This window comes from Antennarius striatus, chromosome 9 (genome assembly GCF_040054535.1).
Source record: "Antennarius striatus isolate MH-2024 chromosome 9, ASM4005453v1, whole genome shotgun sequence".
In the NCBI taxonomy this organism is placed as follows: Eukaryota; Metazoa; Chordata; class Actinopteri; order Lophiiformes; family Antennariidae; genus Antennarius; species Antennarius striatus.
Window position 1 is genome coordinate 15443884 of NC_090784.1, and position 61117 is coordinate 15505000.

Genomic DNA, 61117 nt, shown 5'->3' on the forward strand with positions numbered 1-61117 from the left:
CTCTGCCTTCCCAACCGTAAGACTGGGGATGACTAGAGGCTAGGCTCACCTATTTAGACACCAGTAGAAAACAGAAAAAATAAAATAGTAATTAAGACTGGGCCAGCAGAGTTGTGCCCATTCCTGACTGAAGTTCCTGATATGGCTAAAACAAGTGAGGCTGCCGTAGTTTAAGTATGGTCCCTTAAACTGGTCACCTCAGTTCAGATGGTTTCTGGAGCACCATTAAAGAGTGGTAAGGTTGATTCTGAGATATTGTCTGAGTCTGGTAGAGCGGTACACACTGCAGCAGCACGATGGTGATGTAACATCAGAGAATGTAGGTCATTGGCTGATGACGCCTACCGGTGGGCTTGTTGTGATGGCAATGGAACCTGAGTGGTCTGGCTTGAACTCCCACCCCAGGGTTCCCTGAATGGTGCTGGAGGCTCATCAGAGTTTAAAGTAAACTCAGTCACCCAGCTGGGCAGGCTCAGTCAAAACCACCTATATGAGTATGTTGCACTTCTTACCCTGTTGCTGTACTACTGCTTAGTTCAAATCAGACCAGATTATAGGTACCTGAGACAGGAGCACTGACACAGCTCCGTAGGATAAGAACAAGCAAAGTATTGTATTCCAGAACAGATTCCTTTCTTATCAAAGGCAGGTCTTATCAAGTAGTGTGTTAGCTCTCAATTCTACTCCCAACTGTTCAGACAATATGCGGCACCTTATATTCTGCATAGACTGACAGAGAAGGCAAACAACAGTCTGTTCATGTTAACAGTTGTAAACCCACATATAAAATAGTCTGCAGCTCAGTAGGAGTCAAGGCTACACCTAGAGTCCTGCAGCAGGTTTGCTGGCCTACACCTTATCGTGCAGAGGCACCAGTCATATCTACAATCCGCTGACCTTTAGTCCCTTAGTGAAGGGAAAGGTTTACTCACACTTTCCCATGACCACTCACACAACGTTATAAACATGGCACCGATATTGCAGGGGTGCCAAATGAAAAGGCTGTTTTTTTTCCATACGCCAACTACTCAGAACTTTACTGAGTGTGAACTTAAGTGGGCCAGCTTGTAGTGGGCGCCTTTTGCAGACGTACTGTTGCCTACAACAGTCTAGCACCACAGAAGGATTGTCTAGCAACTCTAGCTAGTCGTCCATCTGGTTTTGGCCAAAAAAGCACTGTGGAGAAACAAGTCACACTCGTGTTCAACCAGACAGGCTGGAATAATCTTCAGAAAGCTGTAAATAAGTATGGCTGGAAAAGTCACAAAAGACATCCAGTACTTGAATGATCAAAGAGCATGCAATACAAAGAATACAGTCTGTAACGACCTCAATAAAACCAGAGAATTTCTCTCCAGTGAAATACTACTTTAAAAAGTTAGAAGAGCCAACATGAACAAAAAAAATGGGCTTAACAGTAAACATGTAACACTATAGACAATAATTCAGGTGCGTTCTGATAGATGGGGTGCTGACATGCCCCATGAGCAGAGTTAACCCCCACGTTGCCTGAGGATGTTTCAGTACACAAAACACAGTGTAGGTCAGGTGACTGCAGAGGAGATGACCCTCTACATGAGGAGAAATCCTGGGTCACCAACAGGCAGAACAAGGAACAAACTCAGCACACCTATTGATCAGTGATTCGTGACCTAAAGGCTAACAAGTGATATGTACAAGTGAAACCAGTATGATAATCTCATTTATCCAGTCCCGATAATGGTACATCATTGGACGGATGAAGGTGGTATTTGCCGTAGGAAAAGGTGAGTTCAGGACAAAATGGGACTCAGCCGACACGTAGAAGAGAAGCAGAAAGGGAGGGGGGAGACAGGTGACCTGAAACAACCCTGATTCTCGAGCCCACCAAGCGTCCCTAGACAAAGACTGTCTAGTTAAGAAAAAAAAAAGCTTGCCTAAGGAAGAAAATCTAAAAAATGCGCTCTAATCAAGTCTGCTTATTTTTTTCTACTATATATGTACAATTACCTAAGTGAACAGCACCAGTTGTAAAAGACAAAAAAAATTAACTTTACATCTTATTCTGTCTGCAGCTGCCAGCCGTTGCTATGGCAACAGACATTAAAAGTGATGCCTCTGGAGGTTATATACAGAGAAGTCCCGACAGACACGGAAATCTTAAGACAAAGAGACAACTGCTTGTTCAAATCACATGGCACCATTTAGTCGCTGCATTAAAGGCTCTACATCAGAGCTTTTTTTTCAGCCAACAGGAGGAAAAACTACAGACTCTTAGACAGATCAATAGGTTTCAGGAAATGATCAAAGTTTGACTGGCGTCACGCCAGCCATAAAACCCAATCAATGTTGACATCCCATGTCGACTGCATGCAACGACTCCAACTGGGTAAATTGTACGTTGGATATTATTTCAAACAGACAACAACCACTTTCTGAATATAAATAAGACTACAGCTTTACTTATAAAAAAACACTGATGTTTAGAAAAACTTGCATAAAAACAACCTGAATATTCTGTGCAGCAGCTAACAAAGATAAAGATTGTACAATATCCTGCAGTGTAGATCTTATGCTCACAGAAATAAAAAATCACCAAGTCTATATTTACAAAAAACAAAACAGAAAAAAAAGGAAGTTGTTAAAAAAATTTTATGAAGTGACTCTAGTTTGGTTTAGAGTTATTTTTTTATATAATGAATGGCAAAGCATAGATAGTTTTTGGCTTAAAAAGCATACAGTTGATCATCCATGGTGACTGAACTAAAGCTGGGCTCACAGGAGAACCACATGAATGTTTAAACTGCCACAGACTGTCCGGTCTTCTGTCCTCTTCTTCCTTTTTCTGGCTCTTTCATCCATCCACTCCCTGAAAATGTGCTTCTCCTCTGATCTGCTCTTCTGCTCAATTAATTCACAAAGTCAACGCCGGCAGCTCCTCTCCATCTATCCTCCCTTCTCTTTGGTTGGCTCCTCTTGTCTTCTCTTGCCTCCTCTGTCTCTCCCTCTTTCAGCAGATTGTGAACAGGCAATGCTTCCAGGATGGACAATGACACTCCTTCATTCTGGTCCTCTTGTCGTCTATCTCTCATTCCCACTTTCCTTCCACCACTGTCTGTTCGGAGGACGATCACGCTGTCTGTCCTTCCCTCCACCCAGTCTGGGTGGGTGATGCTGCCTCCCATTTTCTCCCTTACTGTCTCTCTCTCTCTCTCTTTCTCTCACATACACACACACCCACACACACACTCGCAGACTCGCGGCTGCTGCCTCTAAGCTCCCCTCCTCCCATTCTACCTCCTTCCTGTTTCCTCCCCCACCCCCCACCTCCACTCTGCAGCCTCAGTCATTTAGTAGTGTACATGTATATACATAGCTAGATGCTGCACAACTGCATATTATTGCACACACTCCAAAAGGAGCTGGGGATGTGGGAGCAAGAAAGACTTAAAAAAAGAAGACATAAGGTGGGGTGACTGTGTGTGTCTGCCTAGAGGAAAGGTTGTCCATGTCGGCTATTCATGGTTCCTTCCTTGTTCATGTTCGGTAACCTGAGAAACGGTGACAGTGGGCGAGAAAGGGAGACAGGGCAGATGGAGACAGAACAAGGAAGAGGGTTCACCCTCACTCTAAGGGCTTCGGGGGCTAAGTGTGACATGAGGTCACTCTAGATACCCTTGATGAAAGGAGAAAAACTTAAATGGAAATATACAACCTGGCATTCACATTTCAAATATTCCCTGTGCTCCTACATGACTAGAGGTCTCAAGAGAGAAACGACAAGCTATTATCAGGAAAGCACAATAACAACTGAGTGATTCTGTAGAGGCAAACAGAAAGTGAAGATCTCACAGACTGGACCTGACATTCAAGCATATCTGATGAGAATGCAATGCAGCAGAAAGCAGAGGAAACCACCCATAAAGTGACACGGGAAACTCAGCAGAGTGGATAGCAAGGAGTCCTCAAATGACACCCCAATACACAGACTCTGCAGTACTCTGTTTGGCCACTGCACCACCAGTCTGTAGCCAAAAAGGGCACTTAAGGACATGAAAGATTAAAAAGTAGAGTAAACCAGAGTCATTCAATCACTGCACACGACATGGTGACACGACTACTAGCAATTAGTGTAAGAATGAAGACAGCCACCCTCCTCCCAAAGCCAGCACCACTGCCTGTAACCATTCAAACACATGACACAGTGAGTTAGGGGTAACACAGACACTGTTATGTCATTACAATTCAGACAGTCATTCCTATGTTATTTGGAATTAATATTAAAAAAGCTAAGCGCCGTTGACATTAACTTACTTGAATGGACACTTTAAATTTACATACAAAAGGGCGTAGCCGTTCAGGACGTGGCAGCTTTAGTTTGTGGTTTCATTATGTCTACATCTAGTACCAGGTCTATCCTTGCACTCAGGTTTGGGACAGACATGAAGACTAAATGATGTATGATGCTAAATATGTAGCAAAAATAACTTAATTAAATCATCTGTCAAGGTGCAACCATTCAATCAATTAATCTAAAATGCTTCTTTTATGACTGCGATTTGCTCTCTCCAGCATGTCCTGGGTCGTCCCCGGGGCCTCCTCCTGGTAGGACGTGCGCGGAACACCTCACCAGGGAGGCGTCCAGGAGGCATCCTAATCAGATGCCCGAGACACCTCATCTGGCTCCTCTCGATGCGGAGGAGCAGCGGCTCGACTCTGAGTCCCTCCTGGATGTCCGAACTTCTCACCCTATCTCTAAGGGAGAGCCCGGACACCCTGCGGAGGAAACTCATTTTGGCTGCTTGTATCCGGGATCTCGTTCTTTCGGTCACGACCTACAGCTCGTGACCATAGGTGAGGGCAGGAACGTAGATTGACCGGTAAATCGTTATGAACAGAATCGGTAACAAAGGGCAGCCTTGGCAGAGTCCGATTTACTGCCGGCAATGCGGACCAAACTCTGACATCGGTCGTACAGGGACCGAACAGCCCTTATCAAGAAGCACCTCCCACAGAACCCCCCGAGGAACACGGTCGAATGCCTTCTACAAGTCCACAAAACACATGTAGACTGGTTGGGCGAACTCCCATGCCCCCTGAAGGACTCTGTGGAGGGTGTAGAGCTGGTCCGCTGTTCCATGGCCAGGACAAAAACCACACTGCTCCTCCTGAATCCGAGATTTGACTTCCTAACGGACCCTCCTCTCCAGAACCCCTGAATAGACCTTGCCAGGGAGGCTGAGGAGTGTGATCCCCCTATAATTGGAACACACCCTCCGGTCCACCCTTCTTAAAAAGGGGGACCACCACCCCAGTCTGCCAATCCAGAGGCACTGTCACCGATGTCCATGCGATGTTGCAGAGGCGTGTCAACCAGGACAGCCCTACAACATCCAGAGCCTTTAGGAACTCCGGGCGGATCTCATCCACCCCCGGGGCCCTGCCACCGAGGAGCTTTTTAACCACCTCGGTGACCTCAACCCCAGAGATAGGAGGGCCCGTCTCAGAGAACCCAGAATCTATTTCCTCATGGGAAGGAGTGTTGCCGGAATTGAGGAGGTCTTCGAAGTATTCTCCCCATCGAGTCCCGAGTTGAGGTCAGCAGCGCCCCACCACTATACACGGTGTTGATGCTGCACTGCTTCCCCCTCCTGAGACGTCTGATGGTGGACCAGAATTTCCTTGAAGCCGTCAGGAAGTCTTCCTTCAAGGCCTCACCGAACTGGTGGTTGCTGAGTTTTTGCCTCAGCAACCACCAAAGCCGCATTCCGCTTGGCCAGCCGGTACCCATCAGCTGCCTCAGAAGTCCCACAGGCCAAAACGGCCCAATAGGACTCCTTCTTCAGCTTCACGGCATCCCTTACCGCTGATGTCCACCAGCGGGTTCTGGGGTTGCCGCCACGACAGGCACCGACCACCTTACGGCCACAGCTGCGGTCGGCCGCCTCGACAATGGAGGCGCGGAACATGGTCCACTCAGACTCGATGTCCCTCGCCTCCCCCTGGACATGGGTGAAGTACTGCCGGAGGTGGGAGTTGAAACTCCTTCTGACAGGGGATTCCGCCAGGCTTTCCCAGCAGACCCTCACAATACGTTTGGGTCTGCCAGGTCGGACCGGCATCTTCCCCCACCATCGGAGCCAACACACCACCAGGTGGTGATCGGTTGACAGCTACGCCCCTCTCTTCACCCGAGTGTCCAAGACATGCGGACGCAAATCCGATGACACGACCACAAAGTCGATCATCGAACTGCGGCCTAGGGTGTCCTGGTGCCAAGTACACATATGGACACCCTTATGTCTGAACATGGTGTTTGTTATGGACAATCCGTGACAAGCACAGAAGTGCAATAACTGAACACCACTCGGGTTCTGATGGGGGGGCCATTCCTCCCAATCACTCCCTTCCAGGTCTCACTGTCATTGCCCATGTGAGCATTGAAGTCCCCCAACAGAACGATGGAGTCCCCAGTGTGAGGGCTCTCCAGCACCCCCTCCAAGGACTCCAAAAAGGGTGGGTACTCTGAACTGCTGTTTGGTGCATAAGCACAAACAACAGTCAGGACCCGTCCCCCCACCCAAAGGCGGAGGGAGGCACCCTCTCGTCCACCTGGGTGAACCCCAATGTACAGGCGCCAAGCCAGGGGGCTATAAGTATACCCACACCTGCTCGGCGTCTCTCACCATGGGCAACTCCAGAGTGGAAGAGAGTCCAAAACCTCTCAAGAGGACTGGTACCAGAGCCCAAGCTGTGTGTGGGGGTGAGCCCGACTATATCTACTCGGAACTTCTCGACCTCACACACCAGCTCGGGCTCCTTCCCTGCCAGAGAGGTGACATTCCACGTCCCAAGAGCCAGCTTCTGTAGCCGGGGATCGGATCGCCAAGGTCTCCGCCTTCGGCCACCGCCCAGCTTACAATGCACCCGACCCCTATGGCCCCTCCCACAGGTGATGAGCCCATGGGAAGGGGGACCCACGTTGTCCTTTCGGGCTGCACCCGACTGGGCCCCATGGGTGCAGGCCCGGCCACCAGGCGCTCGCCTTCGAGCCCCACCTCCAGGCCTGGCTCCAGAGGGGGGCCCCGGTGGCCCGCGTCCGGGCAAGGGAAAACGTGGTCCATTGTTTTTATTCATCATGAGGGGTCTGTGAGGGGTCATATACTAAATATAACTAAAGTTATTTGTATGATTTATTATTAAAACACAACTAACAAGAGCCATACTCACAGTATTAACATTTTTGACAGAATCATGCTGCCCTTAATTTGATTAAGTTAACTACGACTGATTTAACTGTCCAAAGAATAAGTGAGCAAAGTAATGACCTCCAAGAAATTTTACTTATTTTTACCAAACCTTCATGTCTCTCGTCAATCTGTGCAATTTACTCCGGGATTTATAAAGTGTATATCCATCTGTCCATCCATTCATCTATCCATCTATCTAATCGCTAAACATCAGGACAACAACAGGACTGTCATTTTAGACAATACCATTTTGATTGAATAAAGTAGCTTTCTGTTGTTGTGAGAAAACCCTTTTGCCACTGTGTCAGTGTGTTTTTGAATAGCTGGTTGAATCATCTGAATGTCTTACCATATATTCCATTGGTCAACACAGGCTGCTTGAGGGTCTGTAACCCTAAAAACACCAAAGCGCACATCAGCACACAGTACAGACTCACACATACACACAGAGACACAATCTCACGGAGCCAATCACAGCGTACTTCACTGCTGCTCTTGCAGCTACTTGACTTCCAGCATGCCTTGCTCACTGGATCCGCTGTGGAGGGGGTCATGGGACCTCCTTGACATAAACAACCCAATTGATTAAGCACACAAGAACACAAAATGTACATAAGATGCAGAAACAGCGAGACAGAGAAAGCAGCAGAAAGTGAGAGAAGAAAGAACTAGAGTGACATTACAGAGGCAATCATCCGGTTTGCATGTTGGAACACACTCTGTGGAATGAAAGGAATTAACAGAACAGGACAGCATGTGCAGGTTTGTGTCTTGGCTTGTCCAACACAAATTCGTGAGCTTGTGTTTGTTTTTATCCATGAAGTAGATGGAATAAATGTCTGTGGAAGCTGCAGCGAGTCAGTATTTATTAGATGAAACAGTCAGACTGAGAAGATCTGAGTCTAATGCACATGCTGCAGGGCCACTCAGCTGTATGCTCATACACTATGTGTGTTTGTGTGTGCTTGTGTAATCTGATTTGACCTGCCTCACTCCTCATCCACTTACACCCAAAAACAAAGTACAGATGAGTCAACATGTCGAGTCACTGACCTTTTCTTACTGGAATATCAACGGCCTGAACTGCTGCCTAACATCAGATGATATTTTAGAGATGAGGAAGGCAATGTTGAAGATCATGAGCACACTAGAATGATGCGAGAGAGTAAAACACAAATGCAGACCATAGATATCTGATAGTGAATATATTGGTAGAAGGATGCTGAGTTTTGAACTGCCAGGCAGGAGGCCTAGAAGAAGACCAAAGAGGAGGTTTATGGATGTAGTGAAAGAGGACATGAAGGTAGTTGGTGTGAGAGAAGAGGATGCAGAAGACAAGGTTAGATGGAGGCAACTGATTCGTTGTGGTGACCCCTGAAGGGAAAAGCTGAAAGGAAAAGAAGAAGAAGATATCTCTGACTGGAAATAATGTGCAGACACACGCATGCATATGGACGGCAATTTAATTTTCAAAAATTAGGGGTAAACATTAGATTAGCCAGACACTAAGCAGGAGGTCTTTCTGTTGGGTTTATAGCTCACCACCACACAGTAAACATGCGAGGCTATTTTGGGTTGTGTCAACCCCCTCCACCAACCCCCAAAACCACACTACAACACCTCTATCTCCTTCCATCATTCCCTTCCTGCTGCCACTCTTTGGCTCTGTTCACTCACAATTTCCCCCTTGTTCTTGAGGGTTGTGTAACAGACAGTGTTATTTAGCACTAGTTCAACTTAAATGTGTCTATTGCATTAAGTGCTGAAACCGTCATGAGCCCAAAAGAAATGCAAGCACCATTTGTTATGCCATGACTTTCTGTGTTAACGCAATCAAGACATGATGGGGGTCTGTTTGGCTCCACCTCTGTGGCATCAGTGGAGGCAGTGGCAGTGTGAAATCATACATCTGTGTGAACGCCAACTGGAAAGACTGTGACAGTGCTACAGCGTTTTGACAACATGTTTTAAAGTGGATCGAACTGGTAAACTTAAGCAAACAGCAGCAGTGTGCAACTAAAGCTAAAGACAAACAAAAGTAGCGATAAATGTCTTTAAAGTGGTGAAACAGAACATTTGAGAGGTCCTTATTTGATTACAGGACAAGATGAACCATCATGTAACAGGGAAGGTAAATCCATTCTTTACAAAACACTGCTGAAACTTGTCAAACAAGGAACATGTCGTGTGTCGTTTAAGTCAATAGAGCAAACACGGAAGAGATTTTATCTGCTTGTTTGCAGTAGCAAATTCTATATCAATAAAAGTCTGATGTAAAAAATGCTATCAGGCAAAGTCATCTTTAACTTTGTTGTTCATGGTTTGATTTTGGTGATAAAAACAGTCAAAATACAAGTGAAGGGAGGTGGAGGAAGAGTATGTGACCACAACCCATAACACTGAGGTACTAAATACCAGAGTCAGGATTTCTACATCTGCAGACAGTAAGCCTGCAGATGTGGGCTATGTGTACAGTGTTTTGTTTTATTTTATTTGAAATTCTGTGGGGGTTTTTTTTTAACTGTTTTATATTTACAGTACAAAATTCTGAAGCTTTCTCCATTTTAACTATTATTTCACAGTTGACTTTGACAGATATACTCCACAACGTAACCATTACAGCTAAATAAAGACACTCAAAACACTGAGTCATTCACTTCTCATTAGTAACATTAACCAGGATGAAATATCCAATCCAATCCAACTTTATTTGTTAAGCACTTTACAACAACCACAGTCGACCAAAGTGCTGTAGTTCAAACAGGCGATGCTGACTGTCAGGTCCAAAATTACCTTGGTAATAACAGTAATTTAGCTTGAGTTTTTTACTCACTCGATCTATTATCTTGATTGTTCATGTACAAAATTGTGACCTTTATCATGAGCCCACATTTAGACTAGTATGCCTGGACATTCTACTGCCAGTTGCTTCCAGAACAAACTTGCATGCGGAAATATACTCTAATACAAATACAATACAGGCATCAGACAAGGACAGAAGCACATCCTCATATGGCAGACACAAATGACAGTGTCACCAGTACTGATGTGTTTCATGAAGTTTAGCACCCTACCATAATGTTTCCTCAACAGTCAAGACACCAAAACAGTTACAGTAATACAACAAGTTGAAAGCTCAGAACAGCACTACCATTCACTACCTACAAAAAGTAACGACAAGTAAAGTTTCAGCAATGAGTGTGTACATCTCCACTTCAGCTTAAGGCTATGTGCGAAAGTGCCCAAGCTGGTCACCTGTCAAGATGAAGCTGTAGTAGTCACTATGTCGTCAATCAGGACTAAAGCTTTCACTGGTGACTTGGAGAACTGGACAGATCCAATTTTAATTACATGGATTTTGGATTGTGCCAATGCTCTGATAGGGCAGCTGAGATGTTTCATTTTGATTGACAGATTTTGTATCTGGCTGCCCCTCCATGTGTGTGTGTGTGTGTGTGTGTGTGTGTGTGTGTGTGTGTGTGTGTGTGTGTGTGTGTGTGTGTGTGTGTGTGTGTGTGTGTGTGTGTGTGTCTGGTTTCTGACTTGTGTCTGACTGTAACACTTTTTGGATCAGTTGTTGATTGGACCCTTTCTTTCCCAACACTTCATCAGGGGAGATAACTTCCACAATATGATATCATGTCAGAGGCTGCTGGTCTGAACGGTGTGGCTGACCCTGATAAGACCACTGAGTCACCTGCTCTCAGTTGCTTCAATCATCCAACATACCCATGATTCTGCTTCCATAATCGTCTGTCTGTCCATTTCTTGGTAGCGGTGCACTGCAACTCTGTCACAGTGACCCCAGCTAAACATGTCTGGGCTGCGTTTTAACCATCAGGCAAGAGGTTTTTTGTGCCATTATGTACAGATTTCTGTGTGTGTGTGTGTGTGTGTGTGTGTGTGTGTGTGTGTGTGTGTGTGTGTGTGTGTGTGTGTGTGTGTGTGTGTGTGTGTGTGTGTGTGTGTGTGTGTGTGTGTGTGTGCACTGCTTACTGCTTATCTCAGTCTTGGGAATTCAGTTCCACTAACATCAGGTGCACAGAGCAGAAGCGCATGACTGAAGGTAGCTTAGCATTTTTTTTTTTAAATTTTGAAGTGTATCAGTAATGATTGAAAAATCATACAGCTAAAAGGATTTAGTCCTTAGTTTTTAAAAAAAACCCATAATATACACATCGCGGTAGGGAAAAATTGAAGAACAATTTGAAGAAACAGTCCTCCATTCATGTTTACGAATAGATTTTAATTGCTCAGTCCTTTTCTCGTGTTCGTAATAGCATCTTATTCCATGACATTGGAAGTCTGCTCCATTTTAAATCTTGTTTTATCATTATCATTTCTTTTATGCATAATCTAGAAAATATGGATTTCATGATACTCAAAACCAACTTTTTAATTTTTATCGTAATATCCTCCCTCATACATATATATATAGATAAAATCCATCTAACTCGTGTCAGTATTAGTGACCATATCATGTCTCTTTTCTCCTTTACTGTACTGTGAGCCATTGTACATATCACAGCCATCCAAATATATCTATAGCACACAGTGGTGGAACATTATGAGTCATCTATGCCTGGCTATTGATATTATGATTTACCTATTACTGCTTCCTTAGTGTAAAATGTTCATATTATAATCATAATATTTGCTTTATGTGAAGCTCACCCATGTATAAAAACACATCACAATCTGTTTAGAACTTCTTGAGATATACCACAGGCAATGGAATAACCACATAACAAGGATGATCCCAAATCTTCCTCTAACGCTCAGTATTTTGAATGTTGAGTAGTCTAGCCAACTGCTTAAGATGCAAATATATTCAGATTACAGCAAATAAAAAGGTCAAGAAAAACTTGCCACATAAAATATTAATCCATTATCAAAACAGTTGCCCATGAATTTACTATTAACTCAATCTTCAATCACATGATAATTTAGGCTCTAATTTAATTTCAGGAATTAAAGTGTAATAAATCCTGCCAATTTGAATAGTGGTGGAGAGACTCATCTGTCGCCTCATCATTTCCTATTTTAAACTAACATTGACTTGGTGTATTCAACAGACAAAAACAGGGACTTTAAGTTGAAATAACAAAACATAAAATGTCGTCTGACAGAACAAGGATAAATACAAGTTAGCTAGTATGTGAACAACCCAGTCTGATCATGGACTACATTTTTCCAGTAGCCCGACAGGCGAAACAGCACAGTGTATTAATATATCACAAGCCTCAGACTGTAGAAAGGAGGAACAATGTTTCCCCATGGGTTCTACTAGGATAGCAAGCTAACTAGTTCCTCTTCTTGTATGTGCGACTGACCACGGTACGCACACTATCCAAACCCATGCCCCAAAAAAGTGTGTTCAACTTTAACGAGCAACTTACCAGCTCCCTTCCTCCCTTTGCTTGGACTCGGCCCTCCTACCCACCGAGCTGCGGCCGCACAAAGTTCACTTTAATTCACGGGTCAGGAGAAAACGCTTTTGTTCGACGGCCGTCTCAGTTAGTTAAACTAAAAAGGAGCTAAAGTTCTTTCCTCTTCCTTCCCCTTCCCGTCCTCCGCCTCCACCCTCCTCCTCCTCGGCCGCGACAGAAGCCACTTCCGCGAACAGATGTCAACGTCATCGGGCCGCGTGCGTGTGTTTGGCCCCGTTGTTGCGCACCTGGCCCGTTCAGCGCGGAATGCGTAAGAGCAGAAATACCGCATGTGAAGACGCAAGTTTAACACTTCATCGATGTTACCTAAAATAAATAACAGATCCAGTAACTTGTCCTTTTAGTAACCAAAAGCTCCATCCTACCATCTTTGTCTGGGGATTGGGTCGTCGAGCCCCATGCTGACGACTCTCTACTTTTCCTCTCAGTTTGTCCCGTTGGGGGTCGCCACAGCGGGTCATCTTTTTCCATATTAGCCTTTTTTCTTCATCCTCCTCTCTTTAACCAACTGCCCTGATGTCTGCCATCACTACATCCATCCACCTTCTTTTTGGTCTTCCTCTTGCCCTCTTGCCTGGTAGCTCCATCCCCATCAACCTTTTACCAATATACTGTACTTATAATGCTCTACTCTGGATGTGTTCAAACCACTAAAGTCTGCTCTCTCTAACTTTATCCGCAAAACATATCTTACCTTGGCTATTCCTCTGATGACAATGTTTCTGAGCCTATCAACATAGGATCAGTGATCCTATGTTGAGATCCTTCCAGTGATAACTCATCATCTTCATTTTCTTTATGTAGAGCAGCAGTTCTGTGGTACTGTATTTAGAATGGTCTTTGTGGTACATTGATATAATATGCTGACATCACTAAAGAAATTAAATTGATTTATTAACACTGTGCCCTTTGTAAAGCATACAGCAGCATATCATTCATACTGAATTATATTTAATTAATTACTTTCCATTGATTTAAAGTCATTGGGTAATATGACCACAATTCATACAAGAGAAGGATTACAGTAGTCTCAATGGTATTTTATACTTAAATACTGAAAAGTTGCTCTCAGGATATAGCTCTGCTCTTCTATGTTGATGGGCAAGCGGTCACGCACTGTTTCAGGTTACATGAACACATAAGCAATGCATGCCCATTACCATTTACCTGATTAATTTACATACTTGGTGATTTGGAATAGCAAGAAAATGTGAAGATTTGAAAAAATATAAAATACAATTTTAAACATGTGTTTATGTTGGATGTGGATTTGTCATGAATATTCATATGACATTCATGAATACATGAAATGAGTGATTTAAATTTTATAATCTTACATCTAAATCAAGCTGAAGTATGCACTTTTTCTTAACTAATTTTTTATCTTGATAATTTTTTATCAAGATAAAACTACACAGACACAAACACACACACACGCACACACACACACACACACACACACACACACACACACACACACACACACACACACATACACACACACACACACACACACACACAAATTTAGTCATATGCATACATCGTGAGGTCTTTGCAATAATCAGGCTGACATAAACTTTCAGGACAGAAGTAAATGTAGTGTTCTTGCTCTCCCAGCGTACCTGATGTTGTAGTATACCTTAGCTTGCCCCATGTTGAGGTGTGTCTGTCAAAAATTCTGACCTCTGTGATATAAGGTGAGTAAAGAAAAGGACTAAAAGAATAATAGCAGCAGTACACAAAATTCTGGTTAGCACTGTCCACTTATACTTTGGAGGGTTGCAGGAAGGTCATGCTTTTTCTGGCACTGACAACAGACATTGTACAAGACTTGTTGCTCATTTCAGACAGAGCAGCAGTTCCAACACACGGCTGAGCAAAACAACCATTGTGCACCACTTCACTTGTATTACAATTTTTTTGGGCTGTGGGAGGAAGGTAGAGGACTCATATGGAACAAAAATCTACATAGAGTGGTTTAATAGAAGCTCAGTTGGCATCAACAGTTTTGATGGATACCAATGATATGACATAGATTGATTTATTTACACTAGAATGAAAAACATTTTAATGTTACAAAAAATAGATTAATAGTGGAAAGAACTATGCCAACAACAGGAAAAAAGGCGGAAATGAGGCTATTTCCACATTAGGCAAGCATGGGTTTACTTAGATTACATACAGAAAGCTTGCAAAATATTTGAATAAAGAAGAAAAGACAAAAAGGGATAATATTCACTACTTGTTATTCAGTCCCCACTGTCATGATTGTGGAGCAGGTAGCATTCTCTGTTCTAAGTGTTTTTGTTCGTTTGTTCTGATGGGGTACTTTTCTTCACACAAATGAAGGGTCTAAATTAAAAGGCGGTCACAAAACGCACAGATAGCAAACCACACCAAGGCATCATAATGTCGGTTTTTTGATTGCAAAAAAAGTCCCAAAAAAAACACATGATTGCATTATGTTCATATTGTGATTCTAGAACCACCAGCATCTCAAGCAATCAAGGTGGACAGTAAGTCTTTCATTTTTACATTTCATTACAAGTAGTTCTGTGTGCGCCACCCATAGTCAAAGAAAAATAGCAGCAACAGATTTTTAAAATAGCGACACAGGATCTTTTGTAGTCATGTCGTCTTCCAGCCAGCAGGGGCAGGCGAGCTATCGGGGTATCGCTTGTGATCCAAGAAGAAGGAAAGAAATAGAATCTTCATGGAGATGTTACAGGCGATGTTGTACCAACTCGCAGATACTTGTCGATATCCGTTTAGCTGACTCTATCGTATGCACTTCGACTAAACGGCTGCAGGACATCTTTGTTTTATTCCTAAACCATACTGCTACAACTGAATGTAGCTTAGTTGCTTAATGAACTTCCGTTTTGTGGAAAAGGTTGGGCTAACGGACAATTTCCTTAATCTGATTGGCTCTTGGAACTCTCGCGAAACTGGTACTCATATGTGATTGGAGGACTAAGAACATGTTGTTTGAGTGACAAGTGGGCACAGACGGTGGTATTCGTAAAGAGGACACACACGGCACAGAAGTAAGTTTTCTCTAATTTTAATGTGTTGTGACCAAATTATTAAAGCTTCATGTTGTGTGTATTCACAGAATACGGTTACGAAATTATTTTTTTTCGCTATCCCTTCAGTATATGTAAGGTGTTAATGCTTGTTGTTAGAGCAGTTACCGGTGAAGTCGGTTCGATACATACTGTCAAGGTTTATTATAAGGGTACCTGACATGTGTCTCATTTGTCATCTGTGTGATGCCGAGTTTATAACAAAGTCCACTTAATCTGTTTCGTGAAATTATTTTACATTAATATCAAGCAGTAGGTACAGATAGATAGATAGATAGATAGATAGATACTTTAATGATCCCAAGGGAGTGCAGTCAAATGGGAATTATACATTATGATAATAATGGAGTGCGTCTGTGCGTAACAAAATAATTCCCGTGGAATATTCGTACGTATGAGGTAAAGAAAATGAGAATCGAACATACACAGATAGATGATTATCATGTCACTCATTGACAGTCAGTGCAGGCCGGTGTGAGTCTTTTGTTTACTGAGTTAACAGGTGACAACTGGTGAGCATGGCTTGTCCATTTTGCTTTTCTTAAAATTTCCTGTTTGAGTAAGTGTATACAGTACTTGTGTTTCTTCTATTGAATGCATTTTTGGGATTTGTGCATGTCATTTTTGAGACACTTTCGTGAACACTAACAGGAATGTAGCAGAGTCTGAGGCCTGCTGTCAATCAGTTTTAAAATATCATCTACAACATCCCCAAAAATTACCCCCAAAAAAAGCCAAAGTGTATGATGAATACCACTCTGCCACTTATAAATAGAACATTTACAAAGTAAAGATTTTTCTCAAGATAACTTTGTGCCCTAAAAAAATAAACTCTATTTGACCATAATTTTTCACCATGACTCAAGTCAAAGAAAATGGAATTCTAAGTCTAGCCTTTCAAATGGGGGTTAAGCATAATTTTAGTATATAGAGACATCTTGAGGGATGGAACTGGCTTCTAGCCTAGTACACTAGTTTGACTGGTGAAACTTATTCATCCAGCAGCTTTCCATTAAACTTGTTATCCCTTTTCAGCTTGTCAGTTCCTTACAAATAATGACAACTTTTCTTAACCACTTTTTATTTTTATAGTTCCAAATAATAACATAATTTATATCAGGGCACATCCAATAAGAGCACAGCTATAGTGCCTATTTGGTCTCCAGTGACCCAACAATCTCCAATAAGCAAGAGCACAGAGACAATGGAAAGGAAAAACTGTCTTTTAACAGACAGAAAACCAGATATGGGGATCAAGGCTGCTTTGTCCAGAGAGAAAGAGAACAAGCACAGTATGTATTTTAATAGAAAGATTATTCTCGAGTCTTCTCTTAAATAGCGAGAGGGTTAAACAAGAGCACAGCCCGGTAGATGAGACACACCACATTTATAGTGAACTGTAATCCAGCTTACAGTTTGATTATTTAGCAGTCCGTCCATCCATCATCCACTTCTCCACCTTGTGGTGGAGTCTATCCCAGCCGGCTACCGAGAAGAGGCAGGGTACACCCCGGACATGACTCCAGCCCATCACAGGACCACACATAGACAAACAACCACGCATGTTCACACCGACACCTACAGACAGTTTTGAGGGATCAATTCAATATTCTGATGGCGGTCACTCATTCTGTCGATGTTTTTATTCACCCTTTGTTTGTTTCTCTAGTCTGTCTCTTCAGGTGTCCCTTCCAAGATATTCTCTGGCTGAAGACAACTTAAGGAGAGGATGAGCTGCACTGTAGTGAAACATTTTCCGATACTCGATATGGATTCCACTTGTTAATGTAAGCAATAAAGGGACTTTTACAAATTGGCTTAGGAATCATGAAATATACACTCAGAATATAAAAACGTTCATTTAAGAACTCGCATTTTTCTGTATATTTTGACAGCGCTGCTATCTACAGGGGAGATTTGTAGCTTCTTTTCATTAACAGACATTTGCCGTTCCCATAAAATTTGCACTAGAAAGTAGAACTGACATACAGAAAGTGGAAATGCTTAATGAGAAATATCATAAGCATTTTTCTTGTTTTCCAGCCTAGCTTTTCCCATGCTGAGCAGAGCAGTGGTGCGTTTAAGGACACTGGCTGCTCATCTCTGTAAAGCAACCATGTCCACAAACCACTTGAGCGCCAGTCCTCTCCCTGAGGCCACCAAGGCGTCTTCCACTGCAGCCATTCTTATTATTGGAGATGAGATTCTCAAGGTAATTTTATATTGATGGATACTTGTGTTTTGTCTGAAGCTTTTTTGCTGAGTCAAGTGGAATCCTTAGAATTTCTTTGTGTATTCGAGAGTATATATACAGGTACAGGTATACCTCAGCTTATGTCGTTAATTGTTTCCAGGAGACTTGACGTAAGTTGAAAAACTACGTGAGTCAAATTAATCATTACCAGTTTTGTACAGTGTTTTATTTCTGAATGTATTTCCATAATATTTGGTTAATACGGATTTACTTTAAACCTACAACCGATTAAATTTGATTTTTTCATACAATATATGAAAAACGTTGCTGTCTCCTCTTCAGCTGCTTCTTCTCCATTGCAGATAACGGGGGTTGCTACGGCTAAAACGTATGATATTATGTTTTATTTATTTTACTTATGTAAAAAAAATTATGTTACTATATATGTTTTTATTCTTATGTATTGAACAGCAACACAATATTATATGCTTTTAATAGTTGAGTAGTGATTTTATGATTCCAATATTTGTAGTGGACGGGGGTAAAGTACATAAAAAAACGTCGCCATTCTTCTTTAGTCTCTTCTTCTGCAATGCCGTGCATTTTTTGCGGCGGTAGGGGGGGCATATAATCGAGAATGACTTAACTCAAAAAACAGTGGAAGAGGAGGTATACCTGTATTCTAACGGGAAATCTTCATGGCGGTCTCAGATATGAAGGCAGTCAGTTATTCATTCTTTGATGTTTAAATCATGTGTCAGCAGTGATCAGTTTAAACAAGCAGCCTGTAGTCGTGTCCCATGTCATGCCTCTGTCTCATTACATGCTCACTGTGGAGCGTTGAGATTGGAGTCATTGTTAAGTCTCATCTGGTCCTTTATCTCCCAGGGTCACACCGTTGACACCAACAGTGCCTTTCTGACACGAGCGCTGAGGAAACTCGGAGTGTCAGTGCAGCGTATAACCGTTATACCCGACATACAGGGAGTCATCGCTAAAGAGGTGGCTCTCCTTTCCCCTCAATATACACATGTAATTACCTCAGGTGGCATTGGTCCCACCCATGATGATGTCACCTTTGAGAGCATCGCCATGGCATTCCAAGAAGAGTTACACCCCCACCCTGAGCTCACCCGGCTGGTGGAGCAGTTCTTCGGGGTGGTGGATAAGAATAGTGCTGCTATGAAGCTCGCCATGGTGCCTCGCTCAGCTAAACTCAACTATGGGACTGATTTTCAAACGGGACAACCACTCCGATATCCACTGGTGAGTGAATGCAGGATGAGGGAGATCATCTTAATTCTGTATTTAAGCTGCTGGTGTTAATATCATGAACATGAGGTCATAGAACATTGGATTAGAACAAATTATACCAAAGATAGAAGGGATTAGTGCCCTTCACCTACCCACTGTACCCCTGTAGTCTGTGCAAAAATTGATATCTTTCAAATCCCCTGTGTTTTGTATTACCTTTTCAGTAGTTTTCTGAGGGCGGATGCAAAGATGAGAATTGTAGTTATCATTTCCCATAAATAATCACATTATTAGACGTGCTGGTCATTGCACTTGAAACAGAACACACCAGAAGCAGCAGACGTGACTGTCCGTTTCAAACTCTTTCAGTACAAGATGTCTTTTTGTTTTGCCAGGTCAGCGTTCGTAATGTGTTTATCTTCCCTGGGATTCCATCTCTCATGGAGAAAGCTTTCAAGGGGCTTGAGCACCTGTTTGCCGCATCCGGGACCACGTTTTACTCTGATGAGGTAACTCTGTGAACAAGCCACCTGTGTGCTGTGATTTTGACAAATTAAGCTAACCACTGATTTTTGCATTAGATTTTTGTTGATGCAGATGAAGCAGCAATCGCCCCCGTGCTGACCAAACTGCAGCGTGTTTGGGGCCGGAAGGTGGCCCTCGGTTCCTACCCTGACTGGCTGAGTAACTATCACAAAGTCAAACTGGTCCTGGACTCGGACAGCCAGGAGGAGGTGGAACAAGCCCGGGCACAGCTATTAGAAGAGCTGCCCATGGGGAGCGTGGTGCCCTTAGTGACCGACCCCATGTCCATTGCCACGTCTGAAGTTTACAGACTGGCCAACAATGGTGAGTGAGAGACAAGAGGTGGTGGAAGAGGATAATTTGAATATGACAACTTTAATATGAAGTTAATATTGGACAGAACTCCACTTCACATTGGCACTGGGACCAATATTGGAAGCAAAAAGATGAAAGTAATTATCACCATAAAATCAGAGCGGATTGTAAAAAGAGTGATATAACTGGCATGAGACTAAACAGAGGTTAGGATTGAGAAACAATAAAATAAGACCAAGTGCAAGCAGATATTTTATATAAGAATGAGAACATTAGATTATGACCAATAAAATTTAACTACGTCGACTATAAAATGACTACTCACTCTGGATTTCCTTTACTCTTAGGCACACCATTGGGTGAGAAAGTTATGTCCGCGCTGGAAACTGTGGAGGCTGCGTTAGCTCAGTATTCAACAGACCAAGTCTGCATCGGGTTCAACGGAGGCAAAGACTGCACGGCGCTGCTGCACCTCTACTATGCAGCCTTGAAACGGTAACGTAATGGGACGAGATGAGATGTTTAGAACGTGTCAGGGTTGGAATGATTTCATTAAGGTAAAACAAATGACATGAGGGGTGAAAAAAGAAAAGATTCAATTTAAAAATATGATGATGCATCACCTGCACAGGGGCATCGTAGTAGGAAATAATTCTGACAAGGATCTCAGCAGCAAGAGGACTCTTGGACAGCGAGAGGATAAACAGGAACTTGGTGTTTTTTTATTTACAGTTTTTCTCTCCCCCCCCCACCACCCCGTACCTTTCTCAGACGATATCCAGACAGTAAAGACAAGGTGAAAGCTCTGTACATCCGAATAGTCTCTCCATTCCCAGAAATGGAGAGATTCCTTCAAGACACAATAAAAAGGTGAACACCCAGTCGGTCTTATTACACATTGGTTAGCAAACATTCAAGTTGTGTTGTGTCTTTAGGTGCCCTTGCCAGAAAACGTCCCAACGAGGTGGCTCACCATTTAGCAACGTGTCTCCTACAGGTATGACCTGGAGGTGTTCTCTGTGGAGGGCAGTATACGGCAGGCGCTGAACGAGGTGCAGGAGAGGAGGCCGGAGCTGAAGGCCGTGCTGATGGGGACCAGAAGGAGCGACCCTTACTCGCTCACTCTCACCCCCATGTGTCCCACCGACCCCGGCTGGCCAGACTACATGAGGGTCAACCCGTTACTTGTAAGACACACACAGACTGCATAACAGTATTCCAATAGTATTTTGTCCTGTCTTGTAATGCAAGAGCAATAAATCAGTCCAAACTAAAGCATCCGTTGAAAATCAAAGCAGAGCTCACTTGATATCTTTATTGTGTCTTGCGAGCACCTGCAGGCTTTGGTTATAAAAAACGACCGTAGTCCCTCAGTCTTCCCCACATTTTAGTGTTGACTGGTAATCCAGATCTGATTTCTCTGCCCTAGTGTGTAAATTTTCCCCTGCTCCATTTTAATATTATTTTTCATCTTGAGTCAAGTTCCATTGCGCAGATCTGCAACTGCTCGAATCTCACAGCACCCATTAAATGCACATCGACAGCCCTGCGGTAATAAAGTAAAGATTCAAATTGTTATGAACATTTTGAAAGCCATTAAATTTTACAGACAAATAATAATTATACCTGCGCAAGATAATGGTTTTCAATAAAACCCTAAAACAATTTAGTGATAATCTGTTGTCTTGAATTGCACTATTCGGGTTTTTATGACATGGTAAATATTTTTCAGGTGGCAACCTCTGATTACTTCTGTTTATTGAAGAATAAATGCACAACAGCATCTGTAACCTGTTTTGTTTTAGATTTATTGTGTGAGTGGTGAATACTTCTAGAATAGCCGCTAGTGGTCAAATTGTGACAGATGCTTACAGGCAGATGTGCATCTGTTGACCTCAGTGCAGTGTGTGTGTGTGTGTGTGTGCATCTCAAAATAGTCCTCAAAGAAAAAATCCTCACAAATGAGTAAATCTGACGTCTCCTAATGTTCTGCAGGATTGGACCTATCACGACATCTGGATGTTCTTGAGGACGTTATATGTACCCTATTGTATCCTCTATGATAAGGGGTAAGAGTGGAACCACGTTCTTTATGCTTTCAGGTTCACAGCTGAAGTCTAGGATTCTTGATCTGAATCTCCTCCCAAACTGTAGGTACACTTCTCTAGGCAGCATGGACAACACGCGTCGAAATGCGGCCCTACAGGTGGTAGATGAGAGGGGGGTGATGCGGTACAAGCCAGCCCACCTCCTGGAAAATGAAGAAGAGGAGAGAAACTCCCGCGCCTGATGGAGCCTCACACCTGTTGCTGACGGAGCCAGATTTTCAGAACTCAGATCATCTTCCATGGGCGCACAACAGCATGTTAAAAACACAACACAGACCTTTTTATTGAGTTACATGCAAAGCGAGACTGTGTGTGTGTGTGTGTGTGTGTGTGTGTGTGTGTGTGTGTGTGTGTGTGTGTGTGTGTGTGTGTGTGTGTGTGTGTGTGTGTGTGTGTGTGTGTACTTTGTTTATAAATGAGTCTGAAGTAATGGCTCTGTGCTGTTGAATAAAACATCGATCTGGGCCATCTTCCTCCATTGTCATGTAGCTATAAGAGGAGCCTCATACAAACAGCAGTGTGTGCAGGCCTTTCTGTATCGCTCTTGATTTGTCTTATTGAATCCATTTATGCTTTTTTTCTGAATCCAATAAGAGCAGACTGCTGAGAGAGACGGCCTCAATCATTAGTAAATAATATGGAAAGGTTTTTCTGTCAAGATGAGAAAATCATGTTTCAGAATCTGTCGGACCGACCCGTGAAGGTCATCCATGTGTCTCCTGATGATTCATCTGCGTCTTGCTGAACATCCATAATCACAGACTACAGCGCGCTGATTGGAGTCTGCTGGAAACCTTCGTGTTGTAGTTCCCCTCTCTTGCCTCACGGGGGCGCTCTGTTTTTATTTTCCCCTTTACCGCCAGCGATGACAAAAATTCCCTCCTCATGACTGAATCCTGGCCCATCGATCCACCCTCTCTCCCTCTCTAGCTCACCCCTCTCACCCCTCCTGCAGATTAGTCAACGCTGAGCGGATCGATACCGGCCGATCTAATAAACCGGGTCGCTTAGGAGGCCACCGCCGGGCTGCACACACTGTTACACCAACAATTACCATCTCCTGCCCCCACCCCCCACCCCTAAATAATCTGTCCGGCTTCACGGCTTGCTTGATTTATTAATCATAACAGTAATAAAGGAGACGAAGAACAGAGGCTTCATAATCACGGCAGAGATGTAATGGTGTGTGCTTTGGTGGCGCGATAAAAACACCGGGAAATGTGTGAAATGATGATGTTTGTGCGGAGGGAAATTATATTCTAATAGATTGACTGTTAGTTTTCCCTACTTGCAGGGGAAAAGTATATAAAGAGACAAGCATTTTAAATACATCATAAAACATTCATTGGAACTTTGTCAATTCTCCACACCTTTATTGTCTCTACCTACTGTGTGATTTCAATGATGTAACTCAGAACACATGAGATTTTATCTATTCAGTCTGACGTGCAGAATAGTTGCCTTCTTGAGCTATTAATTCATCAACGAATTACCCCAAATTTGAAGTTGCCAATACTTACACTCCACTGAAGTATTTTTAAATTTACATCACTTAATTCTTCTACCAGGTTATTGTGTTATGGCTGCACCATGCTCTCATACGATTCAATCTGAATAACTTCCAAAGAGCCAAAGTCTTTGGAAGTTAAAAAAAAAAAAACCCTGGAAAAAAAAAAACCCATGACAGGGTTGTATAACACAAGTTTGTTTTTAAATCCGACCTCATTAATCACCAGGACTTTTTTTTTTTAAATTAAGGAACTTGCTGAAAATAATCGATGAAGAGCTTTTGAAAACAGATCCTGGTTGAGCGACTTGAGACAAGCTAAGGCAGGGGTGTCAAACTTGTTTCCACCGAGGGCCACATCAGCATAAATGCTGTCCTCAAAAGGCCTGAAGTATGTAACTAAATATAACTCAATGTAATGTAAAATAAATGTAACTACCCTTTAATGTTAAATAACTCTGAATTTATTACTTATTCAAGTTACAAACATTACAGTTGCACAGAAAAAATTATGTTTCGTGCTCTGTTATAACATAAATCTTTTCTTCAGGTTATGAAACTAACAGAACTCCATCAATTAAGGATCGAACAAGTGAGTAAAGAAAAACAACATCAAACACAAGTTAGGACATTAACTTTGTTCAAAATGGTTAAAATGGGCTAAATTACTGCTTTGTGGGAAATGTAGTTTCGGTCGAAGCACACATTTGACCTTTTTACTTTTAGACATTCTGACCTTTCTATGCGCGCGCAGACCATATAAAAGGATGTGGCAGGCCACATTTGGCCCCCGATCCTCGAGTTTGACACATGCGAGCTGAGGAATCAGAACAGTTTGTTTCCATCACTGCCAGGGATGCTCAATTGATTTTAGCACTTGTATGATAACATTTACAGTTTGTTACCTTTGTCGTTTGGTTCCATTGCATTCACACAGTTTCATCTCTGTCAGTTGTCACTCCATCACCATCACTTACCTGTTTCATCCCTGATGTCTCTTTTGGTTTCACATATCTACTGTAGTGTTCAAACCCCTTCCTTCCTCACTTCCTTGTGTTTTATAAGTGGATACTTTGTCCTCCTTATGAATTCCAGTTTTGATGTTGAAGGATGATTCAGTGAAAACATCTGTGTGACATCACAGAAAAGGATGTGGGTATTGACAGGGGGCCCACAAGAATGTGGACTCAAGTATTTTTTGTTTGCTTCTCGACATTTATCTTTTTTTCTATTCCACACTGCTGTGCCTTTGAAATGAGGCCTGTTTGAAATCTACAAAACTGCAAACAGAACAATCTTGAAATTCTAATACAGGAACTTTTTTTTGAGTCAGTTGAGACAGAGTGGAAAAAGCTGGCATAAAACAAGAGTGGATGTTATTTCCCTCCTATTTTAACTTAATTGGTTCTCCAAAGACAGATTTTCGGTTCGGCTGGTTGAAGTATGATCACCAAAGACACTTAAGGTGATGTGAGGATAAGAAGAGCGGGGGTGATCAGAGTTAGCTCCTCTTCATTAGGTCCATAACTCCTCGCTCCTCTCCTGATAAACCCTTCGAATCTCCCGGGATCTCTAAAGGTGTAACAGAAAGGCACACTTAATGGTGGTGGCGAAATGGACTCAGGGTGACTTAGCATCTCTTGTTGTGACTTTGTGCAAAAACACACGACAAGCTTTGGTGCTGAAGTGAACTATCCATTTCAGAACAGACTCGGCTTTGGTGACTGTGATGCTTTTCTCAAAAGCAATATGTTCCTAATCCAATTCTTCAGCAGTTCCTGTAGTGTAAAACAAGAACTGAGCAGCGTGAGACAGCAATTCAGGAAATGGCCTGGGAGGGATGCTTAACGCAGAGGATGAAAAGACACTTGGTTGTCATGGAGCATCAGGAAGGGAAGGGAGACCTTTGAGTCTATGCAAATTACCATCCCATCCGTAAAGCCAATCGACCAGAACACGGGAAAAAGGATGTTTGGAATCAAAGTTTCGCACATTAAAAGTGAAAGAAAATAAGCGAGAAAGAAGGAAAGTGTGAGGGAGAACAGAGGACGCTGCTTCGCCTGCTGCCAAGTGAAAGTCTGATTAACTTGGGTGTATCAAGAATTTGGTGTGTTCAAATAAAATAACTCCTAGTCCTACATCTGTCACAGACCCTCAGTTCATAGCTGCACACAGGATGCGTTTAGAGATGTCTTTTATATGAAAGTTCACTGAAAATAAAGGGAAACAGTTCTGCGAAGCTTCAACCAGCATTCTGAAAATTGATGGATTATCGGCTCACGTTATGGTGCAGTGTGTTGAAAACATGAGACATGAGGCATGTTTAAGTCCAAAAAGTCCAGTCAATCAGCTGAGTTCCGTTTGGAAAAATTAAGAATTCAGTAAGTCCTACTAAGATTTTTCTAACGACGATATTTTGAATGGTTGTTCAATATCAAGATGAGGCTTGGAAATTAAATTTGTGTTGACATTTTTACAGTTAGCTGTTGTTAATCCTAAATTAACACTTTTTCTTACATTACAGAGACATACAAATGGAAAGAAATAACTAAATATTCATGAGAACACACGGTACTCAATAATTCTCCTGACTTTAAACCAAAAGAGAATGTAGTCCATCCACATTTACCACAGTTTCATGTGACATATTGGAAGCGCCTGTTTTGTCAGCACGCAGCAGAAATAATTACACCGTTACCGGCGACCTGACGTGTGTTAAGGATATGCTTAACAGTACGGAAAGCAGACACCATTAGTTCAGACTTTATTTAGAACAAACAAATTCTGCATACACTCAAAAAGGAAATAAAAGGATCACCTGGAAATTAGATAGCACGCTCATTCCTCAAGGCTGTAGAATTAATCAATCGTAATTCTCAGAGGGTTTCACAACCAGAAGTCGTCCCTCTTACCCCCAAAATAAAAACATTGAGCTATGCATGAAATCTGGTGTCGCCTTTGCTTCTAACATGATTCTTTATGCAGTAAATTATTTTACTGCATAAAGAATTTCACAGCATAAAACAAACTCAAAGCTAGGTTTGTTGAAATGTAGCATGAAGCAGATTATGTATAAAGTAAAAAGTATCTTAACTCTTACCTCTTCTACAGTATTTTTCTGAAAGGTAATGTTAGGTAAAGATGTAAATTTCTTTGAATGGAATTAAAACTACTTCTGAATGTGTCCCTGGGAAAAGAATAATCCCAGAATGAGTGAGAGTGGATATTCTTCTTATTCCAAAGATTCTAGGGTTTTAAGTAGTTCTTCTGCTTGATATAAGTCGGTTCACAGACTTAACATCTGCAGTTTTTATTTTCCACTGCTTGAATGATCAGATATTCACTCTGATCCTGTATCGGATTACAACTCGTTGAAAAAGTAGATGCAATATGTGCAACAAATGTCGACATTTTTCCTGATTGTTGAGGAATTTATTTTTAGTAGTGCCAGTGGGAAAATGTACAGCACACCGAACTGAGACTTTAGCTTGAGGAATTGGTAACACTCAGCGCTGCTTACTGGTGGGTGGAAGCAATGGAACCCAACACCATGGTGCAGATTCTGCTTCGTCATTCTAGAATATGCGAGGCTTTACATCCAGAGTCGTGAAGTTGGAAGGTCAGGAGGTTTGCTGGGATTTGGTCGTATTTCCTGATGTAAAACATTTTTTGAAGGAAAGAGATGTGGGAGGATTAAGGCAGGACTGACATATATCAGATGAGTTAACTGGAAAGTTCAGTAAAGCACACGTTACAGCTGCATCTCTAACCTGTGTTTCCCATCAATAATACTTACAGATCATGATCAGGACAAATATGATTCCTGAATATTTTCTTCGAAAGAAAATAAAAACATCTTAAGATGATGCTTGTCCCAAGAAAGGTATTAAAACCCACGGCCTGTTTTGTATGATGTCACTACCCTAAATAACTGATTTTTGAATGAACTACTTCAGTAACATTAGAACAAAAATCAAAATGAAATCAAAACATTGAAAATCAATGTTTCCTAACTATTTCAAGGCACTTCTAAATTGTCTTTACCCAAACCCTCTGGCTTCATCTCTGTTCAGTCGTGATTCTGGGCTCTGTAGGATTTCTCTTCTTCTGTTTTTAAGAAGCGGAGTGGGAGTCTGGGGTGTTGGTGGTGACCTGTATGGTGCCTTCATGGGACTTTTCAAGGCATTTAAAGTTGTAGTTGCCCAATGCACCAATTTTAGTGGCTTTGTGTGGCCCCATTCCCAAATTTCTTTGGTGGACCCAAACATTTTCACAGTTCCTGTCCTCCTCAGTTCTGAAATGCTTGAATTATTCTCTGGTCTGGATTCACAGTGAGTATGCAGTACTTATCAATGTAATGATAACAGGCGGGGAATGTCATCTGGGAAAAACATCCTTCTGAAATACAAGAAAAGGCTTGAGAGGGAAGACATTTAATGTTGAACACGAAAAGGGAATGAGCAGAATGATTTATTGTACACCACCTCTACTTTACCTTTATGCAGCTAAAATAAATCTTTGAAGTCATTTCAGCAAGCTGTTCTTTCTTGGAGAATGCACTTTCATTTTATTCTTTAAGGATAGCACTTGCATGTAACCACATTTAAATTTCTGCCTTAAAAATGTAATGAAAACATTAAAGTAGGGAAATTGTTTCTCCTCTATTAATAGTCAAGAGTTTTGTGTTTCAGAGGATGTAATCAACACGGCAGTCTGAGCTGTAAAAATATAAGCCAACAACAAAACCTGCGGTGTTGAAATTTGATCCGTTATAATTACACTGTTACTGAAATGAGAGCCACAATAAGGATTTGCCAGTAGCAATTTTTTTTGTTATAGTTAAAAACAATCCCTCAACAACTCATCCCAGAAATTTTTTTTTAGATCACAGTCATTGCCCAGATTGTATTGAAGTTTTGTAGGAATGCTTGACATGGAGTTTTTGTGGAATCTCATGTTTAGGTAATATGGTAACATCTGTCCATAATTATGAAGTTTCTTTTAGAGGGTAAGATCAGTTCCAGCGTTAGCACATTGACACAGCAGACTTGTTCATTTTGAAAAATTGTCATTCTGAAAACATTGGGATGTTTTTTTTGGTGGGACTGTTCAAGCGTTTCCTCTCGGGAAATAAAGAGAAAACAACCAAAAAAAACCTTGATATCATACTATTACATAAAAGCTGCTGGTTTGTTGAAATAATCTGCCATATCATTTTCACACGGCTGAAATGGAAACGGACACAGGCTCGTTTTCCTTTCAGTCCAGCCTGAAAGTGTACCTCACTTTCCACTGATTTCAGTGTGCTTACTTCATCGTTCACAGTGGAAAAGGAATGAAAACATGGGCTTTGGAAATTTCTATGTGAAGGTCAGAATCAAAGGCAGTTCATAATATGCCTCAACAGTGACAAACATGTCATCAGAAGAGATCATAAACCATGAAATAGGAGCATTAGCCCTATTATCCAGGAAATTGCCTCTCTGGCTTCACAAGAAGCTGTCCATTACAGCAGACATAAATGGAAATGCATTTACAGCTTATTTGGATGTACACTTCTATATTTAAAGCACAAAGACATCTCTTGTGTGTTCAGAACCCAACTCTGTATTTACAGAACAGAAAGGCAGCTACTGATGCTTACGGGTTTATTAATACTGGGAGTCTATTAGGTATCAGTCTCATCAGACAATGGCTGCCAATAGATAAAAAGTGGGGTCAATATTCTACTAAGTTGCTCACATTACTGGGGCCTCTTCCACCACAAGGTCATTTCAAGTCCCTGAGGTCTCCTTATCTCCACACTCGTGTGTATCACACTGGATGTGTGTGTTGTCACTGAGACGTGTGGTTACATCAAACATCAATACTTTCAAAAGTTAAATGACGATCAACTCAAAGCTTTTTAATGCAATCATATTTATTTTGTCTCGCCGTAAAAAAAAAAAAAAAGGCTCAGATTGCAGTTGGTTCTTCACAGAAGAAGAAACATTCTTCACTAAAATGTGAAAACACACACACACACACACACACAGATACACACAAAACCCTACTTTACACGATGGAAAAAAAAAATCTACATCACCAACATTATTCAACACAACATTATTCAAACAACATTCAGAAAGTGAACATAAAAACACATGGAATGACTCTTGTGGTTTAGAGCATAACACCCAAATATTTTAGAAATATATATTAAGAGTTAGGGTAGACTTTTTTTTAAGCTAGAATAAATTGTGCAGCTAATCTTTATATTTTATGAGCTGAACTCACTCAAATGTAGGGAAATAATGATGCAACTTTATAAATACAGAAAATTAATTCAAATTCAATTTAGACTAAAATTATCATCTCAAATTTCAAGTATATATAGTATATAATTAAAATCGGGTAAATCAATCAATTGCGAATAAATTTGTCTAGAATTTTATTTTTAATCAAATGAGATTTCTTCAAAAACTGAATAAATTTAATCATCAAATCATTAAACCAAAACTACTTTGCAGTGGAGAATTTTGAACATGTACCACTTTATTCAACTTATCACAAATATAAATCATTGATTCTGCAAACTGGTATTTTATCTAAATTATTCTTCAAAATATTAGCGTCAGTTTGTAGTTAAACATCTATTTCATTTTGTAGAATATATTAAATATAGAGGGAAAAATCCATGGATTCTTGCATCAAATGGAAAGACTGCTTAAAAAATAGGAACCCAAAGCTTGCTTGTGTTTCTCTACATGGGGTGGGTCAGTGGAAGCATCAAGCAATCAGCCTCCTCGACGGTCCACAGCGTGAGCAGCAGAGCAGGACGGGCCGATGCTCTCGCTTCACCCATAAACCCTCTGATGCTCTGAGCTTCCCTCTGCAGCTGGGAGCAGGGCAGGCAGGCAGCGCAACACTGGGTCCAATCAGAGAAAAAACTTCCAAGTCCTTTTATTACAGCACCAAAATCTAGTGTCTCCTTTCTGAGTTTGTGGCCAACCCAGTCCAACTCCAGCTCGACTAGTTTAATACCAGTAGGGGGCGCATCAGGCCAGCCACACTCCTCCAAAGGATTCCCCTATTTCCAACTAAAATACCAAAAGTTAACTATAAAACTTTGCCAGCAATTTTACCCAGATGCAAATAAGGTAGTTTAAAATTAGTCACACCTTTTTTTGTCAGCTGCATGTCTGCCCAGGACAGCAGGAAGTGTTCTTCAGCCCTGCTTTGAACTGGAGACAGAAATAAATCTAACACCGTATGTAAAAATGTAGAAAAAGAGTGTTCCGACTGGCTCTTTGTGTAACATTCTGCACAACTACTGACACAACAGATGGGGCAGGAAAACAACACAAAATGAATCACTGTTGTAGCGTGTTGGTCCCTGAGTGACTGTGGCTCTGTTCTAGAGAAGACACACAATTCTTCCAGGAGTTTCACAGGCAAACAGCCACAAAGTACAGTAATGTTTTTTTTTGTTTTTTTGTGATAGCTTAGATTGTATTGCACCGTGTTGTATGCTTTCTGGGCATAGATTGCACAGAGTATTTCTGAGCTAGCTCTTCCAAGCTGTTTCAACCACAAGGACAGACGAAGATGTCAGGTTATCATCAGGAGGAGGACGAGGATGAGGAAGATCAGAGGTGAAGTCGTCCTCAGCGAGCAAACACTACTTCGAGGCGCAGTATCTAATGGAGAGAGGGAGACTTTACTAATAAATCATTACTGTATGTATGAAATTGGCATTATGACAAAAATAATGTGGGAGGAAAAGTATTTGGATGAATTTCTCACAGTTTGCGAGCAGGAACGTAATTACAGTTAGAATATAAAATGTTAACTCAGGAAATGATGTGCCTCAAACTTTGTGTAACCAATTTGAGGTTTCTGAATTTAAAAAAAAAAGACATGGAAGACAGTGCTTAAACAGTTGAATGACTGAGATCTCAATAACAGAGTTTCAAAAATCTGATGGAAAAACAGAAGAACATAGCTGGGACCGCTAAAGATTTCAATGACATCGGTGCCATGTTTAGGTTTCGATGTACGTTTCAGTCTTTTTCATTTCAGGCTCATCAAAAACAGTTTTTATGCATGTTGTCATTTTCATGTCATTATACAAAACCATATTGTCACTTGTTTAAGTAATATTCAAACTAACTAGGAGAGCACTACCCTCCGCCAAGGCCAAACAGCTCCTTTTAATTAAATTACACTCTATTACATATTCCAACAAGACACGTGCAGCAACAAAATGACTGTCCTCAGGGTTCTGTTTTCAGTAAGTGAAAACATCCAGATCCATATCATTATCCAAATGAAAGTAGCTGATAGACAAATAAATAAACACCAGAGAAAACATGACCTCATAGGTGTTGGTGATGGCCCAGACACAAAGGAAAAAGACAGACCTGACGTACAGTACGTGACATCTCTTACCTTGTATTTGTTTTGAACCCTCTGATGCTGCAATGGGAGGGAGAAAGAGCAGGGGTGGAAGAGAGAGAGAGAAAAGAAGGTTTAGACAAAAGTTGAGGGGAAGAAACAAGTTGCTGATTAGTCATTTTTTCATGCTTAACTTTCTCAATAAAACTTTGTGGAACAAAAGAACAAGAAACAGACAAATGACCAGGAGAAGGTATTTACCATTACTCAAAGCCTAACGCCATGAAAAATGAGTCCTGACTGCCTGTGCAACTCCAAATATGTTCCCTATGCAAATTCTCTTAAAGGTCGGGTAAAAAAGAGCTTGAGAAGCACAGCAACAGGAAAAGATAGTGTTATGTAAATTAGGAGAAGTGAGAATGATGGAGATTATACGAGGGGATACAGGAAATGAAAAAGAAGAAGGGGGGAAACACAGGAAAATTCAAAATGACAGAGCGAAACCGAAAAGGGAAAAGAAGATGAAAGGAAGGGCAACAGAGACCTGAGCGAGAAAGTACAGTGGGGGTGGTGGGGGTGGAAAGATTGAAACAAGGTCAGACGGAGAGAAAAGGGAGGGAGAGAAATGACTGGAAAGAGGGGTGTTTGTGTCTGGGCGTCACTTTCTCAGTGGGGGGTGGACTAAAAGGAAATAATGGGGGAGGATGGAGGGATGGGAAGGATAAAATATGGAAGGGAAGGAGAGAATGATAAAACAAAAAAGACCCTTAGAAAGACAGACCGCCAAGAAAGGACGACCGCAGGGTCAGGGGGGAGGGATGCAGCCATCATTAAATCAATCTATGGCCTTGAACGCACCTTTGACAAAGCAGACCCACACAAGCACACAACATGAAAAGAAAGTACGCACTTATGTCTGGAGGAAAGCCTCCACCTTCCCACATCCCAGAGCGACTGGGTGAGATTATGAGCGAAGAAACGGGACAGCGGGAGTTCATCGGTTGTTGAGTCACACAGACGGAGAAGGAATCCGCTAAAGGAGAGCTCCATCCTGCACCGACAGGTCTCAGCGGCGACACGTCGCTCTGACAGACGTGATTCGCTTAAACGACGGCCAGGTTCTGTGCAGCTAACGACCATCTAGGGGTTAATGAAGCGTTTAAAAGCACGCTGGGTCCGGGCGTGTCATTGAGCTCACCAGGCTGTGATTGTGGATGGTTGTACAAATCATAGCAAACACAAAACGAGTAACATTCAAATATTTGATTTGATTTTTCCTAAATCAGTCCATGTTTCAAAGTCATTTAACAACAAAGGAAAAGTATCCCGTTCAAGTTTAATCTGTCGATGATGCATAAAAACATAAAAAATTTATTGCTTGAGATGTTTTTTACTATCGTCGACATTTTGAATGTAAAACAAAACCGAGAAAGAATTTTCTACTGATTACGTTTAAATCGGTCGTCTATTTCATGAAAAGAAAAACACTTTTCTGAACCGAATCGACGCGCGTGTGGAACTCCTGATCGCCGTTCGGAAGCGACGACTTTAAATACCTCCGGTTAATCCGGCTGTGTGTGATATGTGTGTTTTGATCTGGCTGTAATCAAATCATCTACGTCACAAGTTAAACTTTGAGGACGGAGGTTTGTTTCATCACCATGATTTCTGGTCATGATGAGCTCCACCACAAAATGGCGTCTCTGCGCTGCTGTTGGATACATTCACCACGTGCAACTGTGCATGCACAACCATGGTTAAGCGTGTGTGTGTGTGTGTGTGTGTGTGTGTCGGTAAAACGCCCCGCTGCAGAGGCAGGCACTATTCCACCATCCCACCTCTTCTCTCACGCCGCCATTTTACATACCGACGCTGGCTGTTAGCATTGTTAGCTCGCGGTAAAATTAAAATTGAAATTTGAAAATGGGAGGGGGGGGGAAACGAACAAAAAAACAAAAAGTGACGAAAATGAATAAAGTAAAAAAAAATTTATTAAACGTCTTCGGGATCTAAGAGAGCACAAATGGGCAAACCGGGGGCTGTGTGTGTGCGTGTGTGTGTGAGAGTTTGATTTCTGTCCTCGTGTGTGTCGAGTTCAGAGGGTACAAAGGAGTGGAGGGGGTAAAGGACAGCAAGGCTTTTTCCTTCGAAGAAAAAAATGGTTAAAATGGTGAAGCTCTGTAAACTGAAATGAATGCGATGGACCGCTCACAGCGGGAGGACGGCAGGAAAAAGGAAGAGAGCCTGAGAGAGAAAGGGAATCAATTAGAGAGAGGAAAGTTGGTCTTTAATGGTTTCTCACAGTAGGGCAGCTGCAAAAGAGAAAGGCAAAGAGGCAGAGCGGCGAGGAGAGGCACAGAGATAAACACGACGCTGGGAGTTTTAAGCAGACTTCGTAACTGAAAAGAACAAGGCAGGTATGGAACGAGAAACGAAGGGCGTCACTGAAAGATGCAATGAAGGGCTGCAGGGCGCCGGAGACTTCACATGGCATCGTTCTGCTGATGCCGAATCACAGCCTTGTTATTTCTGACGCAACACAGACTCAAGCGCCTCTCAGAGAAGCAGCGTTGCCATCAAATGCTCATCATAAAACCTCAAAAAAAAAATAATAAAAATGCATGCATGCACACACACGGTGCCATTAAGAGTTTCCTGCATCGACAAATCCGGATTGTTCTTGTGTTAAATTAAGACGCTGACCACACACTCCACGAACACACACTCCGCAAACACACACACACACACACACAGGAGAAGAGACCAAAGGACGGGCCAGCAGAGGCTGACCTTGATGCAATGACAGGATACCTGAGGGATCCTCTCGCTTGTCCCCACTCTGTCCTTTAGACCAGAGTCAGCCAGGTGTGTGTGTGTGTGTGTGTGTGTGTGCTCACTGATAATTAATTTAACATCCACAACGGGGCATCCCCACATGGAACTACCCTTTCATCACACAGGCTGCTTTCTGGAGACTGAAAAAAAAAAAAGTTTGGAAAGAGAAGAAGGGGAGGGAAGCGCACAGTTTGAAATTTAGATAAGAGACCAAACGTAGCTGAAGGACAAGAAGTCGCTGTCGCCAAGGGAGACACACACACCTACACACAATGATAGAGTACACGGACATGGTGTGTCCTGCTGCCACGCTACCTGTCACATAAAAGGCTACCTGAGCAACCAGAGATTATGAGGGGAGGTACAGCAGGGACAACAACAGCTGTGGTAACGGACAAAGAGAGAAACCCTCCAACTCTCCTTCATCTCTGGTCTTATTCGTTTAATTCCCTCTTTTCTCTCTCTGGCCTCATGTATTCTCATCCCAGTGCACTCAATGCACGGCAGGAGCTCCACAAAAATGGGGCGGAAAGTCGGCAAATAACTGCACCGTGAATATGGAGATACAACAAAGAGATAGAAAAGACGCAGGGACGTCGGAGGAGATGGGTTGACGAGAGGTGGAGTCGAGCGGGAGGGGGGGGGGGTGAGAGTGCCATGGATGGTGCCGAGATTAGTTTTGCTCCAGTAGCAAAAGATCATAAAAAATGAGGAAGGGAGGAGAGAGCTGAGGAGACAGAGAGAAGGGGAGGATTAGTGCCACTTCAGGAATGACAAAAGACTAGAAAGGAAAAGATGGGAGGTGGGATGGGGTTGGGGGGGTGAAAGACAAGGAGAAGGCGATTATGAAATATAGTCGGGATTAGTTTTGGTTAAAGAACAGGATCAGAGGCGGGGAGAAGAAAACGAGAGAAGGAAACAGCGGCTGAAGTACGTGCATCTCTGTAGGTAGAAGTCTTTGTAATCTGATTACTTGACAGGCTAAAACTTTTCAGTCAAACGTTTGATTTTAAATATTCTGATTACTTCTACTCGAATATAGGATCAGGGAATATTGTCAGAAAAGACGAGACAACATTAGAATCTCCCACTGAACAGATATCTGAGGTCTTTAAATGAGAGGAGGATGATTAATAAATAAAAAAAGGAATCATTTGCTGTGGTAATTACGCAGCAGATCACAACCCCCCCCTCAGCAAAACACTGATGGCATTCCAGAACTCATTTCTGACTGATGAGGCACCTTTTAATTAAGGCAGCGTGGTTTGTGATATTTGCGTTCACCATGTTAGACAACACGCAGGAATTTGGTGAATGGACGTCAAACACATGCAGAACAACACAGCCTGGAGACTGTGTGTGTGTGTGTGTGTGTGTGTGTGTGTGTGTGTGTGTGTTAGTTCAGCCTGGGACAGTACGACGGGGCCCCCTGCAGATCACACTGGGATGGGAACTGGGACAGACGTCTCAGACATGCATATGAATACATGAGCACAAACACACTTGTGCGGATTGAACCGCCAGAGAGCACACGCAATGATCCACAGGAACACAAAAAACAAAGTGCACACAAAGGAAAATGGTTATACCATACACACACACACACACACACACACACACACACACACACACACACACAAGTAATTCCCACAGAAACTGGGCAACATTCCCAACCGGAACGGGCAGCTCACTGGACTGGAAGACTAACATTAGTCCAGGCGCACTCTGGATTAGATCAATGCTGGGAATCTCACAGTGGGACATAGAGGTGGAGAATGGGAGACAGAGAGACAAGGCGGTTTAAAAGAAATTTAATAAAAAAATAAATAAAAAAGGAGAGCATGGGAGGGAGCAGTGGGAAAAGGAGAGATGTGCTTTAGAGGGAAAAAATGCTGAAAAAAAAACAAAAAACCTTCAATCCAATTAGGTTTAAAAGCCAAAATCTAACTTTTATAGTTTCTTCTCATTTTACAAGGTTACAGATAACACAAAACTATGAGGGTTAAATGGTGAAAATATGTTTCGATTAATCAAAGTGGAGAGTTAGAAAACCTAGGTTATTATAAGAAATAGGGAGTAGTAGTGGGGATGAGTAGAGGTCTAAATGTCACGCTACACAGCTCTGATAGTGCGGATGAGGTAGACAGAGAGAGGAGTCTCCCGGTGTACAAATGAGAAGCTTGAAAGCAAGAACAGATGAAAAGAGGAATGCACTCACTGGACTTGCAGCACACGGTGACACGCAGCTTCATGCATGGCAAAGGAGGTCCTTCTTCTGTGGGTTGAGCTGCAACAAACAGCGAGAGAAGAAGACTTAGACGCTCCGTTTAACCTCTAACCTCCTGAAGGGTTGGTACAGAGATGTTTACGAATGAAAACCTCACATCAAACCCACTCATAACCCCCCAAAAAAAGGGAAAAGTTCAAGGTTCTATCATATTGATATCTTACATTACAACAGTAGTAGGAGACATGTCCCATGTAATGTACTCTTCAACTGTGTTTGTGACATGATAAAAACAATAAAAACAGATACAGCTCTGAAATCCATGCTATCACATCTCATGAAAAACTGATAAATTGATCAATCAGGTCTACTTCTTGTCAGCTTATTGATTTGGCAAAACAAATATGCCTATAAAAATACAGTTAAATGGTTTTTATACCTGAATTATTCACAAACAGCTGCTGACTCAGCAGGGAACCACCACACATGGAGCATATGATGGCTAACAGTCTGCCTCATTTCCTATCTTTGCCTCATAGGATGACGGTGGGGCTACGCTACCAGGCTGGGAGAGTTGAAATGAAGAAAACATTCTGCAATCTTCACATCCCGTATGCCAGGTTTCAAACAAACTACAATAGATCAGACAACATTTCACTGTGCTGACCATAAATGTGAGTTTTAAGATGTGTGTTTCAGCTGGATTTGACCAGTTTTAGTAGTCATGGTCAAGTGCTGTGGAAACCTGAAACCTTGTGTGCACAACAGAGAAGAGAGTGTTGAGTGAAGGAGATTCTACAGTGTGAGAGAGGAGTATTCAAGGATGATTTTAGAGTGGATTCTGTCATTCTATGGTGATGTAATGAAAATGTGCTCTTTCCAAAAGGTTTTGGTTTCTTGTCATGTTTTTCTTTTATCTCTAATTATGTTTTTTACTTTTGTTGTCACCTTAAAAGTTGTGTACTATGTCTTTTTGTTAAATTCCCTCACAGTGAGTTTCTATACCTGCGTTGCCAGGTCGGTACAAAAGTGTTCTTAATTCGTATTTGTTGCATCACATGTTTATCGATCTGTCTTTTGTTAAATTGCAGAGCTATGAGGGATAACGATGCTGTTGTCTCCAACAGTTTGCAGTTAGGGGATGTGGAGGTGTTTCCAGATATGAACCAGGAGTTGGTCAGAGACCCGGTGACCCATCAGTCTGTGGGATCCCAGAGAGGGGCTGAGTCCGGCTCAGACTGAGCCCTGTAATGCCATTAGTGTTTATAATACTATTGTGCTGTTCTCCTGGGCTAATGCCATTATAGTGTCTCCAGTGCTGCAGGCTCATTCAGGGCACAAACCCTCCAGCCAGACATTTGGACCAACTTTACGCCTTATCTTTGATGTGGACAAAACACAATCGCTTCGAGCCCGATGTGGCCGGACTGGGGGAGGAAGACACACATTGTTGCTTTTCTCTGAACTGGCGTGAACGACCACAATGGCTCAGCGTGTGTGCATGTACATACATATGTGTGTGTTGCAGTGTGTGTGGACCCACTCTCTCATGCCCTCACAATGCTCCATTGTCCACTGGATCGCAACAGTAATTTATGTAAAGATTCCTTCTTTCCCTTCATCTCGTTGTCGCTTTTGTTCCTCTCTTTCTTTCTCCAGTGTGGGTTCTTCTCATCCGGCCTATCTCGTTCTTTCCCGCCCCCCCTCCTGCCCTGTGTCCGTCTTTTGCTCTCTCTCTCTCTCCCGCTGTCATTCCTCCATACTCTTCTACCTCCGTCTGCTCCTTCCCCTGCCTTGTTTTCCTCCCTCGCTGTCGTCCTGTATTGATCTCCATTCCTTACATCTACACTCTGCTGTCCCTCCGTCTCTTTGTTGTCACCCTTCCATATGATGCTTTCGCTTTACTCTCATTCTCTGCCTTGCTTCATGTCCTCCCTCTTTGGTAGGACTGACACCACAAGATGTAAAAAGTGAAGGGGAAATAAAAAGATTTTTCAGCTGCTAAGCCACCTTCTGTCTCTCATTCCCTGCCTTTCCTCCCTCGTCTGGTTTGAAATAAATAAGTGAAGGGAGAGGAGCACAGAAGTGAAAAAAAAAACATGACTAAAACTGTGTAACTTACAACAAGAGACATAAGATTAATGTCAGTCAGCATTCATTTATGGCAAAAAAATGAATGTTATAAGTAAACAGTGGTTAAAACAGCCTGCCTTCTCCATCCTATGAAAACATCAGCCTGTCTGGCCGCCTGAGTCCTTCTTACACGCCTGTTGATGCATTCAGATGAACTGAAACATCAAGTACCGGCATAGTTTCAATTTATTGAAACAAATATTCTTGCTTCAATAAAACAGAAATTTCTGTTTGAGAAATAAGAGCTGCTGCAATAAAAGGACCCTTTATTACTGTGAGCTGATGTTCATTTCACAGTTGTTGTCCATCAGTGGAACATTCAGTAGGGTTGAAAAGAAATGAGAATATCTACAGTATGATAATATTGCAGTTTATTGGTACTGTAATCATTAATGAAATGTCCTTGTAAAAAAAATAAAAAAAAATAAAAAAGAGTCCAGGATGGAGTTATCCCAAGGACAGTTTCAAGCGTGCTTTGATTTCAGTTTTTTTTGTTATGAATATAGATTTTTTTAATTGCTTCTTTAAATACTCTTAAGCACATGAAAAAAAAAAGACAATTTAAAAAAAGATTCAAATGATTCCAAACAACACACCTCAGGTATTTTATTTTGTATTAAATTAGCCTGAAATACTGAACACTCCAAACCAAAGGAGCATTTCATTTCACCCGTCGAAATGGCTCTTGTTTATTTTTTCTGAAGAAACTAATCATTTTGAAAATTAAAAATAAATCAATAAATCCACAAAAAGCTTAAAATTCCCATTACATCAAAAGACAACTCTTAAATACAAGGAAGATGTATAAATCATTTTTTGTGGAATACACATTGTATGGCGCGGCGCCCTGAAAACTCACATTTGAGACAAATCTCACACGTAGATCAGTCAGTATAACCACAGAAAAAATAAATAATCAAACTAGATACCAAAAGGCTCCCGCATTTGGTTTATGTGTGACAGAAATTTGTTGAAAAATGTAGAAAAGCAAGGAAACAGAATAAAAGTCCCAGAATGAGCTTAAATCTAATTTATAACTATGAAAACAAAGACAATTAAAATGACAAAAATCCTATTTCCTGTTATAATTGGCATATGTACAGTACAAAAGTTTAATTAAAAACTTTTACCCTGGAAACTAAATGAACGAACAGATGAAGGACATAAATTAAGCATATTCCTATGTGACCCTCTACTTAATTCACAATTGGGGGGGTGAGTCATGAATACCTGTAGAAAAGAGTCTACAGCTAAATACATGAGTCAAGATAACACGCAGAACACGCATGCGTCCAATGAAAAGTATGTAAGTAATCAGATTATCCTCAATTTTTTTTATGGTTTTGTACAATTGCTTATTTAAAAATGAAAACAAACACTTTGATATTTCACACACACACACACACACACACACACACACACACACACACACACACACACCTACTCACAGCTGTAGTAGTAGTTGCGCCCTGGCAGAAACTCAAACCCCAGCGAGAACGGGGTGAACCTCTGAATCTTTTCAGAGAAGCGAACCGGTCCGTAGGGAGCGTGGGGGGTGTTGCACTCCCACCGCTTTATGGCCCCTCTGGTCTCCACACAGCCTTGGAAGGACTCTCCTACCAGGTAGAGGGCCAGCTTCTCTGGAGGCCCAGCGCTGTGGGCGCCTTTGTCGGGGTAGTGTGGGCAGTAGATGTCCAGGTAATCGTTCAGATTCACCTGGATGGACAGATCTCCTGCTGTTAATCTGGAAGGGAGAATAATGACAGCATGAATATTTCATGTCATGATTCCACAGAGCAATACATGACTCAAGGGGAAAGGGAGGTAATGATTAAGCGCAGAGGAGAATGTGGAGAGTTCATCAATATTACATATAATGAAAACACAGAAATGAAACCAAGCTGCACAGTTCTTAAAGTAGGTTTGAAAATGTAATGTTTCACTATGACATCAGTCCAATTTTACTTTGGGTACTGACACAGGAGCTCTGTTGTGCAACAGATACAGTATGAAGAACGGCACACGTTAATTAAGACTATTGAGTGGAGTTCAATATCGGATAACGTTGATTCCCGCTGCTCTCCCGTCCGCCTCCACACAGACACACACACACACACACACACACACACACACACACACACACACACACACACACACACACACTGCAGACACACACTGGCATCAAACTTTGGCAGACGTTGATGCAAATGCACGACCACGTCTTCAGTCAAGGTTGACTGGCTCTGGGCGTAAAAACAACTCCGGACAAGGCAGCATCATTAGAACAGAAGAGATGCATAATGCATGCTGCCTTAGACTGTCAGCTACAGTAAAGTCAGCCACGTACAAACTAATGTGAAGGAAAAGGAGATGGAACAGAGATTAAGGGATGTATGTGAGGCAAGCATAAGGCTGTGCATGAATCAAATGTCAAAAGGAGATGATAAGTGAGGAGAAAAATGTGACAAATCCAGCAAAGCACCGATGGAGAATGATATAAGATGGGGCCCAAATGAAGACGGGATGAAAAGAGCACGTTGGAGCAGGGAGGTGAAATTAAAAGAAAACGAATAAGAAAGGCAAAAAAATGAGGGTAGTTGTATGAACAGGTGAAAAGAGCAGCGTAAAGAGAAAAGAAAGTGTTTTAATTAGCAACCCCAGAGATTCTGAGTGTACACACACACACACACACACACACATACACACAGGAACAATGGAGGAGATGGTCTTTAATTGGCCATTTCCTCACACCGAGTGCAGGAGAAAATGAAGAGGGGCAGGATGCTCCGTGGGTTGAGGGTTCAGGTCCATCAGAACGAGTCTTTATATAGGGGTGACAGAGCGGAGGGAAGAGGAAGACGATGCTGGGAGTCAGTGAAGGGGAACATGGAAGAGGAAGAAAGAGTGGAATGGGGGAGGTGGTCAACAGCGGGGAAGTCTCAGGTTAAGTAGACAGAAAGAAAAGAGTAGAAGGGTAAATGAGAGGAAGAATGCAGAGAGTAGAGAGAAAGGAGGAAGAGGGGGAAAGGAAGCTAGTCTGCAGAAAAAGAAAAAACAAGGGAAGAGACGACAAACCAGAAAAAGAAAGCTGACTTTGTGTTAGCATTGAACCTAAATGTCGAGTGTGTTGGTGTGTATGGATGTGTGTGTGTGGTGAGAATGCAGGTGTCAACAGAGCTGCTCCCTGCTCAATAGTTAGCATACATAATTGGCGATTTATCAGTAGGATAGGACAACATCGATCACGACACACACCCTTCCCTGATCAATATCCCTCCTGCACATGCGTGTACATGTGTGTGTTCGCACGTGACAGCTCTATTACCTGTGTGCTGTAATTACAGGCAGAGAAAGATGCGTCACAGTCTGGTTAATATGTGGAAGTGTGTGTGTGTTAGCCTTGGGTATTGCAGTGAGTTTTTGTGCAATAATATTGTAATTGAGGTGTATTACAACATACTGAAACATTTATTTTTTGAATGCACATAAAATTAATAAAATCCATAATTTTTTAAAAACATGTTCATCATTGTTTTACACAGGTAAACAAAGATAGCTGGATTAGAAGGAACTTCCATCCATCTCCCCGTAGACGAGATCACCGTCACCTTATCGTCTTCAGCCACCTATCTGCCTTTGGGGTCACAGGTTTGCTGGAGCCTATCCCAGCTTACTATGGGTGAAAGGCAGGGTACACCCCGTATGCTTTGCCAGCACATTATGGGCCCATACAGAAACAACCATTGACATTTGTTTACATCTACTTGGGTCTTATTGTACATACATGCTGTTATTATTTTGACTATTGTTTCCTGTTGGGTATCACATGTTTGTGTGTCAGTAATAGCAGACCTTTGCTGTGTCAGCATTCTGCCCCTTATTATATAAATCTTTCACCTCAGATGCCCTCAGCTCTGTTCTGCTCAAGTCTTGTCTCCCCTTCAAACCCTAAATTTGCATTTTTCCTCACCTCGTCTCTCTGCTGGATCCCCTCCCTCATTTTTCCTCATTTTGGATGACATGCTCTTATTCTCAAATTAGTTTCAGAGGGTGCAGCTATTCTTGCTCACTCCCCTATTTCTGACTCCTCTCTATCCTACATCACCCTCCCTCCTTCCACAAGACTCCAACCTCGGCCTGCGCCACATGTACTTCAGCAATTACAGAGACGGTGTGCTCTACTGATGTCAAACTGTCAGCCCTCTGTCTATGCTCTTCCATTCCCTCCTTTCCCCTCTCTGGCCCTGGTAGGCCTGGGTACGCCCTAATTACATTCGGCATCATCCACTCCTGCCAACTGCCATGCAACAGAGTGTTGACAGCAAAGGGGCATCATGGGAGCACTAGAGAGCTGTGGGTGTCAAAGAACAGAGAGCTAGAGCAGCCAATCATCAGGGGAGTCCTCTGGAAACGAAAGGAGAGGATTGGTTTGGTCCCATGCTGGGGAAGAGGGACGAGGGCAAAGACATACAAACACACTACCATCCACACGTGCAAGACACACACTCACACACACACACAAGAAAGACATGAAAGTACATCAGGAGAATAAAACATGCACCATCCCTCCTGCCAGAGGGTGATCCGTGACACCCTTCTGAGGACTGGAGCAGGCTCTCGGTTCATAACGTAAAATGTCAACGAGGAGCAAACTCATAACATACTGGGCTCGTCGCTGGGAAGCCTGAAAAGGCTAACATTCATCTTTTTTTTATACATACAACATCACATTCCAAAATGTAATAAAATTCATTTCCCCCCGAGAAATATGTCCCATTTAAATCTGTACATGCACATTCATGTATATTCACGAGTGCGCATATGAATGTGTGTGTGTACTGATGTAATGAATTGCAGGGGTTTGAGTGGCACAGAGACCTTTGATCCTTTTAAATGAGAGACTAATTAAAGGCACTACAATCCCACAACACGGCTTCAAGAACACAGAAAGGATACTTGGTCACAAACATGCAGACACACTAATGCTACTAAATACTCTTACTGCGCGCACACAACTTGGGATGAAAATATTCTACAATGAAAACACTGATAAGCTTAAATTGTGTTGTGCATCCCAAATGAGCCCTGAAGATGTCTACTGTAGATATTTTCATTTTAATAAACACTTGTGTGTTTGTGTGCGTTTCATTTTTCTGCTGCCTCCTTGTAGTAACAATGGGTGGCCTAAGGAATCGGGGGAGCTTCGGTTCTTCCGTGGTCAGTTGCAGCAGGATGATCGCTAAACGTGGCTGCTATGGTGACTGGGCACAGCGGGTGGTCACTGGCAAGGTCTAGCGTGACACAGCTTAGCAGTTGTGGTGGTTGCTTTAATAACACGGAGGGTGATGAAGGAGGATCTGTGGGGTTCTCTGAGTGTTGCTATAACTTAGATTATGGCAGAATACTTCTTTACTTGCACACTTTCTTGCTTTCGCTTCTATCTATTTTGTACTGATTTGTGGTGTGACTTGTATATGCTGCTGAGACAAGGAAATTTCCCCCTTAGAATGAATAAACTTTTCATGTTATCAGACAGAACAAACAGAATTTTTTTAATTATGAGTTTTTGTCATGTGGAGTTGGTGTGGCTGCACAAAAGGAAATCAGCTTTGTTAAATGAATCAAGCGAATACGTCCATCGAGGAGATTGGCTGATCAATTTGTCTTGTCTGTCTTGCTGGCATCTGATTTACACCAAAAACTACTCCATAAACTGTCATGAAACTGATGGAAATATTCAACATAAAATTGGAAATGCCCCAGATAAATACTGCAGGTCTCTGAATAACGTCCTAGATTGAGAACCTTTGGTGGATAAAAGCAGATTTCAGAAGGCAAAAACAATTTTTTTTGAGGGAAATAATTTAAGCAAAGCTTGAGAGACACTCTAACGCATTTGAAGGAAGGTGCTAAGGGTCAGACTGGGAGGAAAGAGAAAACAAGCAGAACTACCGAGAGGGAAAAGTCTGCCTTTACAGCCTCCAATGCTACAAAGTGACCTTGTGCTACACAGGCCATCCCATCCACTGAGGAAGAAAGAAAATGTGAGTCAAAGACAGACTTGATCTCCAGCATTTGCATGGCTCAAACATTTTTCTTCCACATTTCATCTATCCTACTCAATCGTTCTGTGTTTGTGGATGTAAAATGAAGCACCCCCCACAATTCCCCAACCACTATCTCTATTAGCTGTCTACAAAAAGCCATGCTGCGTCTGGAGCTCAAACACCAATGTTGTGTCTAACCTGGTGCTTACTCCCGCCAATAGGCACAAACAAGGACTTCACCCCCTGCCACCAACCATCTGGCTCCCCCACCCGTCCGTCTGCCCAGCTGGCTCAAAAATCCCTTTTATCACCCCCTTCAACCTCACCCCCTCAAGCCTACAGTCTCAGTGTCTTCACAGTGGGGCCCAAGATGGCGATAAAGTTGTCTCTGCATAGAGGAAAGGTGACTGAAGGGGAGCAAGCTGTTGCTCTTATCCACGCCTTCCTGTTTGGTATGCCAAAGCGTGTGTGTGTGTGTGTGTGTGCGTGCTTCCTACAAGGTCAGCAGGAAGTCGATCGCTACTCTACAACAGACGTTTGTTTTCATTTTTATTTAAATGTAGATGGTATGTGAACTTTCTTGTCTTTTTATCCTCTGCCATCTCCACCCACGTAAGTCTGTGGTTTTTCTTGACAAGCGAGTCCTAAACTCACACACACACACCACGTGAAAATGCATTAGAATCTGAGTAACTTATTATCTTCCTGGACAAACTCCAGGCTTCTGTCCTCATTAGGGCAGAAAAATACAAACACAAGTTCACACACACACACACACATTACAGTATTTTTTAAATGTATTGTACATATATATAAACTATAGGCATGACTAAGGAGCATCACTGCTGGTTGAGGGTATCTGTGTAAGACATAGATGAAGGGATTGGTTGTACTTTTGTTTTGTAGGCTTCATTGAATAAGCAAAATACGCAGGGCATTCAAACTGTGCAGATCAGCAGGTTTCCGCATGGACATCAACATTCTCCATACATATGGACACAAACACACACTGCTTTGGGTCCTGAAGGAACCCTAACCTTCTGTAAAGTCAGACCCTATATTTGCTGTCTGTTACGGCGTGGGTATTCCATTGTGTGTCCATTCTGTGGGACTCAGCAACACAACAGAATATGTAGCTATGAGAAAATTGAAGGATTTGGGCCCACAGGACCCATCAGTACCAAAACCAATCCATCGAAACTATCTTGATGTAGCAGCAGGTCTGCACATGTCGTACCCCTGTGTGGCAGAGCTCCATCATGTGTGGTCTCTGATTCTATAAAGAGCTTTTCCAGTAACATCTCTGGGGAGCAGGAAATTACTGTCCACAATATAAATGGACAGGAGTGTACTGGTGCAGTCTCTGGCTCGTTTAGAGTTCAAATCATCTGACAAAAAAAACTTCTGGATGCCAAATTGCCACCCTGCCGTGCCCACCAGTACGGCAGCAGTTAAAAGTGTCACCTCACTTGACTCCTTCACCTGCTCTGCCCGGAGGTGGCCGCATTTGAGAAGTGTGATGAAAAAAAAAACAAAAACGGCACAAAAAGACGACTTTCAGCTCCCAAAACGGGAAGAATGACGGGGAAAGTGTACAGCGAAGAGTACACGGGCGTGAGAGGAGTGCACGTACAATGACGAGTGTATGAAGGGGTAAATAAGGTCAGACATACCGTTGCCAGGACGACAACCAACCCAGAGCTGGGATTGGAGCCAAGCCAACGCTCCACCCATCCTTCGTTCCATCCATTTTTTACCCTGCATCTCATTGCAGAACAGCCCAAAACTAAAGAGTGATGCAGGTTCTCCATGTTTCTCAGTTTAACAGGAGCTGCAGCGCAAATGCAAGGCTCGTCGGTACAGGTGCCATGTTGGGATACACAACCCTGAATGAAGCTACAGTACCTCAGACAATGACAGGACAGATGGGGGGTGGGGTGGGGGTTGGGGGCAGACAGCTATGATGGGTGGACACAAAGAACCATGACTCAAACTCTTCAGCATATCCATCAAACGTGCAGCAGCAGCGAGGCAGCTGGGCTGATTCACTGTGTCAACATCATTCGTCTCATGTTTATGGACTAACTTTGCTGTTTGGACCCGTCAGTGTGAGCAGATAAGACTTGCTTAAGAGAGATTAATGGTAGCCTTCAACAAATCCCACTTACACAAAGGTGACCAACCATCATGTACAACCCACTAATGGGACGGGGGGCAGGGTGTTTTTTCAAAGTGTTTATTTTGAGGATTATTAAATTCTAGAATAATAACTATCATGTGTGGTTTAAAGATTCAATTAGTTAGTTATAGGAAAATATTCTTCATCAAGCACAAATTTTTTTTCAACTTTTTATTTGGATTTACAGCTTGACTTTTACACCTTAATGCTTCACACATGATTGGCATTTAGGTTATTATTGAGATAAAACAAGCACTTTCAAGAAACAAGCTTGGCTCTTTCAACATTTGACATTTTACACACCAAACAATTCAGATAAGCAGACTGATCATGAAAATAAATGTTAGTTGCAACAATAAATTGGTGAGTTTTATCTTGTCATTGCGGATTCTCTTTTAAGTGCAGCTTGTCTTTGTATGAATCAGGTTTTATTTTGTTTCCCCCTTCAAATTGTAAAAAGTGTTTTTCTTCTTGTATATAAAAAAAAAATCACCCTGAAGCAGCTTTTGCCAGATTTTAGATTTAGCAAATGCTGCTAAATGGTATTCATCTAAAAAAACAAGCTGTACATGTAGGAATGTTTGCACTTGCTTTCTGCACAGGATGATGTAATCCTTTAAAATTCACAATAAACACCATTGAACAACTTTAATGCTTAGTTCTTGATTTCTTTAAAAAAAAAAAAGAAAAGCTGATCACTTTTTTATAGTGGAGCTCACCTTCATCTATTATATTATCTTTACTTATCTACACTCATCTGTGGCTCAGGTCTTTCAGCAAGGCCCACCTGTGTAAGTGGGTTAAGGAGAACATGCCAGCAACAGCCCTTAAAAACACACACACACAGACACGCACATCTACTCAGATACACTCTTCATATAGTAAAAAGGGTGCACAAGAAGCAAATACACCAATAAATCAGACCTGGCTCTAAGAATCCATCATTTAGTAAGTGGGTCACACTTCTGATGCCGTAGACACTCTGTTTTCGTCTCTTTCTCTGTTCTGAAGGTCAACACTGGATAGGCAGCATGCACCATTCATCTCAGGTGTACATCCCTTCTAGCTTTCCTTCTCTGTCCGATTATAAGGTCAGGCAGTCCGTCAGTCAGTCACGGTTGAAGATGTCAAGGAAAACTGACCTAATACGTCCAGCAGGTCTGAATTATTTAAACAGAGTTGGGGCAGACGGAGGGGAAAAAAGGAGTAAATAGAGTGATCTGACCCCTCTGGTCCCTCAGACTGTTGATGAAGTCATTTAAAAACTGATATACAGTACTCAGTTTATTCTCCAGAACGCCACATTTCCTCCCCCGTCAGCATACCTAAATCTTCTCATCCTCTCTTCCCTCCATTGCTTCTTCCACTGCTGTTGCAGTGCACTTCACTCCTCCAACCTCCCCCCCCCCCCCCACTCTGTTTATCTAAGCACTTTCACGGTCACTGCTTTGGAATCCCAGGAGTCTAAACTGGCCTCTTCATACTCTCCCCCTAATAGCCGATCTATGACTCTCTCTCCTGCTCCATCTTTCTCCGTCACATCGGTTAACATTCATATCACTCTGTGCATCGGGGGTATAGAAGGTCCTCCTTATTCCCCCCCAAGGCTGCCAGTTTTGTCCACTTCTAGTCACGCAAAGCCCTCTCATGTACCCACACCAGGGGTAGTGATACTCACACTATCTCACACCAACTTCCTAAAATGAAAAAAGGATAACATTTTAATTTACACACTCAAACCTGTCCAGATGGCATCAAGGCTACCAAATATGTGTTATTTACAAGTTAATTATGCATCACCAGGATATTATATTATAAATTGCTTTGCAATATATATATATATATATAAAAAAGGAGGGAGGAGGAGGAGGAAAAAAACAGGCATTTAGGAGCAAAGAGGAAGGAAATTTCGAGGGTCAAGAGGAGAGGTGCAGACAGCAGCCTTGCATAGTGCTAACAACAGTCAGCCACTAGACTGGGATTAACTGATTAATTTGGGATTTAAAATGACTGGTCGCTACTTAAAGTCCTGACCCACAATAACCCAAAACCACCAGATTAACAGGAACACCCTGGGTGTTTTTTCCTGATAGTAAGTCCCCTGTAAATCTGCTGCAAAGCAAGCAAATAAACACAAAAAGCTCACTTGTACATGCATTTAGGACCTACCTTTGATGAAGAAAAACACTGCTGACAACAAGTTTCAGTTCTGAAAGGAAATCCATCATACCCTCACATGTATGTAAAAATTGTGAGTAAGGGATTTTCTCAGTTTCATGACGAGACATTTGTTACCGGGTGTATTTTTACGAGAACACAGATTAATTCCACAGTCACAAACGCAGAGCGTCTGCTGGTGTTTTGAGAAGCACACAGCGTACAAGAACTCCATTTAAAACTGAATAGAAGAGCAATGAGATTCATAGAGTTCTGCTGCTACAAGGCCACAGCTATGGAGATTGGAGACAAGGCTATTTCCCCTCTTCCATTCAGAAAAAAATATAACAAACAAAAACAAACAAAAGAAAAAACCCAGCACCACCACTCTGGATGGCTTCAGACTGTGAATCACAACAGTTGGATAATTCCTGATGAACAGCGTGACACATTAAAAAAAAAACAAAAAATCTGTTTAACCGAGCAATGATAAACCATTATTTTCATAATGTATTCATCTGTTTATTTTAAATTGTTTTGGTCATGATGTAAAAAAACCTGACATATACTTGTTATACATTTCTGTCAACAAATTACTTGTTATGTCTAAGCATAAAGAAACAGAAAATTTTATAATTACGAAGCCAAAACAAGTCAATATTTATTGCTTTGGGTTGAGAAAAAAAAAATCACTGAAATTATGAATAAACATAGTGTGGAACAAATGTTCTTTCCTTATGACTGTAATACCACAATGGCACCTAAACCCCACCAGCTTGACAGATTCCTTTAATTTAATCAGGCCTTATCCACAATCCCTTCAACCATGAGTAACATTACGGCTAATAGGTTTATATCAGTCATTTAACTCTTGAGGACACAGATTTTTAATTGGGTCTACACCTAATTGCACAAACCCATTTTCACCTATACTCTAGTTTCCATTGCTAGCATGGAAATAAAGAAAATGTTGAAAAAAGCCATCTTGTAGTGCTGAAGGAAAAGTTTCATGGCAATCTGTTTAGTAACGTTTGTGTAATTCTGGTGATAGATGGACACAAGTGAAAATAAACACCTTGGTAGAGGTAAAAGAAAAAAAATGCTTGATTTGATTGACAATTCAATAAAATGGCCTTTAGGAACTATGGATTTATTGTTGATGTCCAAAATTTAACCCTGCATACTTATGTGTCAGCTGCATGTTGCTGCAACAGACATTACAAGCAACCTGAGTAGCCTACAAAAGCAATAACATATGTGCTGTACTGAGATAGATAGATAGATAGATACTTTATTAATCCCGGAGGAAATTGTATATATATATATAGCAGAGGGTAAACAGACACCACTCATCAAACTGCATCAGCTGATTAAAGAAATTCTAAAGTAAAAAAAAGAAGAAAAAAAAAGAGAGTCCACATTCTCTCTAACTCATAAAAGATTTGATTGGAACAAAATTTTGAGAAAAGAGGTCGGAAGGACAGAAAAAAGAACAAGCATGTAGAGAGAAAAAATAGCAGGCAGAGTACCAGGAGACAGGGATCCAGCTGTGCATTACTGCACACCCAAACATCATGTGGTAGTGGTTAATGCGAGAAAAAAAACCACACACACACACATCATTTCAGCCCCAAAGAAATCTAAGAGGTGCAAGAATGTTTGAATAAGTGCACAACACTACATTCCATTCATACTTTCTCCATTCATATCTGTTTTTCCGCCCAGGTAAAGACTGCCTTCTGTAATTCTCTAACACGCATAACCAAAACATAGTACACACACACACACACACACGGCAGTGTCAGTTGTAAATGGGCTGTAATTCCTACTGGGGCTCTCCCCAGAGTCTGAAGCCTCTCTGTGTGAATGTGCATAGACTCAGGGTGGTGGTAGTATTGGTTGTGTGTGTGTGTGTGTGTACCACACCTCTATATAAGCCTGCGTCACAGAGTGCATGTGTGTGAGCCCCTGTGTGTGTCAATGTGGAGGGTGGGGGCTGCTCCTCACGCCTGCTTGTGACAGTAATAGTAATACCTGCTGACATCCTTTCTTGCCTCTCTCACTCACTCCCAATCACCATCCCTCGGGGGCCTTCCAGAGCTGTTTTGGGAGTTGAAATCTGTTGACTCTTTCCTGCCATCCACTCCTCCGTGCATTCTCTGTCCCATGCTCCCACCAATGCAGGTCTGATGTTTTTACAATCTCTAGTGGCTTACATGAAAAAAAAAGAGAGGGACTATGTGTGTGCGTGTGTGTGTATGCCGGCCCAAAAGGAAGCAGAGGAGAGGAATGTGTGAGTTTCACACCACTGGGGGCTGGAAACTAGGCTGTGCTGCCATACTTGTGGGAGGCAATGCCAAAATAATATTTATTTTTCTCCCGCATGGAGAAATATCCTAAAATCACACACATTTGTCATGTGATCTATTTCCTACGGCATCCACAAAGCACAGGATGAAAGGTGTTTTTATGAAAGGATATTGCAGAAGAAATTCTTTATTTTTTTATAACTAATGTGATCAGAAGAATCACTTATAAGAAGGTTCCATAAAAGTAAACACCTCCTAAACACACAAACACTCACACCCCTTCAAGCATTTTTATAACTTTTGTTGTGTTGAGACAGTGTTGATGAAATTTCCTTTTTAGCAGGTTTATTAGTTCATAAAGTTTGTTCTGGTATGAAGATGACCACTTCTCATTTCTCCTATGGCTTCTGGATACACATTAGGGCACAAAACACACAGTGTGCTGCAGCAGGTACACAAAAACCCGTGTGTGATTTCAGAAACAACAACTGGAAAGACACTACATAGAGAACAAGACAAAAAAAAACCATTTAATTCATGCAAACTCTTGTCTGAATTCCAATACGACACACAAAATCAAAATATTAGCCCGAAGGGTTTTGTTTGAGTAAAAAGTAAAAAAAAGTCTATATCCAGATTTAGAAATCCACAATTTTTTAATAATAATTTGTGGCTCATTGGCACAAATTCCATGGTAATCTGGCAAATCATTTAGATGTGGAGATTCTTTTAGTGTTCATAGAAATAGGAAAGGAATTCCTCTATTCACCCTTTTATCTAGACCCACAACATGTCCAACCCGTTCAACTAATGCCTTTAAAATCCATTAATACATCATTAAAGGAAAAATTTAAATGGTAAATGTCTTTTAATGCTAAGAAGTGAAAAAAATCCTGAGCACTTTATCTGGATCTGCTCCAAAGTTTAAATAGTTCTTGTTTTGTGTCCCCAACCCTCCCATGAAGTTTGAAGAAAGTCCATCAAGCAGTCTTTGTGTAATCTTGCCAACAGTCAAACAAACACACCAATGTTGGTGAGAGCATTACTTCATTGGTGAGGTAATGACTTGTGAGGAGAAAGGTCAAACAGAGAAAATTACAAGAGTAAAACCTTGGACATTTGCAGTGAATTCATCCTCTCTTTATAATGTAGGGATTTTTCAATTTCTCCTATTGAGTGCAGTCTGCAACAGGATATGTATGGTTTTATTTGAAAGCCTCCCGAGTTCGTTTCTATGTTAGAATGCCAATTTATTTTCCATTTCAGAGGTATGTGAACGTCTGTCATATTTCCCTCAAAAAGAAAATTATTCAAAGCTTGTGCTTGGTAGTTTTTTTTAAAGAACTTTACGACTTGAGAAATTGGAAAAATTAACTACTGTACTTGGTATGTTGAGAATTAATATAAAATAATTGATATGTTTTGATATTTAACTACCCAATAATGAATATTAAACATGAAAAATATGTCACACGGACACTTTCCTTAACACCATCTGTCAATATGTGACCCGTGACCTACTGCTCTGATTGGCAACATAACTGCACACAAGTTATGTTCCTTGCATCAAGTGCATATCTGGCTTATTTGTGGAAACAGTTATTATGAACACCTTTCTGGCAGTGAAGAGCTCCTTTACCCGCCAGAACACAGGAAAATAATCACTCACCAAGGCTCGTATGAACATGTTTTACAGGTTCATGCAAATGACACATGTAGGTGTGTGAACAAAGTGATTCTACGCTGGCTTCATCCCATTTGTTGAGAAGAAATCTTCAAGCCAAGATGTGTGGAGAAAAAGAACTGAAGAAGCTATCATCCAAAGCGGCTATGAAGATGTGAACGATGATGGTGGACGCGTCTCGCCCTCCTCCTGGCAGCGAGGGCCGTGTTCGGTGTAATCATCCAGGTTTCTGCCCCAGCTTTTTGCTGCCCAGGTCAATACTAATTCAATTTCTGTCTCAGGGAATTCCCAGGTTGCCCTTTGGCAGGATTTCTGAACAGAGTGAAGAACATTGTGCGAGGTGATATGTACTTGAGAGTGTGCTTCTGTTCCTTTCTGTGCACTTACGAGCCAGATCGTGTGTTGTACACACTGGCTAAACAACAAGCAGATTGTGCGATTCCAGTGAAGCTTAAATTGATAATGTTTCCCACATTTTTTGCTTTTATATATTCTCACACCGCAGCCTAATTGCTGTTTTGTATGTCAAACAAATAAACAGTTGGTCCGACACCTACAGCACTGCCAGCTCTTTGTGCGTCGTGAATGTAGGAATGCGCGCACCAACAGGCCTCTTCACACTCGTACGACATCGGCATCATGTGCCAAAGCCAGGCTATGCTGTGCCAAATGAGCACCAGACTGCACTGAACCTCATTTCATTCCACAGTTGTTCCACACCACATTCATACAATGCAACTTATTACAGCTTAATGGAACCTAATATTGATGTATGTGTGTACACAGGGAAAAAGGGGCAGTAAGGGGGTAGAAAAATGGGAAAGAGATGGGTCCACACATGCAGTCTGGCGATAATGCAAAAAGCCGCTGATAATATCTGGGTGTTAAATTGGTATCGATTGACTAAATATCCTGACCAGGAGGAGAGAGAGCATCCATCCTTTCATGCCTGTACACCAGGTCTGCTCCAACGGCTCCGAGCTGTACTGTGACTATCTGATCCATTTTAATACAAACATCCTCACCGCGAGGCCTCTGCCCAAACCTCATTTTCAACACAGTGTGCTTGACTTTTTGTGTGTGTGTGTGTGTGTGCGTGTGCGTGTGTTGGGCGCATGTGTGTGTGTGTGTATATATATCACTGCAAAGATTACATTTGTTCTGCAACTTTTATGTATGTGTGTAATGGAGATTTGTACACACACACACACACACACATAAAACTGAGACGGTAGATATTAACCTCTACCCAAGATTCACCTCAAAGGCTTCACAAAATGAGGCCATGTAACATTTCTGTGCAAAAGTTGTGATTGCCTAATCCTCCATTTACACGACCCACCTTAAAAACTCCAGGCATCTAAAGGCAATAACATGCCTTTTGACTCCGACAATTAAGTCACACTGAAAATTAAAGATTGGAAACAAAACAATGACCTATTCAGGCAAGGAGCCAGCTCAGGTTGTTATTCTTCCACTGGTTCATACTGCTGTGTGGAACTTTTGAGTCAAAATCCACTTTGGCTACATGTGCTGCACAGAAAAGGTGTAATAAAAAGAAGTAAAACAAACCTTGAATCATGTGCAAAATCACAAATGCAAAACCCTGAAAGCTCTGAGACTGGATGTTCTGCTGCATTTATGGATTTTGTTGATCCAGGATTGAAGTTGATCAAACTCAATCTGTCCTTAAGGAAATTTAAAGAATAAAGAATCCCCATTTTTCTCAAACCAGCAGGCCAGTTCCACACACACACACGCACACACACGTACACACACACACACACACACACACACACACACACACACACACACACACACACACACACACACACACAGCAACAACTGTCAATCCACTTGAAGTACAAATCACTAAAATCTGTGCTTCACATTGCTTTCCAGCAGAGATGAAGACGATCAAGTGTGCACACAGTTAACATCCTCAGTTTACCTCCAGATAATATACTCAATAAAACAAACAAACAGACAAAGCCCATTTAGGGAGACAGATAAGGCAGACAATGGCTCTCACATGGATACCTCTGGATCTACAAACACTGGTGAGCTGCGCGGCAGCGAGCGAGACAATAGGCATAGACTTGGAAAGGGTGAGAGGCATTGACACAGTTAGATGACAGATGACAGAGAGAGACAGGAGAGAGAAAGAACAAGATAGAAGGCAGGAGAGCGGGAAGGAGGGAGAGCGAAGGATTGCTTTGTTAGCAGGACAGGGAATAAAGTGGTAATTACCTCACTGTGGGTTTGTTGATTACAGTTTAGCCAGGTTCTCCATGTTAATCATTTACCAGGGGATGACAAAGATTAGTAGAGAGACGGGGAGGAGAGATCGGGCACACTGTTGAGAAATAGATTCATTTACATGCACAGACACACACACATGGAGGAGGGGGTAGAGGAAGACTGGCCACCTGGTGAAGATATAATAAAAACAAATAAAGAGAAAAGTCTAGAAGTGCAATCATCTCCACTGACAAGATGCAATTACAAACATTGTCTGCTTTCACTTTACAGTGCTGTGTGTGTATGTGTGTCCAGGTATATAATTCAGATTGTGATTTATTTTGGTATTTAAACTATATCATTCATGAGTGCACACACACAGAGGGAAATGAAGCATAAACAGCAGAGATTACACAGAAGACTTATGAAGGGCGCTTTCAATAAAGATACGGTAAACCAATACAAATATTCATCTCCCCACGCACCATTTAAACATGCTCCACTGGGTTGGAGCTCATCCTAAGCCTCTGTTAGAAGAGAAGAGAGTGAAGATTCAGACAGAGAGAGAGAGAGAGAGAGAGAGAGAGAGAGAGAGAGAGAGAGAGAGAGAGAGAGAGAGAGAGAGAGAGAGACAGAGAGAGAGAGAGAGAGAGAGAGAGAGAGAGAGAGAGAGAGAGAGAGATGTCTGGATTGCTTTTAGGATTGGGTGCAAACTTGCGGAATGAGTTGAAAAGACTTTTAAATGACTGTGCAATGAGTCTCTTAATGGTAAAATCTTCAATTAACATCCAGCTAATCCAGCTCTGTGCTAGAAGGAAAAAACAAGGGGAACAGGAAGACTTAGGCCTAACGTTTGTGCTGTGTTCTTGTTGCAACAGGTTTGCCTGCCATGTTGGATAAGAGTGAAAGTGCGAGCAGAGGCGTGAGCCAAGAATGGGTAAGTCAGAGGGCAGGGAAATGGAGTAGCTTATCTAAGGTTCAGGTAAGGGACTCATTCATTCTCGTGAGCAGCCAATATATAGATGGAAAAGCCTCTTAAGCCATTTTGTGCATTCGGTTCTAAAAGTTTTGATACCCTGAGTAACCTTTCTGACAGATCTTGAGTGAATTTATGAGGATGAATTCAGCACAAGAGGCAGACACTGTTGTATCAGCAGAGAGGCTGGTCAACTTATTTGGTCGAACAAGTTTTAAAGCACACTGTGGTGCAAAGGAGGGGGCTTAATATACCAATAAACTAGTCTGAGCTGGCTCCTCTGGGGACACCGAAGGTACACAGTCAGCACACAAACATACACACTCAAGCTTAAAGCACTCTGGTTATAATATTTTACTAACCTTTAACTGCTCCAGGAAGTAAAAAATAATTCCTCCTCTAATAAAGAACTATCGCTCTGAGAGACACAATGTTATAAACTCAAGAACGATCGTAAACCCTGTTCATAAAATCGTAAAAGAGGGCAATGGAACCACCTGAGCTCCATGAAGAAAAATGCGAGGGTATCTGACTCCACCATGTTCGACGCTGACCCCTCAGTCAGTCCATCACTTCTGTTTCAGAGCTCCATTTTTCAGTCTGGGGTATGCTAAATGTGTGCTAGTTCAAGTGTTTCACTGAGCTTTTTGTTACAAGCATATTACCCAGAGAGGAGCAGCCCAACAAGGCCCTTCAGTCTCCACTTCATTGCCTCTGCTTCATTAAAATCATAAATCTACTCGTCGAAGGGACTGTTAAAGCCAGGGAAAGTCTTATGTCATTCGTATTAGAAAGGAGACCATTAGCTCACCAGCTCTGGCTGTGTACAACCTGCTCCTTTAGTGCTACGTGGGTAACGACAACTAGCTCCTCTTCAGCTACATTCCCAGTGTCAGAATTGGTGGGTATAATTAAGGCATGAATAAATCGCTCCCACTGTTCAGGGGAACTTAGCATTAACAGTTTAGTGTTTTTTGCATCACCAATATTTACAAAGTCACCTCAGACAATTGAAACAAACACTACTTACAACAACAAAGCCAATCTGTCACTGCATTTAAATAAAAGCTTGTAGATCATTTAGCAATGTGTTGGCAAACAGATCCACAGTAATTCTAGCATTCATATTTGTTATTCTGGCAACCCAGTGACTGAAAGTCCAAACTTCACTCCTGTTTCATTATCTTATTATTACTCTTCATCTGCCAAACTTTGCCAGCTTTTTTCCTTTCCTACTTGATATTGTCTAGTAACAATTTAATAAAAGATAATGGTAATGTTTGTGTCTTTTAAATCAAAATAATGAGCTGAATGATGATAAATGCTCAGTAGAACCGAGAAGAACAGCAGGCTCATTCTCTGTGGGGTACTGGCGACTGCTTTATATCATATTCTGTTTCTCATCCAGCGATGATGTAAGTATGTCGGCTGGAACAGCCATAGCATATCCAGCAATGCTGTGATTTTGTGATCTTGAGATCCTTCTGTGCCGTGACGATAGGGTGGGATCCTGGAACCTGTGTTGCAGCGTCAAGCCAACAAATACATCGCTCTCCTCTCCCTGTGCTCCTTTTCCTTGCCAAACTGCGCTTACAGGCCTCAGGACAACCTGGCAACCAGGTTGGCAGCTAATAGAAAATATGGTATGGGAAAAAGACTCAGGCTCAACTAATCACCCACCACCAATATCCATTACGGAGCAGTAGAGTGTTGTTAGAGACAAAAGGTGAGACGAAAAGGCAGGGGGAAAAAAAAGAAAAGTAGAGTAGTATGCAACGAGAGAGGTAATGAAGAGTGAGGAGAGGAGAGGAGAGGAGGAATCAGAAAGAGTCCTGGCTGTAAACCCAGAGGATTCCAAACCGGTTGCAGCATCAGGCCTGCGCTGATAGCTTTGTGATTGGGTGGTGTTGCTGATGAGAGTGATTCTCTGCCACAGTGGGTTACCCTCTGCCGCGATGCTGATGGCATTGTGATTGTGTGGTGTTGCAGCCAACTGTGTGGCCCTGCCACAGGCTGTGACCATTCATCCCTGAATCTCTGGGGGAACGGGAAGGTGCTTCCTAATCCTCACAGTGTCCCTGCGCAACATATTTCTGTTGGATCCCAATTACAGAACTGAGTTTAACCGCCTGGACACACGGGATGGAACCTCAGCTGATTCCAATGCAAGATTAATCCTGCAGACATGAGGAAGTAGCCCTGGGGGGAATTATCAGCAGCCATATTTCTGTCAAATGTTGTGGATCCATAAATGTAAAATACTAAAGCAGTCATGGTAAAATAATCATTGCGTCTGAAGGCGATTAAGTGAAAGGCGAGTAACAGTGTTTGCAGGAATCAGGCCTTGTTGGGGGAGAGAGCTGCTAAATAAGCAGGTGAGGGACTGGCAGATGTGTTATTTTGGGCAGTATCCCAACAAGTCCTGTAGATCTTCCAATCACAAACCTTCAATTAGTGCGACTGGAACACCTGGATCAGCAGGTGAGCAGACTCTGCCTCGCTAATGGCCACAATCAGCCCTCAATCACACACACACACACACACACACACACCTTACATTAACCTACCACATATTCACTTGTGCAGAGCAGCACTTCAGCCTTCAATTTAAACCTGCGTCACCTGAATGCTGTCTAGAGCAGTAATCAGAACACTTTAAAGAAACTTTTACCTCAGACTTGATCATTCTATAAGCAGCACAATTACTCACTCTAAAAAGCAGAGGAGAGGTGAAAGCTAGGATTTGACAAGTCAGAATAAATATATTAGAGGAAGGTGAGATCAGGCCTCTCAAATGACAGTGTATATTTCAGTCTGCTAAATAGAACAAAACTTTCTCTCTGAGGGGTTAGTTCAGGTTTGAGGTAATAATACCTGTCCCGCTCTTTAATTATGGGGACACGGACGCGATGTCCCACATAACTGAGATTCTTTAAACCCACTAAAACCTGACTCATTTGATCGGAATCAGTGCGGCTGTTGTGCAATAATATGGCAGTTTTTGCAGCGTGTTCAGACCAGCACGTTTGTTTCTTGCCCTAAGCAGATTTTTCTCACATTTACCGCGCTGAGAAACAACCTCATTAGTCCCGGAAAGGCGCATCATTAAGCTGCACACTTTTCTCACCTTGTGTTTGTTGAATTCCAATACACGACGTGTCTTTTGGCCACAGCAGCTGAGATTACGTTAAAGAGGAAGATCGTAGCTTTCCAGCCGGGGAGCGCTCCCGGGGTCCACGGCAGGGAGCGCATCCTGGAGGCTCTGCGCCCGCTGGGAGCGGCGTGCGCAATCAGGTGAGAAGACCAGGCAGAGGAGCTCGGAGATCGACTTCCTTTTAGCAGCAAACTCCAAATCAAGAACAAACTTCCCAACTTCTATGTCATCTACCGGTGCAGTTACGCATGATGCATTCAGATCAAATGATTCAAGTGGCTCAGAAGCTGTCAAAATTAAACGCAGCACAGGTGTTAGGAACCAAAAGGAGAGAGTTTGCCCATGGTCTGGAGGAAGTTTTTGGACGGAGATCTCCACACTGCTTCACAGAATGAGAGGATAAACCTGAGGTGAAAGGTAGGGCCGTCCAGTAACCGTCAGTTAAAACTATCAGCTGTGCTGGCAGCGCTGGAAGGGCGGAACCCCTTCACATGAGGGCGGTGCCGGCAAACTTTGAACCAATCAAGGCACAAGGGTGTGGCGATGGGCGAGAGCGGAGCCAAGTTAAAGCGTAGTGAGGTGCGCCGACTGGTGTGGAGATTTAACAAAACCCCATCCCTTCTTAACCCCACCACCCACCCCACCAGAGATATGATGGACGTGAAAAATGTAAACATACTGGCTCCATCCTGCAGGAATTCTCCTTTATTCAGTAGGCTACAGAAGTCAGCAAGAAGGCAGGGTCAGCGCAACAAGCGTGTCCCGCTTTTCATTCTCTCTTGTATTTCCAACACTATGCGCCAAGTGTAAATTGGGATTTAGAAGAAAGAAACGTACTATATTCATCTCACTTGGAGAAATTATTTTTTCCACTCATTTACTGATTAAAAAGCTATTTAATCAGTATTTGTGTTTGTATACAGGCCCCTGGAACAGATACAAACACACACTAGAGGGCCCATAAGCATGCAGTATATGCAATGGGAGGTAGAGTGTCAAGCAGCTCCAACCAGCTGTGTCACCAAATGAGCAGCTTGTAGAGGAAGTGCTGCCTTGCTCAGGGGCACCTTCCACTGCCAGCTCACACTCCAAATGTTTCGGCCCACCCGGGTCTTGAGCCGGCGACTTCCG

The 61117-nt window shown here is 42.2% G+C and overlaps 3 protein-coding genes across 7 annotated transcripts in view; 1 reads left to right on the forward strand and 2 right to left on the reverse strand.

The window, feature by feature from the left end:
* shc1 (SHC (Src homology 2 domain containing) transforming protein 1) overlaps positions 1–12813 on the reverse strand; it is a 24346-nt gene extending 11533 nt beyond the window's left edge. The window contains exons 1-2 of one of the 4 annotated variants that reach the window (XM_068324706.1): positions 12629–12811; positions 7579–7623 (exon numbers count right to left, since the gene is read on the reverse strand). In XM_068324706.1, coding sequence (XP_068180807.1) covers positions 7579–7590 — 12 coding nt within the window. In that variant the 5' untranslated portion in view covers positions 7591–7623; positions 12629–12811. Of the gene's footprint in view, positions 2628–7578; positions 7624–12628 lie in introns of those variants that run through there. The other 3 variants (XM_068324705.1, XM_068324708.1, XM_068324704.1) reach the window with 3 other exon arrangements.
* A 2616-nt stretch (positions 12814–15429) lies between these two features.
* On the forward strand, positions 15430–23831 carry flad1 (flavin adenine dinucleotide synthetase 1). The gene is made up of 11 exons (XM_068323899.1): positions 15430–15726; positions 17435–17552; positions 17809–17977; positions 18848–19225; positions 19609–19722; positions 19795–20062; positions 20401–20548; positions 20825–20923; positions 21051–21240; positions 22049–22122; positions 22208–23831. The coding sequence occupies exons 3-11, from the start codon at positions 17822–17824 to the stop codon at positions 22341–22343; spliced, it is 1563 nt and encodes a 520-aa protein (XP_068180000.1). The 5' UTR covers positions 15430–15726; positions 17435–17552; positions 17809–17821; the 3' UTR covers positions 22344–23831.
* Positions 23832–29626: 5795 nt separating this feature from the next.
* si:dkey-246i14.3 (ephrin A4) lies at positions 29627–60409 on the reverse strand. Of its 2 annotated transcripts, none has more exons than XM_068324118.1 (5): positions 59960–60409; positions 40688–40983; positions 37098–37166; positions 32099–32119; positions 29627–31347 (listed from the first exon to the last, which is right to left on the reverse strand). In XM_068324118.1, the coding sequence occupies exons 1-5, from the start codon at positions 60082–60084 to the stop codon at positions 31259–31261; spliced, it is 600 nt and encodes a 199-aa protein (XP_068180219.1). In that variant the 5' UTR covers positions 60085–60409; the 3' UTR covers positions 29627–31258. The 2 variants fall into 2 exon arrangements, with proteins under 2 accessions (XP_068180219.1, XP_068180218.1); XM_068324117.1 differs by having other exon boundaries at positions 32099–32125.
* Positions 60410–61117: the final 708 nt, after the last annotated feature.

Coding starts and splice junctions, on each gene's coding strand:
- flad1 (XM_068323899.1), top strand. CDS start 17,822: ATGCTGAGCAGAGCAGTGGTGCGTTTAAGGACACTGGCTGCTCATCTC. Junction 20,924..21,050: donor CTTCAAGACACAATAAAAAG/GTGAACACCCAG, acceptor TGTCTCCTACAG/GTATGACCTGGAGGTGTTCT. Junction 21,241..22,048: donor TGAGGGTCAACCCGTTACTT/GTAAGACACACA, acceptor AATGTTCTGCAG/GATTGGACCTATCACGACAT.
- si:dkey-246i14.3 (XM_068324117.1), bottom strand. CDS start 60,084: ATGCGCTCCCTGCCGTGGACCCCGGGAGCGCTCCCCGGCTGGAAAGCT. Junction 32,126..37,097: donor CACCGTGTGCTGCAAGTCCA/GTGAGTGCATTC, acceptor CTCCCATTGCAG/CATCAGAGGGTTCAAAACAA. Junction 31,348..32,098: donor GGGTTCAAAACAAATACAAG/GTAAGAGATGTC, acceptor TCTCTCCATTAG/ATACTGCGCCTCGAAGTAGT.